Below are 69331 nucleotides of genomic sequence, written 5' to 3'. Positions count from 1 at the left end.
CAACGGCATCCGCCACCTTCATGGATATGTTCTTCATTTTGAAGTGTAGCTCACAATTAGTGTTATCCATGATGTCGTCCACAGGGTATCTATCTAGCAGTGCCTCACCTGGGGCGAAACCCACGCTGCTTCTCGGCATGGATGGGACGGTGCTATACAATGCTGGATCCGCTAGCTGTTGCCGCTGCTGAGACCCCCTTTCTTTGCTAAGTGAGTCGATCTGCTACTGCTGCTGCTGGAATTGGAGTGACAACTCCGTGTGTGCTGATTCTAGGCCTTTAAGGCGTTCTGCTTCCTACTTCCTCTGCTCCTCCTCCAGCTTCCTCTTCTTCTCCTCCTTCATCTTCTTTCTCGCACGGCTTCTGTAGTCGGCATTCCAGTCCGCAAACCCCTCATACCACGGAACAACACCTTTGCCTTGTGTTCTTCCCGGGTGTTCAGGATTTCCCAGGGCGCGCGTAAACTCGTCGTTCTCTCTGTTGGGCGTGAACACCCCCGTTCGAGCCTCTTCTATTGCAACAAGTATTTTGAGGTCGGCTCCTTTAAGACTTGCCTTCTCCAAAACCTGGCCTGTCTTTGGGTCCAACGTCCTCCCATGCGCATAGAACCAAGTCCTGCACCTGGGGGCCAGCTTAATGTAACTGGAATGATCCTTGCATCCACCATCTGTTGCTTAGGCTTATCCCACTTAGGCCGGGCCACCGCGTAGCCACCTGGCCCCAGCCTATGGCAATGCTCCTTTTTCGCGGCATTGAGCTTGTTTACTCTCGACCGTTCCTTAGCTAATTCCGATTCCTTGAATTTCACGAAAGCGGGCCAGTGATCTCTTTGCTTCTCTAGTGTTCCCGTAAATTCTGGAGTCTTCTTTCCTCCTTCGACGTACTTGGCTCATATACTTTTCTTGTGGCTGTTGAATGCAACTGCCATCTTCCTAAGAGCAGCATCCTTGACTTTCTGCACATCTGCATCTGTGAAATGATCTGGTAGGGTGAAATGTGACATGAGAGATTTCCAAAGCAGATCTTTTGCTCTTTGGTCGACAAAAGTGAGATCCGGACGTTCCTTTGCTGCCTTTTTCCATTCTTGAATGGAGATCGGGATTTGGTCCTTCACAAGAACTCCGCACTGACGAATGAACTTGCCCGCATTCTTCTTAGGTTCGCTTGGTTCGCCATTAGGTTTGATGGCATCGATGTTGTACTTTACGCCATCCTTCAACTTTTTGGCCGGGCCTCGCACTGTCCTGCTGCCTGTAGAAGATTTGTTCCATCCGGTGGGCTGAAAGAAGAAATATCGATTCGTTAATATATATACAAATCATTTAAAACATGTGATGATCACCAGATGCCTGCTTAATGATACGTCTCCAACGTATCTACTTTTCCAAACAATTTTGCCCTTGTTTTGGACTCTAACTTGCATGATTTGAATGGAACTAACCCGGACTGACGCTGTTTTCAGCAGAATTGCCATGGTGTTATTTTTGTGCAGAAATAAAAGTTCTCGGAATGACCTGAAAATCAACGAAGAATATTTTTGGAATATATAAAAAATACTGGCGAAAGAATCAAGGCCAGGGGGCCCACACCCTGTCCACGAGGGTAGGGGGCGCGACCACCCCCCTGGGGCGCGCCCCCTGCCTCATGGGCCCCCTGGTGCTCCACCGACCTCAACTCCGACTCTATATATTCACGTTCGGGGAGAAAAAAACCAGAGAGAAGGATTCATCACGTTTTACAACACAGAGCCGCCGCCAAGCCCTAATCTCTCTCGGGAGGGCTGATCTGGAGTCCGTTCGGGGCTCCGGAGAGGGGAATCTGTCGCCATCGTCATCATCAACCATCCTCCATCACCAATTTCATGATGCTCACCGCCGTGCGTGAGTAATTCCATCGTAGGCTTGCTGGACGGTGATGGGTTGGATGAGATTTATCATGTAATCGAGTTAGTTTTGTTAGGGTTTGATCCCTAGTATCCACTATGTTCTGAGATTGATGTTGCTATGACTTTGCTATGCTTAATGCTTGTCACTAGGGCCCGAGTGCCATGATTTCAGATCTGAACCTATTATGTTTTCATGAATATATGTGAGTTCTTGATCCTATCTTGCAAGTCTATAGTCACCTACTATGTGTTATGATCCGGCAACCCCGAAGTGACAATAATCGGGACCACTCCCGGTGATGACCGTAGTTTGAGGAGTTCATGTATTCACTATGTGTTAATGCTTTGGTCCGGTACTCTATTAAAAGGAGGCCTTAATATCCCTTAGTTTCCATTAGGACCCCGCTGCCACGGGAGGGTAGGACAAAAGATGTCATGCAAGTTCTTTTCCATAATCACGTATGACTATATTTGGAATACATGCCTACATTACATTGATGAATTGGAGCTAGTTCTGTGTCGCCCTATGTTATAACTGTTGCATGAATAATCGCATCCGACATAATTCTCCATCACCGATCCAATGCCTACGAGCTTTTCACATATTGTTCCTCGTTTAGTTACTTTATCGTTGCCAGTGTTACAATTGCTACAATACTACTGTTGTTACTTTTGCCACCGTTACCGTTACTTCCATACTACTTTGCTACTAAATACTTTGCTGCAGATACTAAGTTATCTAGGTGTAGTTGAATTGACAACTCAACTGCTAATACTTGAGAATATTCTTTGGCTCCCCTTGTATCGAATCAATAAATTTGGGTTGAATACTCTACCCTCGAAAACTGTTGCGATCCCCTATACTTGTGGGTTATCACTTATATAAATATACCTCGCCGGTCTTTGTTATTTCAAGATCAACATTTCTTCATAATCATAATCATAGTTCTGGACTTCATCTATTCGTTCGTCTTCATCAAATATCATACCCTCACCAGTAGGGTTCAGATATTGCGAGCCGTCATCTTCTTCAAACTCATCTGGGCGAGGGGATGAGCTTATGATGTTGAACAGGGCCTCCTCTCCTTCTCTGCCGGTATTGTCCATAGCTTTTATTTAACTAATCCAGAAGAAAAATAAAACATTTTAGTATTCAAATTACAATGCATGCATGCAATCAATAAGGAAAAATTGAATCATAGTACATAATATGCATCATCGAATATAATCTCGAATACATCGTCTCGAATATTATCGAATAATATATATAATCTCGAGTACATCGTCTCGAATATTATCGAATACATCACTAGCTAGCTAATATAGATCGTATACTATCGAATAATCTAGTTCACTAACGGTTCCTGAGGCGCGGGCTGTGGACACCCAAAGAGAAGGAACCATCACAGGATCATAGCTCGGGTGAGATCCCCGAAGAACCTGCCAGGTATTGGAGAACCTGACGTCCATAGCAGCCATGTAGCGACGGACGTGCTCGTCCTCCTCCCTGAAACGGCGACGTACCACCTCCGGCGGGGCCGGCTCCCTCCGCACCGAAAGTGGCTCACGCGAACGCCACCAAAGGAGCTCCGGGTCGCCGACGGGACCCGGAGCCGGGTTCCTCACCAAGCAGCGCGCCCCTTAAGGTAGCACCTCCCAGTGCCAGCCCGGCGGAGCCCAGTCCCGGACATGGCTCCTCTGAAGCAGGGCGTCGTCGCGAACGGGTCGACGACGAGGATGCGGGCCAGGCATCGTTGACGTCGAGAACAAATTCTATATGCAAATGTAACATTTTTAAATGATTGGATTGTGATTTCTTATATACAAATTATATATGCAAATGTAACATAACGGATTCTCTTAACCTTTAAGGGATTTAACAAAATGGCGCCATTCTGGATGTGCAGAAAATGATCCATATTTTTCCTGATCTCATCTACCCTTCTATATGTCACGTTGTCTAGTGTCAAAGGATTCAAGAAAACCATGGCTTCATCATTAGCCGGAAGTAACAACCGCATAATGGTACGAAGCTCTCCAAAATTGTTTTAGAACAGAGTCCCGGATAGGATAATTCGCTTTTTGGTACAAAGTTCAGTAAAGCCTTCCGAATATCGCTATTTGGAAAGCCTTTGCTGAAATTCGTACCAAAAAAGTGAATTATTCTATCCAGAACTCCTTTCCAAAACAACTTTGAAGAGCTTCGTAGCATCATATGCCTGTTACTTCCAGCTAATGATGAAGCCATGGATTTTTCAATACTTTGGCAGACAACGTGACATATAGAAGAATATATCATATGGGGGCATTCTTAATATCATATGTCAAAATTCAAACTTTGACATATGATCAAATGTTGCATATGTCAAAATTCAAACTTTGACATATGATCAATTAATATATATAATCAAATGTTGCATATGTCAAAATTTAAACTTTGACATATGATATCTAGCTAGCTAATTCATCTAACATTAATATATCTAGCTAATTCGTCTAACATTTGACAAAAGTATAAAAAAACTTATTCATCTAACATTAATATATCTAATTAATCTATAACTAAAAGTATAAGAAACTAATTCATCTAACATTTTTATCTAGCTAATTCATCTAACATTTGACATTAATCTAACATTTCTATCTAATTCATCTAACATTTGATATTAATATATCTAATTCGATCATCTAATTAACAATTTGACATTAATCTAATTCATCTAGCTAGCTAAAACTTTGACATTAATCTAACATTTATATATATTTCTAATTCATATAACATTTCTATAACTAAAAATATAAAAAACTAAAAAACAGAAAATAAGTAAGAAAAATGTGTGTGTATGTGCGCGCGCGCATGTACATGTGTGTGTGTGTGTGTACGGGCGGGCTCGATCGATCGAGGGCGCGGCCATGGCGCAGGGGGCTCACAGCGGGGCGATCTCAACACATCTTAACAGAGGCTCCCAAGCGACACCTAACCAATCTAGGAGACGCCACTCTCCAAAAGGTAATAGATGGTGTGTTGATGATGATGAACCTCTTACTCTTGTGCTTCAAATGATAGTCTCTCCAACACTCAACTCTCTCTCACAAATTTGGATATGGTGGAAAGAAGATTTGAGTGGAAAACAACTTGGGGAAGGCTAGAAATCAAGAATCTTGTGGTAGGAATGGAATGTCTTGATCTCAACACATGAGTAGGTGGTTCTCTCTCATAAAATGAGTAGTGAAAGTGTAGGCACGTTCTGATGATTCTCTCACAAATGGAGAAGGGGTGGAGGGGTATATATAGCCTCCACACAAAATCCAACCATTAAACACATTTGACTCAACTCGGTGAGACCAAATGGTTAAACTCGATGGCACCGATTTGTTCAAAATGTGAACGTTAGGAATCTCGGTGGGACCGACTGGAACAACTCGGTGGGACTGATGTGCTAGGGCTTAGGGCAAACATCAACTCGGTGGCGCCGATTGCATCAACTCTGTGAGACCGAAGTGAAGCAACGAGCAATAGAGTGTCTGTCAAGCGAACTCGGTGAGACCGATTGCATAGACTCGGCAAGACCAAAATAAATGCAACAAGTCACATAGCGCTAGCAAGGCCATCTCGGTGAGACCGAGATCCATATCGGTGAGACCGGATTGCTAGGGTTTCTGGCAGTGGCTGTGTCATATGAACTTGGTGGCTCCGGATAGAAAGAATCGGTGGGCCGAGTAGGAGTTTAGGTTTTGGACATATTTGGATGGAGAAAGTGGTTGAGGGTTTTGGAGCAATATCACTAAGCATTTGAGCAAGCAAGCCATTAAGCAATATCTCGTCCCCTTTTAATAGTATTGGCTTTCCTATGGACTCAATTTGATCTTGGATCACTAAAATAAAGATGAAGAGTCTTGAGCTCTTGCCAATGTATGTCCTTAGGCCTTAGCATTTTGAAGGGGTTCCACGTACTCTTGTACTTGCCATGCCACTGTTGAACTTGTCTGAAATATACTAGATAAAACAATTAGTCCAACAAGAGATATGTTGATATTAATTGCCAAAAATCACACAGGGAGCACTTGTGCTTTCAGCCGATAGTAACAAAGTCGAACCCCTTCATTATATGTTGCCGCTTTCAATTTGTTAGATGGAGGAACTCGAATCCCAAATATCCATCAGTCCCATCATTCCGTGCAATTCATACGGTCTGTGGTCGATGCAATTTCCCGGTTCTCAACATATAAGAAATCCACGGAATATCGTGAGCATATAACAGATCTTGCTTCGAGCGCAGCATGTTATTGTGTAGTTGTTGTCTAGTGAGAATTGCTATTTTTGTGTGTGTGTGTGGGGCGGGGGGGCATTTTTCATTTGTTTATTTCTACATTTTGTATGAATTCCAGAAATCTTTGGGGTTTTGTCGTTGAAGGACTGTGGGGCTGTATATGCCCGATGCAATTTCATAATTTTTTTGCCAATCTTATAGTTTGGCATGGTATTCGTATTTTTCATTCATGCTTTGATTAGTAGATTATTTGATTACTAAGTGGATTGCATGTTCACTGAACTCTGGATAATATGGAAGAAAATCTATCTGGAAATGAGCTTCTCGCACGTAGATCGCCTAGATTTACAAAAAGGACGTAAAATTGATATACCTGATAGCGAATCAGAGAAAACAGAGTCTAAAGAACCATTGCATGATTTGAGGAAGCAGAGCACGGGCAGGTATAAAGGAAGCCCTGAAAACAAGAAGAAAACACAGTAAATACGATGAGGACCTATCTGAAAGCGAGGAAGATCATTACAACCGTGATAAAAGAAGCAAGTCTCATCGTAGGAAGCATGACAACAGGTCAGAAAGTGAACACAATCAAGACAGGAAGAAAACAAAAACAAAAGCATAGTCAAAGAAGGAGGTGCAAAGCAATGAATCTGAATCTACTTCAGAGAGTGAGGATATCGACAGAAAGAGGAAGATGAAAGGAAGGAGACATGCTTCATATGAAAGGGATGAATGGTTTGAAAGGGATAGGAAGGTGAAAGGAAGAAGAGATTATATGTCAGAAAGCGAGCGCACTAAAAGAAAGAGGAAGCCAAAGGACGGAAGAGATGGCCCAAGTTCTAACGGTGAGCATGCTAAGCAGAGGAAGAAGATTAAAAAGAAGAAGTGTGTCAAGATCGTGGAGTCCAGCTCCGAGTCTAAAGGATCAGATTACAGCATAGATGAGGAAGTAGTTGAACCAAAGAAGAACAAGAAAATGCCGTAACAGGAGGAAATCATTGCCTGGCAGGGTCAGGAAGGCTAGTAGACAATCTAACGTTGAGCATAGACCGGTATGTACAACTCATCCAAAATAACCGCTCTCCATGTTGCTTGTAATTAGCTTGCTAAACATAAATGCTGCAATCAATTAACATAAGTGAATATTTTACAAGTCATTGGGTTCAAGTGTGCGCCTCATCAAGTTCATGAAATTGTTAAACCACTAAATGAAACGCAGAGAGAATGTGTGGTTGAGCTTGGGTTTGCTCACTTTTTAGATATGTCAAATTGCCGCCTCCCAAGAGTCATAACTCTTTGGCTGATTGACCAAGTTGATTGAAAGAAGAAAACACTGCTAATCAGATGGTAGGATAGAAGTTTTAATGCCTCGTCATGGACCTGGCAACCACAAGGTTAGGGACCCAACCGAAGAAGAAAAGGAATTCAGAGAAGAGGCAAGAGGCAGTGGAAAGCCGGTTAAGCACTTTGTTGACAAGCTGCCAGGAATAATGGAGAGGGATAAGTTCAAGAAGTACTTTCTACTTATTGCATTGTGTATGTACCTTGTTCCAGCCAGTGGGCACATGATGAACAGGAATTTCCTATCCATTGTTCAGAACCTTGACCGTATCCCATTCTGAGGACGTTGTCATGGAATTCAGGTGTTTTCTACTTTGGTAGCATAGACGTGTGCTATGAATGATCTAATTATCCTAGGATCTTCTTTGTAAAAGAGTTTCTTGGCCTGTACTTTATCTATAAAACGGTCGAGAGCTGTTGGTTTAGAGATAAATGAAGGAGTACCATGGGGGACGGGGAGAGGAGCAGCAGTAGCAGGCGTCGATTATGTGTGGTCATAGGTGAGGGCACATTGCGATGATTTTTTTGATAAAGGGTATTTTTATTGACTCAAAATATAGCCTCAAGAAACTATAACAGGCCTTTGCATAACTAAGATGCACAGAACCAAATATTAACAAACTTAAGGAAGATAAAAGCCGACATATCAGCAACTATAGTCATATAGATTCAACACTATGCCTATGTCGAAGGAGGTGGTGGACCAATCCGAAGACTATGCCGTCATCATGTTGGGTAAAGACATCTAATTACAGGTCTAACTGCATACATGTCGTTTGTACTTCATTCGGTGCAGTATACTGCCTTCTTCCTGGTTTATTAGTCCCCTTCGCATTTTTGTGTTAAATTTTGGTCTTAGATTTAACTAACAAAATATTAATGCATGTAACAAAAAATAATATCATTAAAAACTATGTTCAAATACGAACCAAAGGATATAATTTTTTGACATGCATTATTATTTTTTTAGTTAAATTTATGATCAAAAAATTTTATGTATAAAATACTAAAAAGACCAATAGATTAGGAGGGAGGTAGCAGTACAGGAAGCGAGAGCAAAAGAAAGAAAATGAGAGGTAAGGAAAGGTCGTTCGAGGGGCCACGATGGGGAAGAGAGCGGAACCACGCGACATGTGGCTGTGGAAGAGGCGACGCGTATCGCTCCCACCCAACGCAATCATCTTCCGATCCTACAAAATTTGGCCGGTGAGCGTAATAAATGAAACCGCGAACAGTACGCCGGACTAGTCGTCCTTGGATTCTCCTCGCCTTGGTCGAGAAATGGATCCCATCTTCCTCGCAGCGGCGGCGACGACATGGGTGCTGAACAAGCTGCTCGACCACCTCAAAGACGCTGCCATCCAAGCACTGCTGGGGTCGGAAGGTTTCAACAAGGATGTGAAGCATCTCGTCCACGAGCTGAGTCGAGCCAACCTCGTCCTTGGCTCCGTGACCGCCGGAGCCACCTCGGGGGTCATGATCGGGAACCAGGAGCTGGCGCGGCAGATCACGGAGGTCCTGGAACAGGCAGTCAAGCTGGCCAAGTACCTCGACAAGCTCCGGTACTATGATCTGGAGGAAAAGGTGCGTTTGTACTAGGCCTGAATTTGGGACAGTTAGTAGATTGGTGTATGCTGTTGGCAAGTCTCGACTCCATGCTCGATCGAGCTCACCTGTACGCGGTGAACAGAAATTTTCGACAAAGAACAGATTTTATCGACTTAAAATGAAGCAAATGATGATGAAACACAATGAAGCCAACGGTAGCTTTTATCGACTTAAGTGCATACGAATACAATAAACACGCATCCGGCCTCTTCATAGGTAGGATGCATGCATACACCCAAATGATGAAACGGAAATACATAAAAAATAATTCTGACCACAATTCCACATGGTTTTTTCTGTGTAAATATGAATTTTGGTACAAAAGTTCAGCCATTTCTAGTACAAGAGGCGTTTATTTAAACGCTTAAAGAATTAGAACAATTGAGACATCATTTAACGTCTCAGCTTGTAATACTCGATCGATTTGTAGTAATGCTAGTACCAGTATAAAATGCCTATCTCCTACTGGGCTAGGCCTGCTGGATCGACTTCTTTTCTTCTTCTATCTTCTATGACATAGTATTAGTAAATACCAAGCAAACTTCTCTCTAAAAAACAAGCAAACGTACACAAGGTATGGGCCCTTGCCGTGGCCGGGCCCTAGGCGGCTGCACTCGGAGCCTAGGCCCAGGGCCGATGATAGCGGCGGCTGTGACACCTACGGTTCACGGATGCCGTGGGACACAGAGGTTGGGACAAAAAGGGTACACAATTGGTTAAACACAAGAGGTTGCCCTCTACGCCCGACTTCCAAACAGGGCGCATAGCAACTTGCTCATCCGCAAACCCGCTAAAAACACAAATCAACGTCAAGATAGCATAGTTGGTCTGTGGAGCAGCAGCCCGTTTACATTGCGCCAACTGGATCGGGCAGGGCAGCGTGTTGAACGAGGCCAGGGTGCACGCTTTGGGATGACCGAAGATCTGGTTCGTTGGTGATGCAATCAGACGGTTGATGGCCTCAAAACACTAAGAAATGCATCTATCGTTTTAACTTTTAGGACCCTTAGTTTTCTTAAAAGGAATGGTAAAACTATGTGTAAGAATCCAGTTACTTCAAATTTGACGATGCCTTACCCCCCCCCCCCCCAACCCACCACCCACACACACCCAGCTCCCCATGTTATCTTGCAAAAAAAGTCGATCATAGTGTCCAACTATATAAAATTGTATTGTCTCCTTTTGTTGTAGAAATAAAAACTTTGTATCTCAGAGATAAGCTATGAGCCTTCAAAAGGTACACCAGCCATTGGTCCAGTGGCTAATTAGCTCATGTGATTGTACTCCTAGCCTACCAGGGTTAAAACTACAAGTGTTTCATGCCATATATGTCTCACTAATATGGATTAGTTTTTCAGTGCTTCGTCTAGACTATGATTGTTAGTTGTAGAAATCTAGCCATGAATTATTGTTCACAATCAAATATGTCCTAAGGAAAAGTTGAGGGAAAACCCGCCATCTTTCACAAAAAATAAACAACAAAAGAATAGCCATCTACTATGCCCTTCTATTTAAAAAAAATCATGTGCATTTTAAATACATTTTTAGGAAAATATAATCAAATTGGTCATAAAAAATAATGGTTTTTGTTGCACAATTTTAAACATAGGTTGGGTTTTTTTTTCTGTGCAGGGCATACTCGCTCTTATTTTTGAATGATTTTCTATAGGTGTTGATGTCATAACATGATGTACATCTATGATTGTTTCCATAAATTTGCCAAATGAACAAATAGATAAACCATAAACTCAAACTCAAACTCAATTACCCACCTTGGTATAAAAAATTAATTAACCCTTGCCATGATTATCACCTTGATTTTATTTGATTTGAAATTTTCTAGATGTAGAATTGCTCAATCAACATTAGTCTCAACTATAAAGTAGCAATATTAAGAGAGAGAGAGAGAGAGAGAGAGAGAGCATTTCGGGTTTTTTCTAGAGAGACAAGCGAGCTGCTATAGGTGTTCTTTTATTAAAAAAAAGTTCAAGTCATCAAAAAAGTGTTCATGTATTTTTTTTTCAACAAGTAATTTCAAATATGATTAAGCATTCCCTTAAAAATCTTATTAAGAATTTTAAAAAGTGTTTGCATATTTAGAGACAAAGTTTACACGTTTTTAGCATGTTAATGAAATTTTAAAACCAAGGTCATGAATTTTTAAAAGTGTTTCACATATCATGGTTCGTAAAAACATGCATTTTTAGAAAAATGTTCATCAACTTATAAAATGTTCATCGTATTTTAAACTATTTTCAAGTCATAAATAATATTCACGTAGTTCTTAAAAGTTATATTCGTGTGATTGTAAAAAAAAGTGCTCACGTCTTTAAAAAAACATTCATGTTGTTTTAAAAAGTGTTCACACACTTAAAAAAATATTCATCGTATTTAAAAAATACTTTCAAAAAGGAAATAGATAAACAAAAATAAAAAAGAAACGAAATGGAATACTAGAAAAAAATTGAACACAAGAACAAAAACTTATAAAAGGAAAAGGAAAAAAACAAAATAAACCAAAACTATATAAAATAAAATGGAAAAGGAAATAAGAAGTTTGAAATCTTATTAGTGGTTACCACTTTCCCTTGAGGAGGTTCGATAGGCGCTTTCGATTCCCCCCGCGGCCGCCGGCAAAACCATGAGTTCCTTCCCCCACCATCGGCCGTTCCGGCGGTAGGTTGGTGCGGGAACCCCAAATCTCTGCTCTGTTATGTATATGCGGTGTGGATATGGGTGTGCCACGCTGTCGTTTTGGAGTAGGTGGCGGCGGCATTCTGGCGATGTGTGTTCCCGAGCTCCTGCCTTCTTCGGCCAGTGGCCTCTCTGGCGGTCTAGTAGGGCTCGTGGAATTAGATTCTTGCTGCTCCGACGGAGAGACGGGGTTAGGGTTCCTTGGTCTGGTTGGCGTGGCAGGGCAGCGGTCACGCAGAAGATTTTGGTTTTGGGACTTCTTCCCTGCTTCACCAGCGCGGGCTTCATTGCTGATGAGAAGCATTCCGGATTTGCGTGCGTTCGCGATGGTCCAGATGCAGCAAAGTCTCCTTCTTTGGGATGTTGGTCCTTCAAGGACGGCTCGATGACTTCCTGTCCAGCAACTTACAGTCCGGCGGTTCATACATGGTTGGCTTGGCTCCGGGCGTGGACCGATGGTGTTGGCGGTGCGCCATCAGCCCATCCTGAAGGTGATGTTCGTGTTGTTCACATTAATACTTTTTTTTCTTGTTAGGGCTACTGTTGTAGTCTCGGCTTATTAGTTGTGATCTTCAGGCTCTTTTCGCAAAAATAAATAAACGGAAAAGGAGATTAAAAACTAAAACCATAAATAAAAAGAGTTAAAATCATAAATGAAAACAGAAAATTGAATAAAATACTCGGAACAAACTTCTGTTTTGAGGGCTAGACCCGGCACAAACGGAAAAGAAACCAGAATGAAAAAAAATGATGTATATCCGCTTGCTGGGTCGGCCTACTACATCATGTGCGTAAGCGTAAGTGGCCACGCAGTATCTTATTCTTCGCTTGTTGCAGAAACGCGAAACTATATGTCGCCTACTGTGACGGAGTATTGTCTCGCACTAGGATAGAGCCAGATGGCTGGCCTAATATGGCTCCTCGGGAGCGGATTTCAGGGAAGCTTCTATAACAGGTTTAGCGTGTATTTTTGTGTTCTCTATGGCGATTTTCATCTGTTTTTGTTGCGGTTTTCGGTTTTCCGCGTGTGTTTTACTGGTTTCCTAGCTTTCCTTTTTATTTTTATTTCCTATTTTCAGGTTGGTTTTCCATCTTTCTTTAATGGTTCTTTTTAAATATTTTTAATTTTTAAATACATGTTTACTTTTTCAATGCACGTTGTACATTTACTAAGCACACGTAATAGTTTTTTGATACACATTGAATGTTTTTAAAATACATGATTATCTCTTTTTGAAATACACGTTTGGATATTTTTTTCTTTGAATATCCGTTAAACATTTTTAAGCATATGTTGAATATTTTCAATGGTACAAATACTTTCTATATTAGGCAAACATTTTGTACAATGTATTATTTTTTTAACATTTCATGAAATTTTTTATTAAAATGCGTGGACATTTCTTTGAGTGGTATGAAATAGTTTTTTCATATTATACGAACATTTATTTACATTGTGCAGTTTTTGTTAACTTATCACGATTATTTTTTGGAATGTTTGAACAATTTTTAAATGTCAACTACGTTAAATTTAATGGTACAAAACATTTTCTAGACTTATGCATACAATATTTTACGTTGTATAAGCATTTATTGTGGATGTCATGAACATTTTTTGAAAGTGTGATTTTTCTAAATATCATGACTAGTTTTTTAACGGTACCAACACTTGTTTACAATGCATAAACATTTTTAAAATGTCAGAAAGTTTTTTTGAATGTATAAACATTTTTTAAAAGTTGCACGAATAGTTTTTAACTGTGGATGAAAAAAAATAATGTTTGATGAATTTATTTTAACATATAATTATCGAAATATGTATATGGCAACCGTGTGACAGATTGCGAAACTGCCACACGCATCCAGCACCGTCAGTTCCCTCCCGATCTCCTTCCTTCCCCGCACGTCCGCCCGATTTCTTTCCTTTCCCGCACGCCTCCCGATCTCCTTCCTTTCCCGCACGTCTTCCCCCACCTACCTCCTCCGATTTCTTTCCTTTCTCGCATGCCCTCCCCCCCGGCACACCCGCTCGTGCCTTCCTAATTTTCGTAATCGTCAATTATGGCCCACACGCCTTCCCGATTTTCGGCAAAAATAATGCTTGGACTAGGATTTGATCTCTGGTCTGCAGGTAATCAATAAAGGGAGCTAACCACCTCACCTATGACACTCATTGTTGAGCAAGCTAAGGGAAATACTGTTTTTGACATGTTCGTGGTAACTTTGATCATTGGGAATAAATTTGTTGAACCCGCCCCCCGGTAATTTCTGTAAATAGCACGATAACATTCACGCCATAGACCTGATAATTTAGATACAAACATCATGGTAACTTTAACCATTGGGGAAGACAAATGTGAAAAGATACCCGATAATTTATGTGTAAATAGATGGTAATATACGTAGCGCATATCTGATAACTGAGGTAGAAACACCATGGTAACTTTGACTGTAGGGATTTTTTTTGAAAAGATACTCCGGTATCTTCTGTGTAAATAGCACGGTAGTTTACCTCCCTCCCCTGGCATTTTCATGTGTAAATAGCATGAAAACATATGTACTGCGATAACTAAACACCATGATAAGTTTTTGACCCGTGGGGGGCGGGATTTGCTGAAACATACCCCTGATAAATTTTGTGTACATAGCATGATATTTTAAGCACTACGGGCTTGATAGGTTACCTAGAATCACCATGATAACTTTTTGTCCCGGTAAAAAGTTGTTCAAAACATCCCCAATATTTTTTGTGTAAATAACATGATAATATAAGCACTGCATAACCGATAACTTGCAATATAAACATGATGGTAACGTTTTTACCAAAGGAAACTAAGTTGTTAAAAACATACACTCGCCTCGCGCGTGGGCCTCTTGGATGAACATAACACATGGCGTGCCACCGGAAAGTCACATAATGTTTAGTGTCATGAGGGGCACACGTGCTATAGGCGTGATAAGTTACGCAAAAACATCGTGGTAATTTTTGACCTATGGAAAAAGCTACCGAAACACACCCAGGTTTTTAGGTGCAAGTACCATGATAATATACGAACTGTAGACCCGGTAACTCATGTACAATCCCTCATGGTAACTTTGAGCGGGGGGAGGTTGATGTACATATACCCTGATAACTTATGTGTAAGTACCACGGTATTTTACACATCGAAGACCTTATAATTTGTGTACAAAACACAGTGGTAACTTTGAAGGGATGTAGTTGTTGAAGCATAGACACCTGGTACGTTCTATGTAAATAGCACGGTAAGTTATGCAACACAGGCCTGATAACTTGCATACGAATACCATGGTAACTTTGTCCTGAGGAGAAATCATGTTGTAGACGTGAAGAAGTGGCAGTTTTCTCGGGGGTGGGCGCCCGAGATGTGCGGGAGAAGCAGGTTTCTCGGGCGAGCCTGCGGGGTCGTTTGGGAGGAGGCGAGGTCAAAGGACGAGGGATCGTGTGGTACTTTAAAATGAAAGAAGTAGAGGTGTGGCAGTTTTGCTTATATGGCACATGTGTGCCAAATATCACGGTCCTATAATTATAGTGGCATTTTCCATTTCAAAAATGTAAGTAAAAGTTTTTTAGGGGTAAAATATGTAAATGAAAGTAATAATAACAAAAAGGAGGCAACGCTCCTGCGCGCTGGGCCGGGCAATTAAGGAAGCATTTGAGGCGAGGGGATCTTCTGTCTCGCACGAAGCAAGACAAAGCGCTGCCCATTGTTAGAAATCGCTGTCGTGGGCTGAGCCAGCTAGCGATTTTGTCCTCCTGTTTTATCAGCGTTTTTTAAGGTTTTCTACCGGTCTTTCTTTTACATTTTTTCTTTATGTTTCGTTTCCTTTATTCATTTTATTGTTTTCTTTGTTTATTTTATTCTTGGAATTTTATTGAATTCATGAATATTTTAAAAGATTGTGAACATTTTTTAGATTCACAAATATTTTAAATTTGCGAGCATTTTTGAAGAATTCTTTAATATATTTTTATATTTTTTGAATTTTTTGTAATTGATAAATATTTAATATTAATGGGATTTTTTAGAATTCATGGACTTTTCGCAACAATACTTTTTTCAATCAGTCTGATAACTTTAGTCAGCTTTTCTGGAGCTAGGAGTTGTGGTTTCTCCAACTTGTTATTTTCTCGAGCGAACATCACCATATTTTGCTAGTACTAGTGGAAGCGGCATGTGGGTGCACTTATTTTGAGCCATCCTAGTTGTGTGATTTACTGATGTTTGTTGCTTAAGGCAATGGATAGGAGGATCTGACCGCTCACTATTGCCTGCACTTAGCGAAATATAGCATTTGCGCCATGAGGTCCCCCTTCATTTCCTTGGCGCAGTGGTAAAGGTGCTGCCTTGTGACCGTCACAGGTTCAAGTCCTGGAAACAGACTCTTGCAGAAATGTAGGGAAAGGTAGTCAGATTGCATCCTTTCATTGCATTTTGATAGACCTAACATTCACATTTCAAACAACATTTTTCTCCTTCGGTTCAGTGTGGTGCATCCTCTGCGCTTGTTGGTGCCAGCCGAGTACATCTCAGCTTTCTTGATGTTGATGCCGATTTGCTCTGTGAAATCAAAGTTTGTATTATCGATATGAAAAAAAAAGAGTTTTAATTCTAACACTTCCAATGTACGATGAACAGATACAAAAGATGAAACTGAAGGGCCGCAATCAGTTTACATCAACAATGAAATCTATGACTCAATCCAAGGGGAAATTGACAAGTTTTGAAATCAAAGACATAGGAAATACTGTGGAGAAGCTGCATAAGATCTGTGACAATGTTCACGCTGCTCTCTTGATTGAGAAACATGATAAACTGCTTGCAGCAATTCAAAACACAAGCACAAACATAGGCGCGGCAGTAGAATTCTTCACTGAATCCAAGTTGTTCCCGAGGAAGGAGGAGGCTGATGTTCTAAAACTAATTAGTGCAAGTAAATTCAGTGATCAAGAGCTTCTGGTTCTGCCAATAGTTGGTCATGGAGGTGTTGGGAAGACCACACTTGCTCGACTGGTGTACCATAACCCGCAAGTGGGAGCTGACTTCGCCATCAAGATCTGGGTCCATGTATCTGCTAATTTTGATGAAATCAAGCTCGCACAAGGGATTCTTGAAGAAATAGCACCTGCCTCGGAGTACGCAAACATCAAACATCTCAATGGGCTTCAACGTGTGATCAACAAATACTTGCACAAGAAAACATATTTGCTTGTTTTGGATGACATGTGGGAAGAGAGCGAGGCTCGCTGGGACAAACTGTTGGCTCCACTTAGATGTACAGATTCCAAGGGTAATGTGATTTTGATGACAACGCGGAAGTTGTCTGTTGCCAATATAACAAGCAAAGTGGAGGGACATATCAAGTTAGGTGGTATGAATGATGAAACATTTTGGCCCTTCTTCAAAAGATGCATATTTCGTGATGAGAATTATCAAGGAAACAATAAGCTTCAAGGAATCGGGAAAGAGATAGCCATCAAGCTGAAAGGAAATCCTTTAGCGGCTAAAAGTGTAGCCACACTTTTGAGGAGAAACCTTACTGAAGTTTACTGGAAACGTATTTTAAAAAGTGATGAATGGAAGTTATCAAATACAGTGGATGACATCATACCAGCACTAAAGCTCAGTTACAATCACCTCCCCTATCACCTTCAGCAGCTATTCTCATATTGTGCTATGTTTCCAAAAGGTTACAGATTTGAGAAGGAGCAGTTGATACGTATGTGGATTGCTCTTGGTTTTGTCATGGACGAGAGAAAGAAATTAGAAGATGCCGGAAGTGACAACTTTGATGATTTGGTAGACCGGAGCTTCTTTCAGAAAGATGAACAGCACTTCATCGTGCATGATTTAATGCATGATGTAGCCCAAGAAGTTTCAGTGCATGAATGCCTTCTTGTTGATGGCTCAGATTCTCTGAAGGTCTTCACATCCATTCGTCATGTGGGCATCTGGACTGAGTCGGTCTACAAGGATGAAATTATAGGACATCATAAAACCTTTGAAAAAAAGTTGGATGAAATTGAGAAAAAAGATATTCTGAAAACTTTGGAGAGTTTAATGCTTGTAGGTATATATGATGAAAAGATCTCTGAAAAGTTTGTAGGGGCTTTGGAGAAATTAAGTTATGTCCAGATACTTAAGTTATCAGCAATGCCCTTTAATGTTGACAGTTTGCTATCCAGTGTCCAAAATTTCATCCATCTTCGCTATTTAGAACTGAGGTACAGTTCAGACCAGCACAGACCTTTGCCTGAGGCTATATGTAAGCTCTACCACCTAATAGTATTGGACATCACACATTGGAGTGGTCTAAGTGATTTGCCTAAGTCTATCAGTAATCTCTTGAACCTACAATATCTGCTTGTTCCGGGGTCAGGATCATTGCACTCGAAGATATCAAGAGTTGGAGAACTTAAGCTTCTACAAGAGCTGCATGAATTTCAGGTTCAAAAAGGGAGTGACTTCAATATTTCGCAGCTGGAACACTTACAGGAGATCAAAGGGTCGCTTAGTATCCTTGGTCTTGAGAATGTCAAAGATAAGGCAGAGGCCAGCGGTGCAAGGATTGAAGATAAGGAACATCTAAGGACACTGTCACTCTCATGGGGAGAAAATAATGATGTTCAGAAAGAAGTGATCGAGGGTCTTCAACCACATGGTGACCTTGCGCATCTTCTTGTCATAAACTACGCCGGTGCTACTCCAACATGGTTGGGACGAAATTTCTCACTCGGCAATTTGGAAAGCCTCCAACTCCAAGACTGTACAGCAATGAAAACCCTGCCACCATTTGAGGAGCTGCCATACCTGAAGAAACTATCCTTGATTGGTATGTCCTCCCTGAAGGATGTTAAGATTGACTTCAATTGTTCTGAGCTAAGTGAAGTTGAAATAATGACGTGTTCAGCTTTAACAACCATAAGGCTCCACTCATGCAAGGCATTGACCAACTTAACCATCAAAGATTGTGGGGCACTATCTTGCTTGAAAGGCTTGCCATCCTCTGGTCAGGTGGAGTATAATATCAAAGGATGCCCTCAACTTCAAGCTGATACCATCTCCAGTTGATATGTTTGTTGGCAAAGCACTCCAAAGGCAATCTGTAAGCATACGGTATACCTTCCCTATACCACCTTCTGGCAAAACAAAATTTATTAACATATATAAGACATAGTCCCATGTTCATTTATTTCCCTACTTCTTACAAGACTAAATGTGCTTTGCATTAGTACTCCCTCCGTCCCAAAATAAGTGTCTCAACTCTAATACAACTTTGTACTAAAGTTGGTACAAATTTGAGACACTTATTTTGGGACAGAGGGAGTACAAGACTCAGCAATATAGCTCCAATTTTTTTTCTGCACTTATATCATTCCTGATTATTTAGTGGATATTTTTTATTGCAAAACATATTTCCTTCAGTTTAGTATAAAGGTCCCTTTGGGAGTAATTTCCCTTCGAATTAATTCACTTAGGAGCAAGCAATTTTCAAAACTACACGCAATTGCTCCATTCAGTTTGGAGATCTTGTGCGGCTGCAGAGACATGGCATGAATGATGAGTGGCAACAATGTTTCAGTTGCAGTGTGAAGTATCAAGTTGTGCATCGCAGGATTTTGAAAAAATTTCTGCAGATAATCAACCGATTCAATGTCTAAAAGATCCCCTACTGGATTTCATCGTTTTAATTTGCAAGTATTTCAAGGAATCTCAGTTGATTTACTTGACATGACATGAATATACACTGATAGTTCTTAGCTCCCGATGTTATCTACCCATATCAATTTAAGGAATTCAGGTGCATTTTTTTCCCCTTTAGTGATCTCAAGGTGTGTTTTCAGGATAAGGAAACTGGGAGAGAACCTGGGGTGAGAGGAACACCGGCATTATGGATTCAGAAGCAGTCTCGAGTTGCCGGTGCTGTGGTTTTTGGTCTTCTTGTTGTTGTCGAGTATACTACTGTGCTTCGTTGCCTTTTTTCTGTACAAGAGTGCGTGCGGAGAAACTTGTGTCAGGTGCATGAACACAAAAAAATCATATATGCCGTCCAAATAAGTAGAGTTCGTGCGCCATGTACCTCAATTATGCAATGGCTTTCACATGCGAATGCGTTACGATTACGCATTGTCTTGCCGCTCGGACCGGATGTTTTGCATAACAATTACAGTAATAAATGGATTGGTGTGTGCTCTTTGTCGCTTGACCCACCGGCCGCTGCATTCTGCCGAACAATCTCTCGTCCGGTGCCCTGTATTAGTTCGGAATCTCACCGTTTTAGGCAGGGGTTCTCCCAGCGAGAGGGATCTAGAGGAGCGAGGAGGGGCAAGGAAGGAACTCACCGCCGTGCCGGTGTGGTTCGGCCAAGCGAGGTCGCCGTCGCCGGAGGGCGAGGTGGCGAGTGGCAGGTCCCTCTCTGAATCCGACCCGCCGCTTCAGGCAGCAACCCGGGGATTGGCGGGGAGGAGACGGACGAGAGGAGACGGACGAGAGGAGACGAGTGGATTCGACTCACCAGTGCAACCGGAACAGTGTTCCGGCAGGGGTGGGGCGACTGGCCGGCGGCGGCGCTCGAGCTGGCAAGGATGGGGACACGACGGCGACGACGAGCTGGCGACGGCCCGCCGAGGGAGCTTGGCGGCGCCGGCCGCGTGGGCTTGTGGTATGGCAGGCGTTGTGGGCTGCTCTCTACATACCCCTCCTGTAATATGGGCCGGTACATCTTTCAGATGTCCAAACAGTTGTATACTCCTTACTTACTCAATAACTAGCCACTTTGGTGAAATGGAATAAGCAGAATTTGCTCAAGAAATAATGTGTTTGACAGTAAAATTTTCTTTGAATGATCGCAAGGTTCAAACAGTTCTATCGAACAGAAAGTATTTCAAAGAATATGACCACATTGTAATCGTGTATTAACCTATGCCAATATGGTAAAAGTGGGGCCTACAAAACAAACTGCAATGACAAAGTTAGCATAGCTCCAAAAATTACTACTGTGTAAGGTCAAAGCTTCAATCTTTACCCTGTGCATGGAGGCCCTCTACTATTATCAGAACAATTAATACTTGGAAGGATTGCCGTATAATCTCCTACATAATAATTAAAATTATATAGGCTGCACAGAAGAATTCATTCGGGAAATAACTCATACTCTGAGATATGAGTATTAGAAATATACCAACACCTAGGCACTTTTGTCATCTTGTTGTAGATTGTGATCCGGTGGTGAATATGTGTTGATAGATCAGTTTCCAAGGCAGCTTGTGTGATTTCTAAGCCTTCAAAAACCATAATATCAGGATACCTAGGATTACAATTATTTCTCAAAATAAAGAGGAGCCTTACTGCCTTAAGCTTTCTATTATGGACAATGATTCTTAAAACTCTACAAAACCTCAGATAAAAAATAAATACTTCTGTAATTAGACACAAAATAAAGAGGAGCCTTACTGCCTCAGGATTTTTGTTTCGTATAAATGAATTCCATATCTGATCCTCCCAGTTGCCTGTTGACTATACTACCCTGCAACAATATTTTCCTAGACTGGTCATAGAATGGGAACTCCCAAATATCTAATAATATCTAACACAATAAATCGACCAACAAGCATCAACAACCCCCAAATCATACCTATCGAACCAGAGCTCAGTGGTGGTCTGTGGTTGTGTTCATGGCCACTGGTAGAGGAAGAGCAGCCACCCTTGCCGCGCTGGTCCCCTCGCCGCTGTCCCCCGGATGGATTCCCGCGGCCCGCTCTTGTTGTCGCTGCAGTCCTCTTCGAAGGGCATCTCCTTGTGGTAGATGCATCACTTTACGCGTGCTCTTGTGGCTGAGGAACTGGTTGTCGACGGTCCCCTCCGTCCATGACACTTCTTTTTTGCCGAGCTTCAGGCAAAGAACCACCGTCTCAGGTGGCGGCAGAGCAGCCAGGGGGCGGAGGAGGAAGGGGAGGGGTCGGTCGTCATGGTCACGGATCCGGATGACGACGATGGAGGCAGCCCATGGTCGGCGTGGGGAGGGCCGCGGAGGAGGTCATCGAGGCGGCGTAGAGGGGCTATAGCGGCTGTTGGACGAGCACGCGTGGGCAAGCACAGCGCGAGGTGGTGCCGAGGATGGCGAGCGACGGCTGATGAGACGAGGGGCAGGATGCATGGGATTAGAGGCGGTGCTCGCGCTAAAGGTAGAGGGATGTGCTGCGTGTGTGTGTTGTGGGCTTTGCTGGACTTGGCCCATGTGCGGGGAGTCAACCACACGAAACGAACGAACGAAACGAGGACCGAACGGACCATCACGACAGCAGACTCCTTCATTAGGAGTAGAAAAAAAGTAATACTTCCACAATTAGATTTGTTTGTCATGATTTACTTGTTAATTTTCTTAAAATCCTTTATTTGTTTCCTAAAGCAAATTGCATTAATGAGAGAGATCGGTTGATTTGGATAAGTTAGGAAAGTTAGATCCGTGATCTTTTGTATGTTTGGGAAGTGATGATGTTTTAAAGAAAATAGTGGAGTAAAAAATAAACCAATTGATAAGAAAACCCGTGGGAGGGGGTGGTGGGAGGTGGGAGGAAAAAAAAGCGGACGAAAATAAAACCGGAGTACCAGGCTACCAACTGCTCCATTAGGAGTAGAGATAATAATAATAATTGTATACTGCTCACTCCTCAGGGCCTTCTCCCACTCTCTTACATTTCCATAAGAGTGTGAAGAAAATCTATACACATAAGTCATAAAAACATGTCCTAAAAAGAGGCATCTAAACATACGCTAGAAAAGAAGTCATAAAAACATGGCCGTAAAAATGCTGAATTCTAAAAAAAACTCTGAACTACATATAATAATAATAATAATAATAATAATAATCAGATTGCTTAATGGGGTTGTATATATGATCTAAAAAAACCATACTGCTATGAGAAAAACTCTACATATGAAATGGGATCTTTTTTAACAATGTACTCCTTTCAAACAACCGTTTTGATAATTTAACCACTATTTATTAATCAATTTATAAAATTCCATAAATTAAGAGATTATGGGCGTTTCTACAGACACAAATACTTAAACTATATTGAGAGGGGAAGTTTTAGATGTTCTACCGAAAGTGTCCTTCTCGGCTCGAGCTCATATGAGCTCAAGTGAATAGTAAAATCCAAAAATAAAATTGAAAACAAATCCAAAAAGTTGTGAATTGTTTTGGTGACAAACTTTGACAAATGTTTTCAATGCCTGTTAAGTTTCAATATGAAATGACATTCGTAGAAGTCATAAAAAAACAAAATCGATACTCAAAAAGGTTATTTTTGGAGTGCTGGTTCTTTTTGCCATAGCTTCCACGAATGCATGGTGAAACTTTGCAAGTATTTAAAACATTTGTCAAATTTTGCCACATTTTTTCTTCAGTTTTTCTTACTTTTTCGAATTTTACTGTTCAACAGAGCTCATATGAGCCCGAGCTTAGTTAATCCCCATCCATGTTTTACTAGACTTATTATGTCCAAAACATCAACTACATGGGTCTAAAGAGCAAAATTGTAGGTGGCAATTTTAGAATTGAAAAAAATAGAACCTTAATTGAACATATTTTTAAAGAAGAACAAATAATTGAGTTTTATTTAGGTTTAACCATTTAAGACACAAAAATAACATATGTATAATGAAACATTAGATGGAAGATTAAGATCAACGAATTTGGTATATGAGAAAAACTTATACCAACAATTGCACTACAAATGAAGCAGGGTTGTATCAGGATTTAATTTTTGATGGGCTCAACGGCTACCTAGTCTGTGCCACGATGCGCTCATTTGAATGATGTACCAGCAGCTTCACCAATCGGCTTCGAGTTCGACTCCACCTTGCGATCTTACTCTACGTCGACTTAGACTCCACTTTGCAATCTCACGCCGACTTTGAACTCTGCCTCGCAACCTTAACCCGTTTGGATTTTGATTTCATCATGCAACCCTAATACTTGTTGATTTCAACTCCACCTCACAAACTTAGCAGTGAGATTTATGGTGTTTCTTGTAGGTGACTCTAACCCTAGAAAAAAATCTTTATTTTACACCCTACCAAAAACTATGCCGGAGTATCAAAGCATAAATAGAAATTAGTAATTGGTGTATCATCCTCCGGCGGATAAAAAACCCACCTTTCCCACCTCGCTCGCCGCCAGAGAGACGCAAACGGTCACCGCCGCCGACCGAGCGGCCGCCCCGCCCCGCAGCTAAACCCCGCACTAAACCCTAGCCAGAAAACCCCCGCCGCCGAAGCCGCCGCCGCGCCGCCAGCCCCCGGCCTCGGCATGGAGGGGGAGCCGCCCCCCAGCGCCGCCGCCTCCGCCTCCGCCGCCTGCTCCGGCTCCGGCCCCGGCGGCGGCGGCGGCGGGGAGAAGGGCGCCCCGTGCCAGGAGTGCGGGGAGCAGCCGTGGAAGTACCGGTGCCCGGGCTGCTCCCGCCTCACCTGCAGCCTCCCCTGCGTGCAGGCCCACAAGCGCCGCACCGCCTGCTCCGGCAAGCGCCCCCGCACCGTCCCCGTCCCGCTCGCCCAGTTCGACGACAACCAGCTCCTCTCCGGTACCCTCCTCCCAATTCCTAGAACAGATTCGTCCCTCGACCCTCGGTCGCCGTGGCTTCCATCCATGCTGACCGTCCCCTGTTTTCTCTGCGTGCAGATTACAACTTGCTGGAGGAGACGAGCATGGTCAGGGAGTCGGCCCACAGGCTGCTCGGCGGCTTCGGCCGCAACTTCGGCTGCGGCTTCGAGGGACGCCATGGCGCCCAGCTGCCGCCGTGGCTCTCCTTCCTCCGCAAGGCCGCAGAGCGCCGGGGCGTCCAGCTCGCCTTCCAACCCACTGGCATGACCAGGAGGGAGCAGAACCGCTCGCGGCACGACAGGAGGTATATCTTACTGCTGCTCTTTCGATCGATCGATCCTGTCTATCGCTATATGATGACGGTGATGATATATTACTCAAGCAAGTTGATTTTGTGTCAATAACTGTTGACTGAAACTGAAGATACTGAAAGCAAATGGATGCTGTCGAGAAGTGAATGCTCTCTATCTTGTTTGAGTTGTTGCTTTGCCTATGTATTCAGTAATCATCTACTTGTTGACATCATTGCGTACGTCTGATGCATGTTGCCAAGGCCGACCCCCAAAATTTGGGTCCTGGTGATGTACTACTCCCTCCGTTTCTAAATATAAGCCTTTTTAGAGATTTCAAGACGGACTACATACGGATGTATATAGACATATTTTACAGTGTAGATTCACTCATTTTGCTCCGTATGTAGCCCATATTGGAATCTCTAAAAGGGCTTATATTTAGGAACGGAGGGCGTATAAGAAAGTCAATTACTCCCTCTGTCCACTTTTATAAGACGTTTAGACAGTTCAGACAGTGCCCAAAACAGTTCAAGGTCAGCTGTCTAAAACGTCTTATAAAAGAACGGAGGGAGTAAAGTATTTTTCATTGACCATTTGTAGCAGTATAGATTTCTCAAAGGATTAAACGAAAATCTCCTATGTCTAGAACTAGAAGACATCTTAGAGAATTAGGATACAGAAGGATGCACAACTTCAGGAGAGAACAACCAATTAACTAAAGAACAGGACTTCCTTAAAAAAGAAACTAAAGAACAGAGGGGCAAGAGAAGAGACGAAACAACCTTCGGCAGTCTGGCTGTTGAATGAGGCTGATACAGACCATGAGACAGCAACGCTTGGGTCTCTGATTGCTCTGTGCCGCGACCACAGACCAAGCAGTGAAACATGACTCTGATTGTTCAGATTTCCTGAAGGGAGGATTGAATGTAAAATCAGTAGGAAAACCCCTAATTTATATTTTGCAGTTTAACGAATCTGCAGCCCACTGCCATCGACACCTCTCTTCTCAGGAAAGTGAGAAGCCATCGGAGGAGATAGAGCAAGGGTACGGGGCGTCCAAGAGTTAATTTCCAGCTATTTAATTTGGAGAGATCTGATTTGCCACTGACCTGGGGCGAGTCAAGGAAGGGAGAACTTGATGCGCTATGTAAACTGCCTCTAGAGCTCTCCTGCGTGTGAATGTGATAGAAAGAGATGAGAGAGAGACAATAGTTGGGCCATGGGCCTGGGTTGGTGGTTTGGTTCCCTGGTTAGCTCATGTCTTTTTCTCTTTATAGTTCAACAAACTGATTAATCTTTAATCTCTTAATCAGAACTGATGACACTTAAAAGAATTGCCTAAGTGCAGCTCTGGGGTGGCCACTGGCCCCCCAGCCGTAGCCTAATTACTGAAGGGAAACAAATTTAGAGGGTTAAATTAAGGAGAGCTTAGCCATTTGGCCCCCCAATGATGTGTATTTCTTGTTCGCCCCCCCCCCCCCCCCCCCCCCCCCCCTGATCTTGTGCTAGCTCCGCCACTAGGTGGGGGGGGGGGGGGCTGTGCAGCTGCTCCAGTTGCACCGGTGGATGTATGGGCCTGCATGTTGCTCAACAACTTTTGCTACTCGGAAGTTCGGCACGTTTGCTCTAGGGTCCTTGATTGCTGTGGTTCATGTCATACTTAATGTGATTATGATTCAGTTTGGCCTTTGCATGATTCCATGGTTAGGCGCTTCGACTCACAACTGATAAGTTTTCCATGCAAGTTTGTCCTCTCCTTGCTATTTAGGCAATAACACAACCACTGTCAGCACGGTGGCTACAACATGTTGAGAATGAATATACAATGTTTTATTTTGTTAATAATTTGTGCAAGCATCCTATGCCTAAATACATTTGAATGAACCTTACCAGTAGTATCACTCCTCCTCCTTATGTGTAAATATCTCTTTTCAGAAGTGACTGCATATACTGGACAGTCGAGTGGAAGTTCAATTCAACAGATATTGTCCTAACTGACGACCAGTAAGTTTTCTAATCTATCAGCATGGAATGTCTCCTCCTGTTTTTCCTGTTTGCAATCCTTATTAGTTTAGCACCATTTCAAGATGATTAGAGATACATGTAAAAGCTACTCCCTCCGATCCATATTAATTGTCGCTGATTTAGTACAAGAGTACTTAAAATTTCTGAAATAGTTGCTCTGTATGTTATGGAGATGATCTATCATTTTCAAACTTCTTATGCCACATATTTTCTGATTCTGCACTTGCTTAGTACTACCAAACATTTGGAAGCAGAGCTAAACATTCATATACATGCTGCGCTAGTTAGCTTGATCCACACATAAATATAGAATCTTCCGTTCCTTCAACGCTCATTATGCCTTCTTTTCCAGGACAGACGAGAATGCAAGCTTGCTATCTTTATTGGAAAAGCATCTGACTCCTTCCCCTTGGAAGGACCAGCTTACGCCATATCGCAATACTGAATTGCGTGATTTGAAACTGTTCATTCAGAAGTCTGCCAAGGTACTGCAGTCAAGTTACCATGTGTCTTCTGCGGTTATTGATCTTTGCTCTACATTTGCATTAGAATGACTTCTTGTTTTAACATTGCTGTAGAATTCAAAGTCGCCACACCGTCAACTCAATATAGAAGAGCCCTTGCGCCCCCAACTGAGGGGCACTCTTATTGTCGAGTACCCAACTATCAATGTCTTCCTTCCATCAGATAGTTACGAGTTTCAAGTCGAGAAACCTGCAAACAAGATTAGCAGAAATGAGCAGCCCCCTGGCAGCTTGAATGATAGCCCCCCTATAGAAGGCACTGAGTTTCAGGAGGAAGAAATAGAGGAAGGCGAGTTGTCTCCAGAGACGCAGGTTATTGATCTCAAGGATTCTGGACCGTCACGTACCACAAATCTTTCTCAAGTGAAGGTTACGAGTGAACCTAAGATGGATAGCATGCCGTCGTATGTCCACGGTCTGGCATTCGGTGGTAAACAGGGGGAAGTTGATCAACATAGCAAGATGGCATTGAATACAACTCCTGGGGCTCCCAAGGCTAAATCCTGCATGAAAGTCTACCCAGTGGACTTGGACGAAGGAGTTGAAGGTGGGACCTTAGAGGGGCAGGTTATTGACCTCAAGAACCATGCAGCTTCAGATCCTGGCAATATTGGTCCACCCAAAGATACGAAAACACCTGACACAGATCGCAAGATAGATTCTTCAGTGCTGTCTCCCATCAGTACTCTAGCATCTGAGGTCTCGAGTCATCCTCAGGAAGAAGAAGACAACCAAGAAAGCAAGCTGGCGCCAACCACAACCCCTGAAGCTCTGAAGAGGAGGTCTCTGACCAAAGTCTACCCACTGGACACCGACGACACTCAAGGGCTGCTGCTGCTCTCAGAGCTGCCCAGCGTGGAGTTCGAGCAGGAGATGGGAGACGCCTACGAGGAGCTGTTTGGGGACATGAACCCCGACGACTTCCTCGACTTCGATCTTGGGATGATGGACGTGGACGGATCTGGCGAAATGAGGTCCCCGTTGAAGCTCTGGGACGACCTGGACTTGGAGGAAGGCGAGATCCCCTCGCAGCTCTGAAGAAGAAACCTGGGTGCTCGGAACTCGACATGAGAGCTTGGAATCCGGTTGGTTATGCAGTCGCTTTGCCCGGAGTGTTCTGGAACAACACTCCCATGTGGGGCAAGTTATAGACCCCAAGCATTGGCATTAGTACCACCTCAGGTGCTATTTATTCGTTGTTGTTTTTCTCTTGGTTCCGGTTGTCGTCGGGACGGCATGGAGTTGTATTTCGAGTTTTGATCTTGTTTGCTGCTCCTTGTAGCTGCAGAAATTTTGAGGTTGTAACTCTGCAGCTGCAAGGCCTGTCAAGCAAGCGGTAGTCATGAACTGTAGCCGGCGGTCGGTTTATCGATCGGAGTTGTGTGTAAAATGCCGTCCTGCAAAAGCTGTGATGTTATCTATGAACGCATCATCAATCTGTTGCTGATCAGATAGATATATTTTGTTCTTTGTTCACCATTGCTGAACCTGCAGTTTGCATAGCCTTAACTGAAGCATGTTCAGGCTACGCTGGTCTGGTGTCTGTTGCCCGCGAAGGGATTTCTTTTTTTTGAATGGAGGCAAAAGCTTTGCCTCATCCATTAAGTAAAAGAGAATAGAGTTTGTTACAAGACACCTAAATACACGACATGAGGATTACTCTCGCGAAATAAAAGATCCTAGCTTCTTTGCACCGGCGATGACCCAAAGTTGGCCTCGGTAGAGGAGGAGGAAAGTAAGATTGACGGTGGAGCACTCTTATGTTTGAAAACTCTTGCGTTTCGCTTGCTTCATATTGTTCATGAGACAAATCATGATGAGGGAGGCATTGGCTTATCGTTTTGGCGTGCCGTCGGCACCGAGTCGAGCAAGGGCCAAGCGGATGTGCCAAGCCCGAGTACGAGGAATTTTTCAATGACCAAAGACCAAAAGCCGCTGGGTGTAGCGACACTTGTAGAGGAGATGAGATCCGCATTCTTGCACCCTCTTGCAAAGAGGGCAAAGATCACATTTAGCCACCCTCGCTTTGCCAATCTATCTGCTGTCCAATTTCTATCTTGAAGGGCTAACCAAGCAAAAAAAAAAAAGACTTTTGGAGGTGCCCGAACCTTCCAAACCATCATGAATATCCATGGATGAAAGGACCATTCCTAGGAATCGCATCTTGTATGTGAATGCTGCCAAACCCCTAAAAAAATGTGGATGCCCTGAGTATCGCCCACTAAATCCTATATTTTCATAGGATTTCATCCTTGATGAGCTCGTCAAGATGGACCTCATTTAGTCATTTAGTAGGAAACGTGTGAGTGAGCCGGGAACTGCAAAAAGTGTCTTTATAGTACAAATATATAATTTTTTTCAAAATGCATCTACTTTCGAGATATTCGTCTGATATCTCCAACGGAATAATAAAAAGGAAAGAAATGAAAAAGTAGTAACGTAAAGGGAATTACTATCCTACACGAAAAGAAGGGCTAGCTGGGTTCCTGAGGCGCATCGCATCGCATCGGCCGAACCAAAATTCTATCACGCGACCCCGGCAAGGCGAACCACCAGGCGGTGGCGGCGTATCGGCAACCCACAGCACACCCATGGCGGCGGCGGAGGGCGGCGGCGGCGGAGGCGGGGGGAAGGTGTCGTTCAAGGTGATCCTCACCTCCGACCCCAAGCTCCCCTTCAAAGTGTGAGTACAGATCCCCCCTCTTCCTCCTCCCCCCACCCCTCCTCGGGCCAGATCTCGTCCTGATCCGCGTGTTTCGTGCGGTGGCCTCGCAGGTTCAGCGTGCCGGAGGCGGCGCCCTTCACCGCGGTGCTCAAGTTCGCCGCAGAGGAGTTCAAGGTCCCGCCCCAGACCAGCGCCATCATCACCAACGGTACGCCCCCCCGCCTCCGCCCCTCCGCGCGGCCTCCCGTCGGATTCCGTCGGGATCCTAGTGCTCTTGGTTGCTCTGATGCGATTTGGATTAGGTGTGTCACCTGAGTCTATCAGGTTGCGATTTTACCGGGCAAGTGATGGCCCGTGGTTTCTCTGCGCCACTTCTTCCGCTTGGTGGGATGGGATCTATCTTTATGTTGGAATGATTGATAGCATAGGTGTTCTGTAGGTTCAAATATGCCTGTCAATTGGAGAAAACAAGAGTTTAATTTGAATTGTTGACGCAGTTGAGGAATTCAGTGGGAAGTCTGTATGTCTGTGGAAACAGGGAAATGCATAGCACGGTTTCAACATGTAGTCTGATCCAGACAGATAGGTTACTCATCTGTTCCGGCTTTGGCAAGCCAAGTGGTGATTCCATAGGGTGACTTGAGGCTTTCTGCGGACGTTTTTCACCGTTTCTGAGATATGGATAGCGCGAGTAGGAGCCCTTGTGATTTTATTCTTGCTTCCCAGGGCATGCCCGAGGTTTAACAGTGATAGTTGGCGTTCATGGCCCTATTTTCTTAGCCTTATGAGATGCTCAGCGGTGATTTGTAATGTTTCAGCTTTTTCACCTAGACACAGCCACCACATATTTTTGGGCACCTAGCGTTTGATGATTGAGCCTACCATATATACCTTATCATTTTTATGATGATGTAGTGCTTAGGAATATGACCAATGGTCCTTGGACTTTTCCAGTGAATTCATGTGTCATAATCGCCTTGGGTAACAGGAATTTTTAGCCCATCAAAGATGGAATTCTAGATCAGCATTCAAGGATGTGTTATTTCCCGACTTGTATCTTTGTACTCTGCTGAAAACCTGCAGTATAGTTTTGAACTGTTAGTTTTGTTGCCTTTTGGTGGGTGGTGGTCAGGGCTAACATACTAACATGAACCATTTTTAACTTCTTATATAATGCAGTCATCATTTGACTATGAGCTCTCAAGCTTGTGTGACAAGCTTCAGATGGTTACAGCAGAAATATGTTTGTCCCTTATTATTTTGCTTGTTTGTTTGACATACATAATGTTCTTACTTTGACTAACATTGCTTTTCCCCTTTGCAGATGGAGTAGGCATCAACCCACAGCAAAGTGCAGGTACTATTTGCAGATACCCTTGCAGCCTTGCTTACAATATATTTTCCAGTTCTATTCCTAACATGCAACAGTGTTCTGTTAACTACAATATATTTTCCATGGAAAAAATTTGAGTTACTGGACTAAGTGAGTTGTCTAGGCTATTCAAGATTGATTGAACTGTTTGAGGTCACTAATTTTTTGCATGTTCATATGAGCCATTCGATTTGTGCTGGTCTGCTGGCTCTGAATTTTGCTACTTAGAACTTAAATAAGGTGGCCAGCTTGATTGTAAAATGGAGTATACTTGATAAGCTTAATAGCCTTGTACTTCTCTCTTTCTCAGAACATAGGTCTCTCTAACCTAAGATATTTATCTTCAGGACACTCACTGCCCTTCTCTTTAGCTTGATTAACTCTGAGCCGCCTTCTGGAGCTTGCATATCGTATGCCATATATTTAATACTTTTTTTAATCTTAGTCTAGTCAATATGACACCACTTCCCTATGTCAATCTGCCCCTTCTCTTCCATGTCCGCTGATGTAAAACTATTGTTAATTTTGCAGGCAACGTGTTCTTGAAGCATGGCTCGGAGCTGCGCCTCATTCCCCGCGACAGAGTTGGAGCGACGGTGCCGTCTTTCTAGTCGTCATTGTTAGAGTCAACAATGAATGAAGGAACCTATATAACAGGAATAAAGGCATGTCGATGCTCGGTTGTATAATGGATGTAACTTTGTTGAGAGTAATTTACCATCAACAGCCAGCCAGCCCTATGATTGACAGGATGAATATAGCTTGCCAGACAGTGCCATGTGTTGCTGTCTTTGTTTGCAGCCCCTGATTTCCTGGTAATGCTCTTAAAAATCAGGGAGCGTCTGCTTCGAGAGAGGAAAATACACCTGGCACACCAGTGCTGGTCTTCTGGATATCTCATTTGTTTCTGAGGAGAAAATTGCCCCTGCCTTCTTGTGTTTCTGGGATGCCTTTGCCCCTTGTGGGGCATCAGCTAGGTCGTGCACTGTGACTGTTGCAAGGAGCAGAGAATACATGTGTCGATGTGCTGTGGCATGGGGAGGTCGAACTGCTGGCAAGAGGCAATGACGTCCTATGCAGCAGAATTGCTTGCTGTGAAGCCCAAAATGACATGTTTGCGTCAATGATCCCCTTGCCTGTGCAGAATCGATATGATTATAATTTTCTGTTTAATTAGAAGCCCAAGCTCTGCCCCCTCGCAAGCATGGCGGCTCCTGCCATACGAACCAGCACCCTGATTCTCTGCGTGCAGATTATAAATGCTACCCCAATGGCAGCACCGTTGGACACGGTTTTCACTGGGAAGACTCTGTCGACGTGGCATGGCATAGAATTGCTCAATAAAGAGACTATTTGGTGAGTGGGGAACGGTGCGAACATTTGGGCTGGGCGTGACCCCTGGATATCAAGAGACCTCCATCTGCTAACTGTCAGTCCATCATCACCCCTCGCAGCACTGCTATACACACCATGTCAATCAAGCCGTTGGTGTTTGGAAGCAACATCCACAACACCGTCCGATTATGTGTCGTGGAAGTAACTGTGTTGTTTCTCTCCTGTCCTGCCCACAGGGCCATGCCTCCGATGGCCACCAGAAAGGTCCGCAGAGCTTGTGCAAGGCATCCCACATTGTCGCCAGACTGCACAAACCGCATCCTCCCGGCGAGAGCTAACATAATTTGCAGCAAAACAGCTAACGGGAAGACCAAAGTAAAAGGGCCGTCGTGGCAGTGATTTTGGGCCCGAAATGCTGCCATGGCATGATTATTCCCGTGCTTCGCGGGATAGGGTTCAAGTGGCAGTACATGAATGATGCTGTGAGACTCAATTTTTGTCGGATGCCCGACAACTCCTTGGTTGTGTAGATGGGCTAGAGGTCTGAGATTGTGTCCATGTAGAAAGGCTTCTCTCTCGCCCTTTCACTGTACTAGATGACCCGTTGCGCCAATGGCGCAAAGGCCGAATGCAAGCCATGTATTGGAAGAGTGTGCATTAAAATATGTAGACACAGAATGGAATATATGAAAATAAGTACGAATTGATGATAGATAGATGGTTCATGATGATACATGTTTTCTAAGATCCAAACCAAGAGTTATCTAAAAAAAATTAATTAAAATAGTTTGACACGTCTAAGTCATACTCCATGCTATATCTCAGAGTCGTGTGTTATTTACAAACTCTAGTAAAAGATTAGTGAATTTCAGGATTTCATATCACCGGCTTACAGTTCAAACCCAAACTCGGGGCATATTTGAATTCAAATCTGAAAAAGGGTAGTCAAATACTCCTGAAAAGTCTTGGACATTTTCACATAGTTATATTATATAGTAGTAGCATTTTCATTTTTTTCATTTTTTCATTTTTCTTTCAACCTCTCCCTTTGCTGCTGACCAATGGGTCCCTCTGGCGAACCCACCAGTCAACTCTGTGCCCCTTCACGTTTTACCCCTACTCCACTACCTCCCTCCTCAATCCATTTCCTCTTCCTCCTGGATCTTCCTTCTAGTCGAGCTCGTCGGGGACGCCGCTGCTCACCGCTACAACTCCAGCCGTAGGAACGGGCGGGATCCACCATCCCTCTGCCCAGCTCGACGTCCACGCCCCAGGGTCCAACATGCAGGCCCGCTGGACGCCGCCGTGAATCGCCTCATTTTTTCAGTGAGTTCTTGATCCTAGGTAGTTTCCCTAACTTTGTTCAGCTCCGGTCGTCGTTCTGATTCGATTCTTGGACACCGAGCATGCATCAAACTTTTGGACCAAGGCCGCCTTCCTCTGTTTCGTCAGCTGTCGTTGTGACGGCGCCCGTGTCTCCTTTGGACCAAGGATTCAAAGCCGCGGGTCTCTCCTACTTCTTCCTCGACACTAACTGCCATTGCTGCCGTCATCTCCGGCCTCGCCACGAACAACAGGGTGAGAAGCGGCCACTGCCTTCTCGTGCCTTCTTTTCTTTGTCAGCGTCGTTTTTTCTCATTCTGGCCGTCGCTGGACATGGTTGTGGCGAAGCCTCCTGAGACCATTTTGGTCCGAGCCATCATGGTTAGGCCAAGAGCTTGTTGCTGCTCGCTTTTGCTGCTTGCCGCTGCTACTTCTGCTGTGACCCATTACGCCGATGGCGCAAATGACGATAGTGAAGCAAGTTTTTAAACCATGAAAATTAGAATCTTCAGAGACCGATCAGTAAATAATTGAACCATAAGGAAATAGATATTTAGGTAAGATGTTAATACATGGCATTATATATTACATTCAAGGAAGTTTCAAAGGCCAAAAGAAAGGCTTGAGATCAGTTCAACTACATAGACATAGATGCATCATATAAATTGTTTTGGTCACCAAGCTGATGGTAATTAAGACATGTAGTCATTTAGAGTGCATGCATCATATAGAATCATCTCTATAAATCATGTCTACGAAAAACTATCTATATTATAAGGCAGAATCAACCTCTTCGTTTGCCAGCCAATCTTCAGCCTCTTCCGGTTTTCCATAGACATAGATGGATATTGATTTCTTTGCAAGTCCATTGGTTAGTTGGCGCTGAGATGGATAGAAGAAAACAGTCGCCTCGAGACAAACGGTCCTTGCCTTGTGTGTTGAGTAAATTGCGCTTGGAAGGCCAAACACTTTTGATGAGATCCTAACTTTTTCCATGACGGCAGACTGATGACAGAAAGTAAGAGCATCTCCAGCCGCGCCCCCAACAGGCCCCCCAGGCGACTTTCTCGGCGCCGGCGCCGAAAAAATGCCCCAGTCGCGCCCCCAGGACGCTGAAATCCGCCGGCTCGGCCCGTTTTTGGGCTCGGCGATCGCAGGCCGAACCCGGCGCACCGCGGGCGCTCGGGGGCTCCGGCGCAAGGGAAAAGTACGTCTGTTCCACACCGTCAGGCGAAAAATCAAGTCTTTCTTCCAGATTCGCCTCCCACCCCCCGCGCGCTTGGCCGCCAACCGGCTGATCCCGGCGCCACCCGCCGCCCGCCACCGCTACATAGCCCATCCCCGGTGGAAAAAGAGCAGAGGTTTCGCCGAGGCAGCCTCTCCACCACCGGCTGGGCGATTTTTCCGACGTTTCCGGCCGCGGAGGGGCGGTGTAGCGGCGGGTACGCGCCCACCGCGCCCGCAAGGTGTTTGGCGATTTGCCTGCCTCGGCAATGGACTCGGACGACGAGGAAGCGCTCGCCGCGCTGCTGGAGGAGGAAGCCGAGGCCGACGTCTAGGAAGAGGAACATCTCATGGTCCTCGCCGCCCTCGCCGGCCTGCTGGCGAGCAATGAAAAGCCACGACGAGGTGGCTCGGCGTCGGGGCGGATCAAAGGAAAGAACCACCATCGTCTCGAAGGCTACTGCATGCTCTACTCCGACTACTTCGCCGGCGCTCCACTACACGGCGACAAAACATTTCGGCGCCGTTATCGGATGAGCCGAAAGCTTTTCCTCAGGATTGTGAATTCCATCCGGGAGTTCGACAGCTACTTCAAATGCAAGAAGGATTGCGCCGGCAACTTGGATTCACCTCAATCCCGAAGTGCACGACAGCGATGAGGATGCTTGCATACGGAGCTCCCGGTGATTCACTCGGCGACTATGGGCGCATGGCTGAGTCCACCACCATTGAGTGTTTCTACAAGTTCTGTCGGGCGGTGGTGGCAGTGTTTGGATCGCAATACTTGCGAACACCCAATGCGGAAGACACTGCTCGGATCCTAGCACAGAATGCAGCAAGAGGATTTCCTGGGATGCTTGGAAGCATCGACTGCATGCATTGAAAATGGAAAAACTACCCATTTGCTTGGCAGGGGATGTACAAAGGCGCCAAAGGTGGTTGCAGTGTGGTACTTAAGGCGGTGGCAACACAGGACCTCTGGATTTGGCACTCCTTCTTTGGTATGCCAGTAACTCACAATGACATCAACGTGCTGCAGTGCTCCCCTGTCTTTGCCAAGCTTGTTGAAGGTCATTCTCCTCCGGTGAACTTCGAGGTCAATGGGCGGACTACAACAAGGGGTACTACCTAGCTGATGGCATCTATCCGAGATGGTCTATATTTGTGAAGACTATCTCAAACGCTGTGCCAGGAGGCAAGAAGTCCCACTTTGCCAAGGTGCAGGAGGCTTGCAGGAAGGATGTCGAGCGGGCATTTGGTGTGCTCCAATCTCGATTTGCTGTTGTCCGGTACCCTGCTCAGACCTGGCCGAAAGATCAAATATGGGAGATCATGACTTGCTGTGTCATCTTGCACAACATGATCATCGAGAGCGAGCAGGAAGAGCCAGTGTTTGACACTGAAACATACTACAGGCAGGGTCCTCTAGCCGAAGTTGATCACCAGCTACCGGCAACCTGGACTGCCTACCTCAGTATGCGTCAGGAGATCCGAGACCCACAAGTGCATCATCAACTGCAGCAGGATCTGGTGGAGCACCTATGGAGGATCAAGGGCGATGCATAGCTCGACGTGTGATGAGTTTTTATTTGTTGAACTATATAATTTGTATTGAACTATTTGTTGTTGCACTATTTTGTTGAATTATTTGATTTTCTGTGATGAACTATGTGATAAAAAATTATTTATGTTGAGAATTCAACGTCGAACCACGCCGAATATGGGCCGTTTCTCGCCGATATCGGACCATTTTTCTATTTATCTGGACCGAAATGCGGCCGCAAATGGGCCGATATCGGCGCCTGGGGGCTATGGCTGGATGCCCAACCGCCCCCAGCATCGATTCTACCGCCGGCTCGCCCCCAGGCGGCGATTTTTATGCCTCCCGGGGGGGGGGGGGGGGGGGCAACGGCTGGAGATGCTCTAAGACATTGTAAGCAAGTGTTTGAAGCTTTACAGTGTATGATTGTATATGTGTCTGCATATGTATCTTTTTTGTGACAGAACCGTCGTGATAAATAATGGTGACAGTGACTGAATGTGCATTTCGCATGTACAACTTGAACTCTTATGTTTAGACAGGGCATGTATGCTAGTTAAGTAAGACATGTCTTAAATTGCTCTTTGAAGTTAGTTTTAGGATCCCCAATGTAGTTCACTTCATACATATATGTGCTGTGTACGTTCTCAGTTAACCCTTTTCTTATATTAATAGGTCTTCCACTTTAAAAGTAATTTCGTTGGTAGCTTCAGCTCAGTTTTGTACATACATGAGTGTTCTCAGTTAACCCTTTTCTTATGATAATAGGTCTTCCACTTTAAAAGTAATTTCGTTGGTAGCTTCAGCTCAGTTCTGTACATACATGAGTGTTTCTTCCTTCAATTTACATGAGAAAAAATACTCCATGACAAAACCTATGTATTGCAGGCACAAGTAGTAATTTGCTTGACATCATAACCGAGAGCATGCGCAGATAATCACTACAATTTTTTTGATCTCCTAACAAGCTAGACCAAAAGCATCAAGTAGTCATTTGTTTGACATCATAACTGAAAGCATGTACATGAATGATCATTCATGTGTTTACCCACACGAACAATCACAAGTCTAATTAGGTAATGGCAGGGCACATCTTGAGCATAGGAAACAGTATAAATAGAACAAGCAACATAAGAAACTGAAATACAAAAGATGAATAAGGTTAATTCAGCACCAAAAGTAACAATGCTCTTTTTAAGATGTTTATAGGGTCAATCATCTAATGGTTAAATATCCAGAGTGTAATGCTGAAGACTCAACACCACGACCTGAACATACCTAGTGGGAACTGGTAATCTTGAAAGCAATGAAAAACTATATAATGAGAAGATGCATAAGGTATCTATGGTACATTCTACTAACTAAATCTTCTTTCACTGTTTGAAATCAGTCAGGCTGCAGTTGGGACTGCCCGTGGGCATCCCACCTTAATCCACCTGATCCCACTACGAATTGGTGGGAAAATATAGGGTAGCCCACATGGATTAGGCGGGTGGAAGTGGGATCCCACTTAAAAAATACAAACGCAACACATTGTATTCAGAACAACAGATACAAGGCGTCCTCCCTCGCACCAGCGCAAGCGCGGCCCGTGTCCGCATCCCATTCCCATCCAGCGGCCACGTCACTGAACCGCGTGGACGTCCTGTCGGAGGCGCTCCCCTTCAGCCAAGGGCAAGACGGTGGTAGTGAAGTACGGCGGCGCGGCGATGAAGTTGCCGGAGCTACAGGCGTGCGTGATCCACAACCTGGTCCTCCTCTCCTGCGTCGGCATGCTCCCCGTGCTCGTGCACGGCGGCGATCTGGAGATCAACTATTGGCTGCAGCGCATCGACGTCGAGCCGCAGTTCAGAAACGGCCTCCGCGTCACCGACGGTGACGCTCTCACAATGGAGGTCGTCGAGATGAATAAATGGATAGAGCCTGGCTCCAATTCTGGTAAAATAAAAAGCAACGAGCTGAACTTCCTAATTGGAATGATTCCCCGCTCTAATTAGACGTTAAAAATAGATTAGTGCCGGATGCGGGGAAAGGTTGGGTTTTCCTATGAGTGGACCCTTTATTTTTTCTTTTTTTTAGAAATCCTAATTATTCTTGATTATGGATTGAATAAGGGATGTTATGGATTGAATGTGTAAAAGAAGTAGTATATTGATAAAGAGGCTGTATTCCAAAGTCAAAAGAGCGATTGGCCTGCAAAAATAAAAAACTTGTTCTGTTCTTTTTTTTAATTAGAACAAACATAAACTAATTGGGTAGAAAAGGAGCAGAAAAAGATCTGTGGATTAGACTCCCTTTCTTTCCAGGGTTTGTATTAAAAATGCAACACCCTGTTCTGACCATATTGCACTATGTATCATCATTCGATAAACCGAGAAATGCTTCTTCTCTCTGATTCAAGTAGAAATACAAATGGAAAAATTCGAAGGGTATTCAGAAAAACATAAATCTCGTCAACAATACTTTGTCTACCCACTTCTCTTTCAGGAATATATTTATGCATTTGCCCACCATTATGGATTAAATGGTTCTGAACCTGTGGAAATAGTTGTTAGTTGTAATAACAAGAAATTTAGTTCACTACTTGTGAAACGTTTAATTATTCGAATGTATCAGCAGAATTTTTTGGATAACTCGGTTAATCATCCTAACCAAGATCGATTATTGGATTACAAAAATTATTTTTATTCTGAGTTTTATTCTCAGATTCTATCTGAAGGGTTTGCGATCGTTGTGGAAATCCCATTCTCGCTACGGGAATTATTTTGTCCGAAAGAAAAAGAAATACCAAAGTTTCAGAATTTACGCTCTATTCATTCAATATTTCCCTTTTTAGAAGACAAATTTTTGCATTTGGATTATCTATCACATATAGAAATACCCTATCCTATCCATTTGGAAATCCTGGTTCAACTCCTTCAATACCGTATCCAAGATGTTCCATCTTTGCATTTATTGCGATTCTTTCTCAACTATTATTCGAATTGGAATAGTTTTATTACTTCAATGAAATCCATTTTTTATTTTCAAAAAGAAAATAAAAGACTATTTCGATTCCTATATAACTCTTATGTATCAGAATATGAATTTTTTTTGTTGTTTCTTCGTAAACAATCTTCTTGCTTACCATTAGCATCTTCTGGAACTTTTCTGGAACGAATCCACTTTTCTAGGAAGATGGAACATTTTGGGATAATGTACCCTGGTTTTTCTCGGAAAACCCTATGGTTCTTTATGGATCCTCTTATGCATTATGTTCGATATCAAGGAAAGGCAATTCCATCAAAAGGCACTTTTTTTTGAAGAAGAAATGGAAATGCTACCTTATCAATTTCTGGCAATATTATTTCTGTTTTTGGACTCAGCCGCGAAGAATCCATATAAACCAATTAGCAAACTCTTGCTTCGATTTTATGGGGTACCTTTCAAGTGTACCAAAAAGTTCTTTGTTAGTAAGGAATCAAATGCTGGAGAATTCATTTCTAATAGATACTCGAATGAAAAAATTCGATACCATAGTCCCCGCTACTCTCCTCATAGGATACTTATCAAAAGCTCAATTTTGTACTGGATCGGGGCATCCTATTAGTAAACCCATTTGGACAGATTTATCAGATTGGGATATTCTTGATCGATTTGGTCGGATATGTAGAAATCTTTTTCATTATCATAGTGGATCTTCGAAAAAACGGACTTTGTATCGACTAAAGTATATACTTCGACTTTCATGCGCTAGAACTTTAGCTCGGAAACATAAAAGCACGGTACGAACTTTTATGCAACGATTGGGTTCGGCATTTTTAGAAGAATTTTTTATGGAAGAAGAGCAAGTTTTTTCTTTGATGTTCACCAAAACAACTCTTTTTTCTTTCTGTGGATCACACACTGAGCGTATTTGGTATTTGGATATTATACGTATCAATGACCTGGTCAACCCTCTTAATTAATCATTAGACGAAATTAAGAAACAGGAAAGGGTTGATAAATGATCAAGAAAAAACTTTTCTATTTTTCATTCTGAAATGTTCTTTTTATTATAATAAAGAGTAGGTGAATCAACTTACTAATTAAAAAAATTAGTAGAACTTCCTCTTTGGAATAGAAATTGGCTATTTCTACATAGGGAAAGTCGTGTGCAATGAAAAATGCAAGCACGATTTGGGGAGGGATTTTTCTCTATTGTAACAAGGAAGAATTATCTACTCCATCCGACTAGTTCCGGGTTCGAGTCCCGGGCAACCCATATAGAAAAGACTCATCAAAGTTTTTAACTTTGACTCACTTCATTTACAAATACAAAATTATTGGTTAACATGGTGGTTAACTGTATTATGAAAGACAGAAAAAAATCATTGGCTTATCAAATTCTCTATCGAGCCGTGAAAAAGATTCAACAAAAGACAGAAACAAATCCACTATTGGTTTTACGTCAAGCAATACGTAGAGTAACTCCCAATATAGGAGTAAAAACAAGACGTAATAAAAAAGGATCGACGCGGAAAGTTCCGATTGAAATAGGATCTAAACAAGGAAGAGCACTTGCCATTCGTTGGTTATTAGAAGCATCCCAAAAGCGTCCGGGTCGAAATATGGCTTTCAAATTAAGTTCCGAATTAGTAGATGCTGCCAAAGGGAGTGGGGGTGCCATACGCAAAAAGGAAGCGACTCATAGAATGGCAGAGGCAAATAGAGCTCTTGCACATTTTCGTTAATCCATGAACAGAATCTATGTATGTAGACACATGGATCCGTACATCTCGATCGGAAAAGAATCAATAGAAGGAGAATCGGATGATATCTTTCTCGAAACAAACAAAAAGGAAAAGAAAGAGAAAACAGAAATCATGATCAACTAAGCCCTCTCGAGGGCTTGCTTAAGAATAAGAAAGAAGAATCTTATGGAAATAGCATGGAATAAGGTTTGATCCTATTCATGGGGATTCCGTAAATATCCCATTTCAAAAATCGAAACAATCGGGACTTTTCGGAGATTGGATGCAGTTACTAATTCATGATCTGGCATGTACAGAATGAAAACTTCATTCTCGATTCTACGAGAATTTTTATGAAAGCGTTTCATTTGCTTCTCTTCAATGAAAGTTTCATTTTCCCAGAATGTATCCTAATTTTTGGCCTAATTCTTCTTCTGATGATCGATTCAACCTCTGATCAAAAAGATAGACCTTGGTTCTATTTCATCTCTTCAACAAGTTTAGTAATAAGCATAACGGCCCTATTGTTCCGATGTGAGACAATTGAAAATTGTGTTTACTTGTTCTGGAATCCTTTATCTTTGATTTGTGAAATCCTTGGGTTTAGACATTACTTCGGGAATTCCTATTTTTTTCTTTCAAAAGAGTAGCAACATACCCTTTTTTCTTATTTCCTTCGATAAAGCATTTATCTCTTCTATTTATCTCTTCTATAGAAATCTAATAAGAGGGATTGATTCTGATATACTTTTATTGGACTTTATTCTTATTTTAACCTTTTGATTTATTTCTATATTAAGGATAGACTGACAAAGTTGGCCTAATTTATTAGTTTTCACTAACCCTAGATTCTTTCCCTTGATAAAAAAAATTATGTCCTCTCGAGCTCCATCGTGTACTATGTTACTTAAACCCAGCACAAATTTGGTTCGGAACGAATAGAACAGGCTATGTCGAGCCAAGAGCATTTTCATTACTATGGAAAATGATGGATAGAAAAATCCACAATCGATCATGTCCTTCAAGTCGCACGTTGCTTTCTACCACATCGTTTTAAACGAAGTTTTACCATAACAAACATTCCTCTTTTCATTGCAAAGTGGTATAGAGAATTGATCCAATATGGATGGAATCATGAATAGTCATTGGTTTAGTTTTTTTATACTAATTAAAACTTGCTATCTATGGAGCAATATGGATAAAAGAAACTAAGTATTTATCCGGGAAGCCTCCGCCAAGATCCAATTTATTTAAACCCATATTAAAATTCTATCATATGAATGAAACATAGTTTGAAAAAGACGACTAAACAAGTTTGCTTAAAACTTATTTATTCTTAAATTTCCACCCTCAACGGATGGCTCGAGATGATCAATCTTGAAGTGAGAAAAGAATCACCGTCGGTTCAACAAGCAGTTAAAAAAACTGTGATTATTACTACGAGCTACTCCCTCTGTTCACCATATAGGAAGTTTTAGACTGAACCATACAAGTCTCTGAAATGTCTTATATTAATGAACAGAGGGGAATACTAAAGAAATGCACAGAACATAACAGAAAATCAAACAGAGGCCGTTAGGAAGGAAGAGGAGGAGGCCGAGACAAGCTCGTGCCGGTCAGTGGCGACCGGATTTGGCCAGGAGACAGTAGCTGGGCGCCTCGGCGGATCGGAGGCGGCTCACCTTGGGCCGTCCTCTTCCAGAGGTGCATGAACACGAGGACGATGGTCCAATGCTTGGCACATTCACTCCTGTTGTTTAAAAAATCAGAAGAAACTTTTCAAACTGAAATAAGGAAAAATGGTTGTTCAAGTAAATTTACCATTTACTTACTGATAGAGTACAACAGCATTCAGTTAATGAGACAACAAAAGAACTTCTTTTCGTACTGAAATAAGGAAAACAAAACAACATCAAATATTCATATTTAGCTGATTCAAGTATCTAAAATATATTCATGTTATAAGATATGTTTGAAACTACAAAGCTCTAAACAAAATTAAATGACAATAATATAATCAAATTCCATGGTATTAGCATCTAAATCTTGAAAGAGGACTCTGGAGTAATTTGAATGTACATGTAAGCTTACTGGAAAAATATCATAACTCTAGTAATATACATACATGCTTAACTAACACCACACCTGAAAATGCATCCTTGTATGCCTCTTCTGATCCTTTCTCTGAAAGTTGTGTACAACAGAGAACTAATTAGTTATTCGCCAAATCAAGTGGTATTTTGAATGCCTCTTCTGATCCTTTCTCTTTAGAACAGCTTTAGTACAGAGCAAAATATGTATGTAATAAATCAGTGGAGGCTGGACTTTCAAATCCCTGATGCAATAACAACACACAAGTATAGGAAATCATAAACAAAATCATCTACGTTACCAAAGGGGAGCCGCAAAGGACAACCATCTACATTTAAGCCTAGCTCATTAGTCAATTTAAGAATCAGTCTGCCTCCTATAAGTGCTGATGAGCTAGGGAAAGCTCAATAACTAAAACGTACACTCTTGTGTGTACCTTAAAACCAGAAAACGTGGGCAACTGTGTACTCAAGAGATAAAGTAACCTCAAAAAAATCTACCAAGAAACCTGTATATATTTTAGTTACCTTTTTTTTGCGAACTCCAGTCTAAACTGTTTTACTGGTAAAGTAGTCAACAGAGCCAAAGATGTTTCCAGCATGAGTATAAAATGTGACATCAGGAGCTTACTAAGAGAACAAACATGGCAACATGCTTAAGATTTAGCAATATTAAACTATAAGCACGAATTATGTGCAGCTGGCAATCTTGCGAAGAGTATAACATCAGAATGGAAAAAAATCACTACATAGTATATCACGAATTGCTGACAAAAAATAAATAAGGATGTGATTCGCAAATAGTACTAACCTTCTTGCATTTAGGAAGGAAAACAAAGACAATGAAAAATCCAGGAACACACTAACAGTTGCAAATATATCTTGATGACACTATCATGTTTATGATTTAGTATAAGTAAATGGAAAATTCTAGAGTACATAAGGTTTTTTACTAGTAGGTTGTCACCGGGTTATTGTGATTTGCTTTACCTATTTTTTCTTAGTCAAATGTGTCTTACATGTTATAGTGGGTTTAGTAACTGTTGTAATATGTGTGTGGTCTAGACTTGGTATTGAAATATCATAACTTATAATAATTGTCAATGTAGGATCCAGTTATCAATGAGAGGAGGGTTGGAGAGATTTTAAGAATTTCTTTGAAAAACACTTAATAGCGAAGAAAAATTGAGTAAACAAAACAACACAAGTAATGTAAAGAGGAATAACGGTTAACCAAACTGAAGCAGTCAACAACTTAGGAGAATTTGAGGCATAACTAACAATTAGCTAGAGACAGAAGCACGCTAGGTAGAAAAATAACTAAGTAGAAGTACATGAACATAAATATAAACATGCCCGTGCGTTGCAACGGGAAAATCACATACTTTTACCTAATAAGCATAGCTCAAGATCCCCTATAGATCCACGTCTTCTATTTCAACACGGAAACGCACCGGTGTTGTTCTTTATCCTCCTTTTGACCCTCATCGACAATGGTCATGACGTTCACCGCATCCGAACATGGTCAATTCCAAGGCCATCACAAGGGAATGTTGGACTTGAGGGCCGCCCTATGCAAACTCTGTGTTTTGCTACGGAATGATGGACTTGCAGGAGACAACATCGGAGCGGCGGCAGCGACCATTCATGATGTTTACATTCATCTCAATATAGACGATACAGACTCCCCACTGAATTCCTGTCTCCAGCTCCTGCACCATGGCTTCCACGACGTCCAGTGGTGCTGGTCCAAAGCAAGTCCATGCCCACCTACAAAAACCGCACCACACGGGGGTCGTGAAAATGAGGACCACAGGGAGGGCAAGGTCCCATGAAAGAAGAGCATACTCCACGGTGTCAAACATAAATGTATAGAATTTGTACATGTATAAGCAACAATTTTAAATGGAATGTAGACCAGCTTTCTGTTTTAAAATGTTGTTTTATTTAAAGTAAGCGCATATGGCGGCGGCGTCTCTGTCTCGGCACCCATGGCCGCGGAGGGCGGCGGAGGAGGAGGAGGGAAGGTGTCGTTCAAGGTGATCCTCTCCTCCGACCCCAAGCTCCCCTTCAAAGTGTGAGTGCAGATCCCCCCTCTTCCTCCTTCCCCCACCCCTCCCCTCCGCGGGCCAGATCTCGTCCTGATCCGTGTGTGTCGTGCGGTGGCTTCACAGGTTCAGCGTGCCGGAGGCGGCGCCCTTCACCGCGGTGCTTAAGTTCGCCGCCGAGGAGTTCAAGGTCCCGCCCCAGACCAGCGCCATCATCACCAACGGTATGACCCCGCCCCGCCCCTCCGCGCGTCCTCCCGTCGGATTCCGTCGGGGCCGTGGTGCTCTTGGTTGCTCTGGTGCGGTTTAGATTAGGTGCGTTGCGAAAGTCCAGCGGGTTATGTTTCTACCGGGGAAGTGATAGATAATCTGTGGCTTCTCTGCTCGGTGGGATTTATCTTCATGTTGGAATGGTTGATAGTATAGATGTTCTGTAGGTTCAAATATGCCTGTGAATTGGGGGAAAAGGAGTTTACTATGCATTGTTGACGCAGATGAGGAATTCAGTGGGAAGTCTGAACGTCTGGTACAATTTATACAAGGGAGATTACAACAGCCCGAGCGCATTGTTGACGCAGATGAGGAATTCAGTGGGAAGCTGTCGGAGCCAACACGATTCGGCAACCGCGTTCGCCACCGCCCGGTACTCCGCCTCGGCGCTGGACCGGGAGATGGTAGCCTGGCGTTTGGAGGACCAGGAGATGAGGTTGTCACCAAGATACATGGTGTAGCTGGACATCGAGCGACATGTGTCAGGGCACCTGGCCCAGTCGGCATCGGTGTATGCAATGAGCTGGGAGGACGCCGATGGTCGGAGATGGAGCCCAAGATGCGCGGTGCCGCGGAGATAGTGGAGGATACGCTTGAGCAGAGCGATATGTGGCGTGCGCGGGGCATGCATGACGAGGCAACCTTGCTGCACGGCGTAGGTGATGTCAGGGCGCGTGAGTGTAAGGTACTGCAAGGCGCCGGCAAGGCTGCGAAAGAGCGACGGGTCAGGAGCCGGGTCACCAGCGGCAACGGAGAGTTTGGCCTTGGTGTCGACGGGCGTAGCAATGGGCTTGCAGTTGAGCATGGAAGCACGGTCGAGGATCTGGAGGGTGTACTGCTGCTGCAAGAGGAAGAGCCCGCGAGCACTGCGTTGGACATTAATGTCGAGGAAGTGGTGGAGTGCACCAAGGTTGGTCATGGAGAACCCTGTGGTGAGCGAGGCGGTGATGGAGGAGATGAGCTGAGCAGAGCTAGCGGTAAGTATGATGTCATCGACATACAACAAGAGGTAGGCGACCACCGAGCCGCGCCGGAGGATGAACAGGGACGTGTCACTCCGAGAGGCCACAAACCCCAAAGTGCCGAGGAAGGAGGTGAACCGCTGAAACCACGCCCGTGGCGCCTGCTTGAGCCCGTAAAAGGACTTGTGTAGTTTGCACACACCCGTGGGGCGCGCGGCGTCGAGGAAACCGACTGGCTGTTGACTGTACACAGTTTCGGCGAGAGTGCCATTGAGGAACGCGTTCTTGACGTCGAGCTGATTGATGGCCCAGTTATTGCTGACGGCGACGCTCAAGATGACGCGAGTTGTGGCCGGTTTCACCACCGGATTGAAGGTCTCGCCGTAGTCCACCCCCGGTTGCTGGGAGAAGCCACGAAGCACCCATCGAGCCTTGTAGCGAGCAAGGGACCCATCGGGTTGAAGCTTGTGGCAAAAGATCCATTTTCCGAACACCAAGTTGACACCTGCACGACAGGAAACCAAAGACCACGTATTGTTTTGCGCCAAAGCAGTGTACACCTGCAGGACAGGAAACCAAAGACCACGTCTGGATCGAGCCGACTTGCTCACTCTCTCCCCCTCGCTTCTTCCTCGCTACCCGCGCCTTGCCCGAGCGCCTCTCTTGCCGCCGCTCACCATCACGGCGGCCACCGCCATCCCGACGACGCCACGAGCTGTCTACGAGCCCGCCGCGTCCCCCTCTTTTTCCTCACTGAGCCGCACGACGCCGGAAGCCCCTGGAGGCTGCCAGCACCGCCGTTCCCCTCGTCGGCCACCGACGTCACCTTCGGCCCTCCCGCGAGCCCGCTGAGTCGCCCGCTCGAACCATCGTGAGCTTCTCCCCCTGAGCCACCTCTCCTTTGCCCCGTTTGGCCGCCGCAGCCGTGTCTCTACGCATGTCCGAATGCCGGCCGCCGCCTTCAAGCTCGTGGCCGTCGACTCCGGCCACCCCAGGCCCGACCGCCGCCACCAGCCGACGCGTCGTGACGCCAGCTACCCGTAGAGCCCATCTGCGCATAAAACGCCCCACCGTAGGCGATTTCCGAGCCACCCCGTGGCTTTGGCCCTCATCGGCGGCTAAACGCCGGCGGGGTTGACCCCATTTGACCAGGGGTTTGACTCCCCTGAGTCTATGACAGGTCGGGCCAGCCCCTGATAATTTCGGTTTAGTTTAATTTTTTTAAACATAATTAGCGTCTATGCCTATGACATGTGGGTCCCACGCATTAGGTTTGACCCTGGCCGACCCTGTTGACTAGCTGACATCAGCCTGACGCCATGCTGACGCAATAATGTATTTCTGGAATTAATTTAAATTCAAAAGGATTTATGAATTCAAAAAATGTCCTTAAACTTTTAAAAATCATAGAAAATAATCTATAACTGAGCAAGTTAACATCACCAACTAGGACAATTCATGATTACGGAAAATTATCAGAAAACTAAGAAGAATATGTTTATGGCATTTTCATTCATGGCTGAGCAAGTTAACATCACCAACTAGGACAATTCATGATTACGGAAAATTTGATAAATAGATTTGGAGTTGGAATTTAATGTAAGTTTGAATTCCACTTCAAGTAATATGGCTAACCATTGCACTAGGTCAATTCAGTACCTTAATATGACATGTCATTCATTTGGATGTGCATTGCATTGATTGTGGTTCCCTTTTTATGTTGCCGGTGTGCTTGATCTCTCTCAGTAGACGTTGTTCCGATGATGTTATCATTGACACTGGCGAAGAGCTATACTATCTTCAGAATTACCAGGCAAGCAAACCCCCCTTAATCACTCTGATACAATCCCACTCTCTCGCTCTAGCTCTCTCTTACTACATTAGGACAACAACGATTCAACTGTTACATGTTGCTGTAGTTGAACCCATTCCTCTACATGACCTGTCTTTGCCATAGTAAATAGTTAAAACCTACTAGCATGAGTAGGAATTGCCTTAGCCATGTTGTGACTACTCATCCATGCTTGCTTGTTATGCTTGCTATGCTTAGAGTCATGTCGGGTCTGATCCGTCAGGCGATGAATTGGAATTATTGTGTTCATGCCCTACTGTGTGAGAGCTAAGTGTGTGAATCCGATTTGGTAAAGGTGGCGATGAGCGGTCATGTAGGAGTACATGGTGGGTTGTCTCATTGGGACCATCCTCAGGAACTGAGTTTTGTGTTTGTGATCCAAGACAGTTACTATCACACATTGGGGTCCTTAATTGACTCTCTCAACTTATTAATCACCTTGATCTCTGTCCAGGAGTCACAACTAGTTTCTGGTGTTTCTAGGATATGTGTTGGCGGCCGTGCGTAGCCCTGACCCTAGAGGTGGGCTATCATGCGGTAAAGACACCGAGGCACGGTGTACCAAGTGACACCCGAATGGTGCTCTCGGGAACCCTGCACTCATCGTTTGGGGTCGTGATAGAAACTTCGTCCGGACTTCCTTTGCGGATACAACCTCAAATAGGCGATAAACGTGGACTAGAGTCTTGTGTGGTTAGTCAGGTTGTGGCCGACACCCTCGCCAGGTCTCTGCTTGAAGGTTGCCGAGATACATGACGTGTATATGGTGGTAAGTGGTGAGATCGTATGTGAAAAATACACCCCTGCAGGGTTATTGATCTATTCGGATAGCCGCGTCCTCGGATATGGTCTACTTGGAAAGCTTACATTGTTAATAGACAAGTTGAAATAGATACTCTAAAATGCGCAAGATAAGCGTGAGTGCTATGGATGGCCTTCTCGTAGGGAGACGGGATCCATAGTGGTGTATTGTTGTGGTGACTATGAGGACTCGTGTGCGCTCTCTCACCCCAAAGAAGTTACTGGTAGTCGTAATTCAGGATAGCCAGTGAGTCAAAGCTGGCTTGCTGCAGTTAAACTTCACAACACCCTTCTTGATAATGATATATATGTAGATAGTTCTGATGTAAGTCTTGCTGAGTACCTTTGTACTCACGGTTGCTTAATTTATGTTTTTGCAGAGGAGACGTTAGTCTCACTAGTGCTTTCAACGACGAGTTCGATGTTGACCGATTAACTTGGTAATCTCAGACGGAGGTCTGGCTCCTCTGGAGGGTCTTGTAGATAGACATGCTTTCTAGTCTTCTATCTTTTCAGCTGTCTGTACTCAGACAGATTTATGCTTCCACTTGTTGCTTGTATGACTTTGCATGTTGGGTCATGAGACCCATATTTGTAATATCATGCTATGTATGGCTCTTCGGAGCCTCTTAAAAAAATATTTTGATTCGTAGAGTTATGTTGTGATGCCATGTTGTATCTACGCATATCGTACATTTTGTGTGTATGTTTTGAAATGCATTGGTATGTGTGGGATTTGACAACTAGTTATCTACTTTGGTAGCCTTCCATACAGGGAAATGCCTCCTAGTGCTTCCACCGAGCCTTTGTAGTTCGCTACTGCTCCGGAACACATGGATTGACCGACATGTATCCTTCATTGCTTCTGTGTCTGTCCCTACGGGGAAATGTCACGCGGTGTTACTGGAGTCCTGATAGCTTGCTACAGCCCAGTACACACGCTGATGACCGACACGTGCATTGCGGGGTTAACTTTGTCTGTCCCTGTACGTTTGTGCCACCTTGGTTTATGACTAGTCATGTCGACCCGGTTCTCCGTCGTATGGATGCTAGCATCACAATCATATACGTGAGCCAAAAGATGGAAACGGTCCGGCCAAGGTAAAGGCGGCAGCCGTGGGTTACCGTGCGTGAGGCCGCAAAGTGATATGATGTGTCTTATGCTAGATAGGTGTGACTTAGGATCAGGATTCTGACATTGGGGTGGGGATGGGAAACATGGGGGGTCTCTAGCACCTTAGATACCCCCTTGTCAGATTAAGGAGCTTGTTGTCATCATTGTCTGCTGGATGTGGATGGGCACATGCCGCATCACAGCTGCCAATGCTTCTGCTACTTCATCGGCACGGGGCACGTCACACCCCCGTTGGCATCTTCTCGAGTTGCTCCTGCTCTTGCTGCATCGCCACCTTCTCAAGCTTCTTCAGTAATGTTGGTCGTACAGCATGTCGGCATGCCCCATCACCGCTTCTCGAGCTGACAATGTTGCTTGTGCTTTATCCGCACGGGCTGCAATGTAGTCATCGACATCATCTCAATGTGCCCACATCTGAATGGTGTTGACAGGTTCAGACATGAACCGCCGATTTCTTCAGTAAACGCAAGACTAAACAGTGGAAAATAGCGAATTCAAAGAGTGCAAGAACTAGAACTAGGCTTTAGGATACGCTGCTACTTCGGCCAGCCGGAACAACGATGGCTAGGGTTCAACCCGTTACAATAATGACGTGGAAAACAGATCTAGAGCACTGGTTTTATAGCCTTACAAGTTGGTATGCAAAAAGTACATGAATTCAAATAGCGACCGTCTTATGAAGGACCAATTGCTTCCGGATAGCGCCATAGGATCGAAGATGGACGTCGACCAGGTCAAGAGGGGTCCGAAAACGGGATGCAGGTGTCAATCTTCAGGATTGATTGTTCAGCTCTTCAGAGATTCAGGTTTTGGGGCCTGACACTATTTGCAGGATACCGTTGACAGGTTTGATATTGTCAACTTGTAAAAAACAAAAGGAAACTCATATCACTGCTGAAAACGAAGCAAACTACGTAGAGTACAGTTTTGGAGTAGGGCCACTGACTGTTTGTTACAGGGAGAAGAGAATAGAACCTCTGGAAATACGAGGCTCGGCCTCAGCATATATTAGCGGCATACAAGTGCCTTGGAAGGTAATTCACACTAAAATACCATTTGGTTTTGTTGGTGGGTACACAAAACCATTCCAAGTCAATGCACTCACTCTTCTATAACAAAGCAGACAGGGAGATCAGAATGTATGCGTGGAATTCAAACATCAGTCTCCCTAGGACTAACAGTGGCAGCCACCACCATGCCCTACCTCCAATCCTCTTCACCAGGACCACTCTGTCGTCGAATACCGTTTTCACTGCCCACAAGCCCCATCCGACTTCCAATCCCATGAGCGCGCCAACCATAACACCACAAGAAGGGATGAAGGCGTTTTTGCGCTTCACTGGAGCTAGCACCGCGTACATCCCGAACGTGAAGGCGGCGCTGAGGCTCCTAGCCGACCAAGCCAAGAGATTTATGGAGTGGACCAAGGAGATATTGTGTCTTCCTGACTCAGCGGCCAACCCTGCAAGCATGAGAAAGATGATGGATAGACCGGAGAAGGCGAATGCCAGTGTATTGGCCATGACAAACGCGTTGAAGGCGTACTGCCCAGCCAGCACCGGTGTGCCGTCTGTTCGATAGCCACCTGGCACGGCAAAGGCTGCGGCGAACGTCACCGTCGTAATCAGTACCGAGCCAAGACCAATGAACTGCGTGCGTTGGACGATGATCTGCGATATGTCAACGTCCCCTACATTGTGGATTTCTCTCGGTAAGATATTGTCCCATGGAGAAGCAGTCAAATGGGCGGCATTGTGCAGCAACCAGTATATCCTAGACCGTGGGTTCTGGAAGAAAGAAAAATATGTCGACTCATTCATATAGGCCAGTGGAAGTATATACTATATACACATACATGCGTGCGTGCATGAAACCAGAAAAAGTTAACTGCTAGCTTACCCAGTAGCTGAGGTTTGTCTCTTCTTGTTGTCCGTACCTGGATGCAAATTCTCGTGGCGTTTCTCCCTCCTTGTTGGTTAGATTTAACTTAACCTCTGGTATTGACACCAGAGCATGGACCATACGTATATCCCCGACCTCAACAGCGAGGTGTAGTGCAGTGTTCCCGTCGTTGTCCTGCATGTTCATGACTGACGATGCGAACATCTTGCGGTGTTCTTGGCAAGCCTACTTAACCACCGCCCAGCTTTCATCCTTGACGGCGATATGGAGGAAGGTCCTGCCTTTGCCATCGCGTAGCTGGGCACAGTAAGGGCCGCTCTCTTGTAACAAGGCCAAAACATTATAAGGTTGTCCGTTTGACGCAGCGAGATGTATGGGGAACGACCCATTCCTGTCTGGCAAATACACTCCAGATGGGTCAGCGGGCAGTAGCAACTCGGTCATGCTCGTCTCCCCGAATAATGCTGCGTAGTGTAGTGGGGTCCGTCCGGTGGGTCGGTCTGCTTGCTTGATAAGATCTTTGTTCCTTTCCAATACCATTTTTATTGTCTCTGCATACACGCATGCAATGGTTAGCTATCATTATTACTTCAAACCAGTGGCGACGCTACACACAACTTTCTTTGTGATGTCAAGTGACAATTTTCTGGTTTCTCCTCATTGTACCATTTGCACATCATATATCTGCTTTCTTTTGAATATCGAGTGTGCAAATATTGGACTTTTTCCCTTGCTACTATGTCTATCTTAATCTATATCGAGATGGTAATTTTATAAAATATGCATGGAAAACTGATAATTTATATGTATACTACGATCAACAAGAGCTTCAATCATCTAAAAGAAGTGATACCTCTATATACATAAATTCTACTCCATCCGTTTCGAACTCCTTGTCGCTCAAATGGATTTCCATTTGAGATCCATTTGAGCGACAAGTAATTTGTGACTGATGGAGTACTTTTTAAGGATAAAAACTGAGGCCGCCAAGTAATCGAGAGCACGTTGTATAAGCAAGACAAATAAGGCTGTGTTTATCACGTGATTAGACCAATGGCATAAATGGATACAAAGTCCTCAGCCATATCTTGAAAGCACATGTTAAGACACTACAAGGATTGTGTGCGCCAATCAGGAGTCAACTGATATGTGAAAAGAAAATACAGCACGCACGAGCAATATTAAACAAGAGTAGGGAGAAAATTCTTACAAAACCAAATAGTCTATCTTGTGCGAATGCACGGGTTGTCAACTAGTCACAATAAAATGAAGAAAGACATATGAAGTGAGGCGAATTAAGTGCTATGACAAGATAAGAAACTTGAAATCTAAACACCTGGAAAACATGGGAGAGAAGGTTAGAAAGAGATATAGTACTCACCTTGGCCCCATTTCCACTGTATAGCTGCGTGTAAGGCATTTTGGCCGTCCGGTCCAGAGTAAGACAGCTTGCCGTCTTTCTCAAAGAGCAGCTTTGCAATGTCCCTGTGACCCAGCGAGAGGGCCAAGTACAGCGGCGAGGCGCCATCGGTCAGCGGAACACGAGCTAGCTGTGAGTCCGCTGACAGTAGCTCGCCGATCATTTCCTTGTCTTCCATACGGACGGCTTCGTGCAGCACCGTCTCTCCCTCCCCATTTTGCATTCTTAGGGTCGCCTTCACCCTCTCATCATCACTGGTGCCGTCCCTGGCTCTTGCCAGAGCCAAGAGATGAGAGACCATCCTAGCATTCCTGAGCCGGGCGGCGCAGTGCAGGGGGGTGTCGCCCTTCCCGTTAGGGGCGGTGAGGAGATGATTGGCCTTGCCAACGATCACCGTTGCACACTCCAAGAATTCATCTCCATCTCCACTAGACGCTACTACATGGAGGATGGAGTCCCCTGCACCGGTGACCGCTTCTGAAGGGGGTGTTGCAGTTGCAGTTGCAGCTGGCTTGTCGACGTCGTCGGTGATGGTATCCTCGACGACATCGAGGACGACTTGACGCGCTGTATCTTCTTCACCCCTGTGAAGAAGAAGAAGAAGAAGGCGCTTTATTTCATGGGAGTCGCCATGAGCCGCAGCAATGAGCAGCTCGGGATGATGCAGCTGGAACACCTCATTCGGCTTGCTTGGAAGGCTGGGAGTTTGCTCTTTGTTCACTATACCCATTACGTGAGCTACACGACGGTATGCAGGAGTAGGGAATGGTACAGATGGAGTAGGATGGTGGTCGTTGAGAAACATATATCATGCATGCCCTTAATCTTGCACCGCAGGTTTAAGAGCAGATATTTACAAGACTTGGCACATCTGCTTTGGATGCCGATCGATCGACGAATCTGCAAGTTGGTGGCTGGGCATCTTAAATGAAGTTGGATACTCCTGGTACAACCAAACCTTTATTCATTAACTTCTCTACTCATGGACTTGATGTTGAGCACTTCAAATAACTAGCAGGGCTGGTAAGGGGCAGCATCTTGATGAGGCCATTTAAGACGGCTGGTGTAAAATGCCGGTGAGGTCTAACAATTTTTTTTTTTTACTTTTGGTATGTTAGAGCGTTTTAATTTGATGCATGTTTTTTTCTATGACACGCATTGTTAGTATTCACTTACACTAGTAGAAAACGTGCCTTTAGTCCCGGTTCCAGAGGGCCTTTAGTTCCGGTTCTGGAACCGGGACTAAACGGTCGGGACTAAAGCCCCCCCCCCCCCTTGTCCCAGTTGTGTTACGAACCGGGACTAAAGGCCCTCCACGTGGCCGCTGTCTGGAGCTCGACCTTTAGTTCACCAACCGGGACTAAAGGATTTTTTTTGATTTTTTTGGAATTTTTTTCTTGATTTTCAAATTTCTGAATTATTTGTATTTAATCTCTAATCACCCCTCATCACTGCTCAATTTAATCTCTAATCATCTCTCATCATTTCAAATCGTCTAACTTCCCGACCGTTCACCCATCCTCTCACTACTCCAGCCTGAGCACGCTTAACTTTCGAATTCTATTCCCCCTTTTTTCCAAGTCCGCACTTGTTGTTTTCCTAACAATAGTAGGCTGTAAATCCTATTAACCCTTAGGAGTTGAAGTTGAGCATGAAGTCACATGTTAGACCGTTTGAGTTTGAAACTATTATTCTTAAAACCAATAATTATTTAGTAACACTAATATTTCTTGAATAAGTAGTTTGACCATAGTTTGACCACAGTTTGACCAAAATTCAAAAAAACTAAAATAATTATTTAGTAACACTAATATTTCTTGAATAAGTGGTTTGCCCACAGTTTGACCATATTTAACCAAAATTCAAAAAAAGGAAATTTGAGCATAACTTTTTTCCTTTTAGAATTTGAGGATTCTAAAAATTTGCAAAACGGCCTACGGCGGTCAAAATCGGATGCGGATTTTCGTGCTGAACATTTTGATATATTATACTTTTTTTCCGACATCGTATGCAAAAGATATAGTCGTTTTACTTTTTCATCACACTTTTTTGCAAAACATGTCCAAATTTATGTTTTTAATTTTCCTAACTAGTTGATGTAGTAACATAACTACATCTCGAAGGAATTTAAGTTTTGAAGTTTTTATCATTTTCTTTTGTTTTTTCCAAAACTGAAATGGCGATACACGGGAGGGGGGGGGGGGGACCAATTCCTCTACCCAGCTTCTTCCCCTGATCTTTCTTTCCCTCTTCCGGGGGGGGGGGGGGGGGGGTAGAGTTTGAGACACGAACCCCTTTAGTCCTGGTTTGAGACACGAACCGGGACTAAAGGGCATCTCAAACCGGGACTAAAGGGTGTGATGCCCTTTAGTCCCAGTTCGTGTCTCAAACCGGGACTAAAGGTCCCATTTGAACCGGGACTAATGCCTTCCCGACGCTCTAGCCACTCAAACGGGAACTAATGTTCACATTAGTCTCGGTTCGTAATGCAACCGAGACTAATGTGTACATTGAGCTGTGACCAAAGCCCTGTTTTCTACTAGTGTTAATCACTTGCTCATCAATGGCATGATTGGAAACTTGGGGTTATGCAGCTTAAACATGGCCACATGTTTTATCCCACTCCCAAATAGGTTTCAATTACGACACATTAAGCACATGACCCTACAAACTTTTGTCTTGTGAGATGACTAACTGCAAACTGATGATATTTTTTGTGAATTTGCATTGAAATATGAATTGCAAGTTGAATGAGAAAAATAATTTCATGTTATTTTTTTGACCCTTCAAGATTTGTAAGAAAATGAATTTTGAAGATCATCAGTACAAAGTTGAGACAGTTATTTTGGGACGGAGGGAGTATGTGTTTTAATATATATATTTTGAAAATGTTTTAAAATAGATATAGATTTTTTAATAGGCAGTTAATGAAACTACGTTACAAAATTACCATTCCGACTTAAAAGTGCTTAAGCAATCCAATTCATATACTTCCTCCGTTTCAGTTTACAAGTCCTGCGCGTATACTTAGGTTGCCAATTTTATCATCCTAATATAAACTATATAACACAAAAATTATACCGTTTGAAAATAGAACATCTGAAATTTATATTGGTATATTTTTTGTAATATATGACTTGTATTAGGTTGGTCAAATTGATGACCTAGGGCCACGCGCACGCCCTGTAAACTGAGAGAGATGGAGTAAGTTTTTATGCTAATCTAAGTATAAAGTTCATCTGAGAAATTTATTGTAATATGATATTGATCCCACGGTCTGTGTCAAGCATTAAGGAGGTCACATGCATCTTCAATGGACTGGCAGAATACTAATTCACCAACAGCATGCATCTGTACCATTTAATCGGTGGAGTTTCGCCAGACAATGTTCTGTTCTCTCTTATCCCAACCAGGACAGGCTAGCGAAGCAGTAAAAACAATCTTTTAAGTGCAAGTGTAGTGTCTGAGCTGCTTCCTGTTCTGTTCTAGGCCAGCTATTCCTATGTACAGTAGGTTTCAACCGGCAACATGCATGAATGAATCAAGCTTCAATCTACTGTGTTGCCTTGGATCATCAGGTAGAACAAACTAGTTTATCCTCACCGTACTCAGTGCGGGTGGATAAGAACCATGCACAGCGCCCCAAAGTTGCCCAAGCACAAGAAGAAAAGAGAATGGCTAAGGGGAAGAGGAGGAAGATGAAATGAGCGGGGAGGAGCTATGAGCTGGGCAGGTGGATTTGGAGAACAAATGCAGGGCCATGGGTACAGGGTGACGTTGGCTCATAGCTGGACATAACTATGAAAGCTAGCACGTTCGTCAAGTGTGCTACAGGTAGCCATTATAATTGATGAGCGATTCCATGCGTCTGACTTTGTTATATGCGACTGACTTGTGGGCCATGTGATTGTGATGGCATAGCTAATACAGGAACTATATCACACTGATACGGTGCCGACAAATCAATATACAAGCTTGTTGTATAGTAAGTGCACGAATAGCATGAGAGCCAACAGTGTTGATTTCCTCCTCGCGGGGCACTATGTTTACTGATGATTTATCGGTGTGTCCAGCTCTCGACATCTAGATGATAAATAACTAAGTCTCATTTAACTATTATACCATTTGATTTTAAGTGGAGATTCGTGTGAACTTTTTCTTTGTTTTCTTGTTTGATTAATTAAACGGTGTAGGAGTAAATTAAGATCTCTCATCTAGATGAGAATTAGCAAACCCCTTTTTATTTTTGTGGCTTGTGTAAAACGACAAGATTTCTAATCATTTTCTTATTCAGGAATAACAATTTTTGGATTATTTTATCTTCTGTTTTTCATTGTGATCGTGTGAGACCCTGAGCAAATCGCCTCACTTAAAAATGGCGAGAGTTTCAAAAAATTAAATTAATGAAAATTGTATATCTGAGCCAAGTCCGTAGACCACCTAGCGATGACTACAGGCACTAGAGTAAGGCAAAGGCGTGCCGCCGTCATCGCCATTTCCTCGCTGGAGCCGGACAAACCTTGTTGTATTAAACAGTCAGGAAATCATCGTTCTATGGCCCCATAGGATCAGCGCACCAGAGTAGCAATCATCGCTGGTGAAGAAAGTTGTAGATTGGTAGGATCAAAGGATCAAACCCGTAAACACCTTAACAAAGACGAACGAAGATCGGATCCAAGCGGATCCATCGAAGACCAGCACCAACCGAATCCCGCGAGATCCGACAGACACATCTCCACATGTCCTCCGATGATGCAAGACGCACCATCGGGACGGGATAGAACGTGGGAGACATCGCCACCGTCACATAGCCCCAACCAAGCCGCTGAACCTAACAAGAACGAGAATGGGGTCCCTCCCGCTGGCGGGGGACCGAGGTCCTCCACACTTCCTTGGCCCAAATTCAAAGATGGGCCTGATCAACAGCGGCGCCGGCGGGAGGAAGTGGAAGGCTTGGAATATTGTTTTGTGGAGAAGGAAAGAGAAGGCAGTGCTTTCTTTAGAATAATTAATGAATAATTGTACACTCTTTTTTATGATACTACATTTTGCGTATTCAGTTTTTGTTAACATAGTGGTGCATATATGATCACAAGCCTCTAACTAAATCTCTTACTTAATTACCGTCATCCCACAACTATTGTATTTGGCTCAACACAAATCACAATTTGATTCTCTCAAAAGGAAAATTACAATTTTACAGGTTTCATCCTTGAGGTGGCAACGTGATGGTAGGGCTTTCGCTCCAATTTGGCATGTACTTTCTCCGTGCGGGTTTATTAGAACCCCTCTTTTTTCCACAAAAGGTGTATTTTAGTGACTCATAATAGTTGCATCGAAGGAAACAATTAGAAGCCCTCTTATTTTGAGCTAAACTTTGACCATCAATTTAACTATTAAAATATAAACTCTATGTACCAAAAATTATACCATGGAAACCTCTTTCAAATACAAATTCAATAGTATACTTTTTGTAACATATATCTCATATTTTGTTAGTCATATACATGATCAAAATTTGACTCAAAATATATGAAGAAGCCAACCAAACCCCGAAGAAGGAAGTAGCTACGAGATTTCTTTCCTCTCTCCCAAGGCGACTTGGGAAAGACTTCCTCCCCTCGATCTCCGCCAGTGAGCCCGTGGATTCGCCTCCCCTCCGCCTGCCGCTCCGGCGACCGATGGCGGGGACGAGAATCCTGGTGTCTTGACTCCTGCTAGTAGATAGATAGGGTTTTAGTCCTCGTAGGGGTGGCGTTTGGATGGATGGTGGCGCTCCTTCTTCGGGTCAGTAAGTCCAGGCTCCGATCCTCCTCAAGTTCGTCCGTTCGGACGGATTAGATGGAGCTCTGGCGTAGATTAATGCCAGCTCCTTGGGGTGGCGAGGTTAGGGTTTCTCGCCATGCGTACGGACATGCGATATTCGGTTCCAGGTTCTTCAGATCATTTCAAGGATTCAACGGTGACGATTGTGGCCGCGGGGCGCAGGTCCTTGGGGCATGTGCACGAAGACTTCCCGGCTGTCATTGACAAAGTCATGACGCCTCCGGTATGGAAGCGACGACAACGATGCGTCGGCGGTTCGTTCTGACGGTGGCAATGGTCGTTCGGTGGTCCATGGGCCTCAATGTAATTTTTATAATGTTTGACGTGCTTTGTACTTCCGCTGAATCTTTATAATAGATCGGATATTAAAAAACCCAAAGAAGGAAGTACCTACTCCCTCCTTTCCGGTTTATAAGGCTCAATTAAAAAATCTCACCAATCAAGGTAGATGGTGAGTGATGGAATACTTTTTGTAGTTTGCAAAAGCACCCAATTAATGCTCTTATTTTCTTCAAAAAATATGTTTACCAATGCATTAATTGCAATGCACGCATGCATAAATTACATGCATTGGTCAATTTTATCTTAATACTTGCATGCAATGATTTAATGCACCTTGGAATCTGAACATGTGATGGGAAACAACCAAATTGAGCCTTATAAAATGAAAAAATTAAAATTTTGAGATAAGCCATATAAACCGGAAAGGAGGGAGTATTTGGTTGCCTTGATACTCAATTATTGCTCCATTATTTAGCGCAGTCTGGAACAGGAAAATTTTACTGCTACCCTGACCGTGAAAGTAATTATTTCGAGCTCTATCGGTCGTACCGTTATCAAAGCATCACCTACCTACCTGACCGTGTAGTAATTCCGAGCTGCAGGTTCGGTTGATGAAATCTGAACGGTGGATCAGATTTTGTCATGGATGTACGAGGCTTATACAGTGGCATATTTACTACTCCGTACGTGGGTAGTACCTGTGGGAACTGTGTAAACCAGTAAACAGCGTTCACATTTACAGCGGTGGTCGTGCTGTGTACGTAGTAGACAGATGCTGCGTTGGGGTTAATTAATTGGGGTCCTCTGCCGCTCCTTCGTGGGCCAATTCTGCAATATTTGTTTTAGACTAGGCACAGTGGGAGTGACTTCAACGGTACGTAAGGCTGGTTATATTGCGGAGTAACTTGGACGCGGATTTTTGGCTTCTCGGTGGTACATCCCCTATATGAACATTAAATTTAAAAAAATACCTGAAAAAATAAAAAAACTGGGATTTTGGGATACCAAATATGGATGCCCAGTCTACTGCCATGCAAAGTTCCACGAATAATGACATTCGTGGTATTCTTGGTAGAGTTGACAAAAAATTTTATGTAAAAAAAAAACTGTTTAAAGGGATCGTAGGTCGGACTGTATTTTTTTCATCACGAATATAGGGCTGACAAAATCGAGTGCCTGGCGCCGGCCTGGAAAAGTGCTATTTTTTGCCCGGTCAGGGTAGTGTTGTTTAGTTCATGGCCACGCCTGGTTGAGGTATTAAAGCATGTCACATCATGCATGCCTTTTTCAGTTTGGATAGGACAACAAATAAGCAAGCCAGGCAGTAGTACAGGCGCCCTATCCAAGGAGCCTGGGCCAGGCTAATGGCCCTCCATGGTTTTGTACCAGGCTAATGACGCTATGAGATTTGTCAGGCCAGGCTAGCATCGGACTATTCACGAAACAAACCAAACATATCTCAGGTGGATCCCAGGCAAGTTCTAGGTCAGGCAAATTTGACCCAGGGTTGCAATCAAACAGGCTCATATTTCCTGGTATTATTTCTACGAAACTTCACGTGGGAGTAGATTGAGATTCCGGGTTTGATATCCCAAGATTTCAGGGCTTTTTGAATTTTCCTGGTATTTTTTTGAATTTGATATTCATAAAGGGGTGTGAAGCAAACAGGAGCTCCTGTGCATTTTCCGGAGTAACTTATACTAGTGTCATTCATATGACAGTCTAAGAGCAGCGATTCCGTGACCAGGCTCATCTGCTCCCGCGCTGATTAACTTATACTAGTGTCATTCATATGACACTAGTCTGAGAGCAGCGATTCCGTGACCAGGCTCATCTGCTCCCGCGCTGATTAACTTATACTAGTGTCATTCATATGACACTAGTCTGAGAGCAGCGATTCCGTGACCAGGCTCATCTGCTCCCGCGCTGATTTTTTTAAACAAATAGTAAATCAATTCAAAAAATTCCAATTTTTTTGCATGGTTGATAATTTGGTTCGTGAGGTGAGTTTGCTCCAAATTTCAGATCATTTGGAAATTTGAATAGGTCCCAACAAAAAAATATAAAATTTGGCGTCTGTAAAAAAGTTTACTGTTCATGTATTGTTCTGAACCAATTTTTCGTTTTTGGCGAGAGCTATTCATATGTCCAAATGATCTGAAATTTGGAGCGCACCTCACGCACCAAATTATCTACCATGCAAAGAAAATAGATTTTTTTTAAATTTTTTTTGAATTGTTTCTTGACCGGTGCAGATGACCCCGGGCTCAGAAATGGATATTCGCACTAGTCTAAATTACTACCATCATAGTACAAAGCAACAGAATAATAGTATTATAGATGGATTCATTTATTAGATTATAGACTCATCTTCTCTTAGGAAGCGCTATGTTACGGTAACATATTATGTTATTCTAAACACATCTCTCCTTATTAAATACAAGCCATATAGGCAATTTTTTCTTGGAATGCGCTATGTTACTAGCTAAGTTACTCACACTATGACTCCTAACATAGAGTTCAACTCAGCGAATCTACCTATGTGGCAATGACTTAATATGGAGAGAGGTAATTTGAGTAACTTAGCTACTTACCTTAACATCACATATTCCAATACAATATGACTCTATAACCTAAAAATGAAGCTTTGCATGACACCACACTTATGTTAATAACCCACTATGATGTTACTAGTGTAAGTTTTTCTAAAAAAGTGACCTCTGACCAAAAGGGCAGTGGTGCCCGTTTTAGTGAAGTTAAAAAAACAGATTTTACGTCTTAAAAAATTCTAAATTTTTGTGTACATGCACATATAGTAACGCCGTATAACTGTTTGGTCTTGGAGACCCAATCAGTAGTCATACCCTCCATATTGGGATGGCCAGCGTAAATCCACTCACGGTCTTCCATCCTTTGGTATATTGTAAAACACGAATATATGTTTTTTATGCAACAACTGATTTTCATCAATTTTACGGCATGCACTAAGCTATCTAGTAGGTAAAGATAGGTCCCCAAAACACCCGAGGATGTGTAGACTTGGTTCATTTTCAAGATGTACTCCGGTCAAAGACAGAATTTCGGCAGCACCTCTCCGTTGTTCTTCAAATACACATCTTGGCAAAAAGCTGAGAGAATGTGTATCCGAAGAACAACAGGGAGACGCTGCCGAAATTCTGTCTCAGACCAGAGTGAGTCATGAAAACGAACCGGGCCTACACATCCTCGGGCTATCCATGGAAAACATGGACAATTCATAACAGTTACGGTTATAAATATGCAAATGACTTACATATTTATTAATATAACCCTTTCGGACGGAAGACGCCTAGGTTACGTGACTTGTTAGATGATCTATATAAATGAAAAAACCAACCTGGAAGATTAGAAGATCGGCTTGAGATTTTTACCCTAGAAGCCTGGTCTCAGACGTCAAAAGGACAGTCGCGACAACGATTACTCCCCGGAGATCAACCTTCCTACATATCCTGCAAAAAAGGACATAGTGCTGTCAAACATAACATCAATCAAAAGTTCATGCAATTTAATTTACTAATCATTTTATTTTCTTTCAAATCTCAAAGACTTGCTCGTGCGCACAGACACACCCGCGCACATCTGCAGCACACACACGACTCAACACACTACAAGAACTCACACATATATACCTAAACAGAGCACACACACTACCAAACTAAAATTGCTGAACTATAAATACACTAGCTAAACAAAAGTAGCTAAACTATAAGTACACTAGCTAAATAAAAGTAGCAAAACTAAATAAATGTTGCTACACTAATCAAAACAATTCACACACACTACCTCACACATACAACACGCTAACAAAAAAATGAAGAAAAAAAAAACGAAGGGCTCCCCACCGGCGGCACAACTGGGAGGAGGGGAGGCGGCTCGGGGAGGAGGCACTAGTAGAAAACAGCCCTTTTGTCTCGGTTCCAGAGGGCCTTTAGCCCCGGTTCTGAAACCGAGACTAAAGGGTCGTGACTAAAGCCCAAAACCTTTAGTCCCGGTCCTCTTACGAACCGGGACAGAAGGGGCTCCATGTGGCCGCTGCGGGGCACCCAGGCAGGAGAACCTTTAGTCCCGGTTTGTAATACCAACCGGGATCAAAAGGTCTCCACGCGTCAGCAGCTGGTTGGACAAAGGTTTTTTTAAGGGGGGGGGGTGTTAGGGGTTTTGGAGGGTTTAGGGGTTTGCGTGTCGGCCATCCCGCGACTCCCCCCCCCAAGTGGATAAGCCCAACCCACCATCCTATCGATCCCTCCCCCCCCACACACACCCACTCTCCCCTTTACGTCTGGAGTCTAAGATAGTTACTACTCCCCCGTCAAGCTGAATGACTAGCAGAATAAAGTGGAACCTGCGCACTCATAACTCATCAATTACAATACTTAACCTCGACTAAGCGAAACCGAATATGCACAAGACAGTAACACTCACTTGAAGTTGTAAGGAAAGAATATTTCCCTTTTGTTTTGATGTCGAAGCAATGATTGTAGCAAGTTTTCCTCGGTATCTTTAACTCTGTTTTTTACCGACCATTCATTAATGGTATTTGGGCTAATGAACCAGCTAGGCACTTACAAACCTATTTATTTACAAGTTCCACGTGGATCTGGTCAGGAAGACTTGGAATCATTCTCACGGCCACCCCACACGGGAGCGGCTTCTCCGCCAATCGATCATCACTTGCATACAAAAAAAGCCCCTTTTCCAATGGAAACCTGGGGAAATGTCATAGATCTGTAATGTCCTGCATTCGACGATATTCAATCTGCATAATATAGCGAGGATAATTATATATACATGCAATGAACGAGCTGAGCTAGAGACTTAATTACAGAAATAATACTTACAAACAGTAGCAAGACATGAGTTGTTTGTCCAGGGCTTCTTGATTGAATAACTGAAATAATTCCACAAATTCAACAGGCAGCATGACAACTCCAATGAAGTCGTGCTTATCTTTAATTCCCAGCATTATACTGTCGGCCAGACTTGCCGCAGTTTTCCATGTACCATTCATGCAATCTTCGCATCATCATTGGTAGTTTCTTTAGCTCATCATTAGTGTCGACGAGAGGCTTCCCGTGCTTGTATTTATAGCGAGGTACTACCTCAGCCATTTCATACTCTACATCACCGTAATCACTAATATTGGTACCGGGCAGTAGTCCCGAATGATAAGCGACATCGCTAGACACCTTGAGCGGGGGGCATGATTGGTTCTCCTGTTCACCGAGCAGGGGAATTGTTTTGCCACTTCGTCTTTTCTCACTGTTAGTACTTCCCGACCGCCGTGCATCATCATATGTCTTTCCAATATAGCGGTTATAGTGGGATTGCTGCGGAGACAGTGGTGGTCGCTGCAGGGCATCCAGAGTGCGCTTCGCTTTCACCAAATCTACCTTTTTCCTTTGGCGGTGGAACTTCCCTTTAGAAAATGGGCCCGCACTTGGGCATCACTGATGTCCTTGAGCTCAGCATCACTCATCTCAGCTGGTAACTTTGGAAGAGGCTTGAGGCTTGGCGGACCATATTTGATTTTCTTACCACCGCCTCTTGTACTGCTAGCCGCCTGAACTGCAGTGGCTCTCTTCTGCCATTGCTGACATGCCAGAGGAGGCGGAGGAGGGGGATGAGTCCTGACGCATCGGAGGAGGCGGAGGAGGAGCCAGAGTGACCTCACGGGCCGGAGGAGGCACAATGCCCCCACGCGCCGGAGGAGGTGGAGTGCTCATCGGAGGAGGTGGAGGAGGAGGCGGAGTGCTGTCACGCGCCGAAGGAGGCATAGGAGAAGGCGAAGTGCCCAGATCACTCGCCGGAGGAGGAGGCGGAGGAGGAGGCGGAGTGCCCTGATTCACCAGAGGCGTCCAGTTGGGAAGCTTGATGTATTCCTTCCTCCACAGACAGGTACTCCTCAAAGCATGACTCAGTTGAAGCTCCCCTTCACCTGTAGGGTGGTCAAGCTCCATCTCCTCAAATCCCTGCATTATTTCATCCACTGTCACAATAGCATAGCCATGTGGAATCAGACGGCAGTGAAAAGTTCCGCCAGCTTGAGGAGGTCCAACAGAGCCGACAGCCGCCTTCAAAGTCAGGTTCACCCATTTCGTCATTAGCTCGCAATGTTGAGCCTCCGTGATAGTATCCACGGGGTAGCGAGGAGCCATGAAATCAGGCTGAACGGGCTCCATGGAAGCCACGCTGCTTCTCCGCTGAGATGGTGGGGTAGCTTCTGGGTTAGCTTCGTGCCGCTGAGATGGTGGGCCGGTAGCTCGCTGGCTCTCAAGTTCCTCTAGCTTTGCTATTCATGCTGTGAGCTTCTGCACTTGGCTTGCTTCCGCTTTCCTCTTTCTCTCTCGGCTTCTGTAACCACCGCTCCCGGGAAACCCAATCTTCCACGGTTTGGAGTTTGGTGTGCCTCGTGTTCGTCCAGGGTGCTCAGGATTCCCGAGGGCCTCAGTCATCTTGTCATTCTCTTTGTCGGGAACAGACGTCACTTTCTGCGCCATGTTGATATAGAGCTGAAGCTTCTTGACGGGTATTGCAAGTTGCTCGTCCGGCCAACAACACTACCCTGTTTCTGGGTCCAAAGGTCCCCCAACCCCGAAGAACCAAGTCCTTGCATGTTCTGGCAGGTGAAATTTCGCTGGTTCGACCCCTATATCAAGCAGGTCTTGCTTAGCTTTGTCCCAGAACGGCCGGGCTTTGTAGTAGCCACCTGACCTCGTGTGATGGTGATACTGCTTCTTTGAAGCATTCAGCTTGTTTATCACCGACATGTTCATACCCTTATCCGATTTCTTGTAGGACACAAATGCGGGCCATTGATCTCTTATCTTCTCATATCGGCTGGTGAATTCTGGAGTCTTCAATTTTTGGACAAACTTTAGGCTCAGGTCTTTCTTCCAGTTCCTGAATAGATTTTCCATCTTCTTAAGAGAAAACGCCTTGACCTTTGGCTCCCAAATTGGCTTATTCGGAACCTCCTATGGTGGTAGGGTGAAATTTGCCATCAGCGCGGTCCACAGATCTTCTTTCTGTCTATCCTAGACATAAGAAACTTCAGGGTGGTCCTTAGTCTTATTCCATTGCTCGATGGTGATCGGGAGGTTGTCCCTAACAATAGCTCCGCACTGAGTAACAAATGTGTCCTTCATCCGTTTCGGTTCAATCGGTTGGCCATCGTTATCGATTGCTGTGATGATGAACCTTTCATCCTGGCGCAACCTTTTCTTCGGGCATCGTCTCCTTACGGAAGTTTGGCTCGATCCGGATGGCTGTAAAAGAAGAAAGAAGCGTTAATATATGTACATACCAAAACAATTAATGCGTCAATTAGTCAGCACATGCTTAATTAATTAATATATATACCTCACCGGACATTGCAACAGCTCCCTCCTCCGTTCGGTTACCGGAGCCATCATCATGGTCTTCCTCCGCCATTCGGTGATCACCAGAGCCGTCAAATTCTCCTTCCTCCTCCATTGTTGGATTACCAAAGTCGTAATCCTCTCCTTCCTGACCATCGGTGTCATTGAGAAACGGCAAGGTGATATCACCTCCGGCAAGGATTATATCCCCCATAAACTGTTCTTTTTCTAAGTCTCTTTCCATAGTTTCTGCAAATATTACAACATGGCAATATAAAAACATGAGAGATGGATATATTAGTGGCAAACATAGACCTCTAGCTAATATCACAACAAGGTATGGGGTGGCCTCGACAATGCTTCTAGGTTTTGGGGTGGCCTCGACGCTTCTAGGGTTTGGTCAGACAAGAGGGGGTTGATCAACGTCCCCCCTCATGTTGAAGAGTTACCGGAGTTTTATATGAACAAAAAAAATACTACCTATCACATGACATGTCCGGCAACCGGACCGGACCACCTCGCTCATGAATGTCCGACGTCCGGACCGCCTCTCTCATGAATGTCAAATAAGGGATTCTCTTAACCTTTAAGGGATTTAACAAAATGGCGCCATATTGGATGTGCAGAAAATGGTCCATATTTTTCCTAATCTCATCTACCCTTCTACATGTCATGTTGTCTAGTGACAAAGGATTCAAGAAAACCATGGCTTCATTATTAGCCGGAAGTAACAGGCGCATAACGGTATGAAGCTCTTCAAAATTGTTTTGGAACGGAGTCCCGGATAGGATAATTAGTTTTTTGGTACGAAGTTCAGCAAGAGCCTTCCAAATAGCGAATTATTCTATCTGGAACTCCATTCCAAAACAACTTTGAAGAGCTTCGTAGCATCATACGCCTGTTACCTCCGGCTAATGATGAAGCCTTGGATTTCTTCAATACTTTGACAGACAACATGACATATTGAAGAATATATATATAGATGAGATCAGAAAAAAATTGGATCAACTTGTGCACATCCATAATGGGGGCATTCTTGATAAATCTATGTCAAAAGTCAAACTTTGACTTATGATCAAATATTGTTGCATATGTCAAAATTCAAACTTTGACAGACAACGTGAGAGGGGGTTGATCGATGGACGCCCCCCTCATGTTGCAGAGTTACCGAAGTTTTCTATGAACAAAAAAAATACTACCTATCAAATCTCACTCCCAGTTTGGGTGGACTCGAGAGTTTGGTCGGGCAAGAGGGGGTTGATTGATAGACGTCCCCCCTCATGTTGAAGAGTTACCGGAGTTTTCTATGAACAAAAAAAATACTACCTATCACATCTCAGTCCTGGTTTGGGTGGACTCAAAAGTTTTTGGTCGGGCGAGAGGGGGTTGATCGATGTCCCCCCTCATATCGAAGTTATCGGGGATACGTTTCGAGAGAAAATACAACAGTTGATATGTTTCGAATATATGAACATTTTAACTTAGTAACTTATTAACGTTTAGAGAGAAAACTCTCTCTCCCTCCTCATGCATGTCCGATGTTCCCCCTCATGTCGAAGTTATCGGGGAGGGGGTAGATCGACAACGACATCCGTACATGCATACATGGACATAATGTTCATCCATCCATCCATCCATATTCAAAATGTTCATCGATCCATATTCAAACACTAGTACGCATCGGTGCTATACAAACGGTTTTTAACCCCTTTCCGCGGCGGTGTTCGGAACCGTCGCCCAGTGAGTAACGGCAATAGGGGGGTCCTTCCCACACGACCCAGAAACCGTCGGGGATATGCCCTCCTGGCACACACGCTTGACAAAATGAGGTCGTGTGCGACCGGCGAGCGCTCAAATACGGAAATACGTACAATAGAGCTAAAAATACAATTATACATGCGAAATTGTTTC

General features: G+C 43.9%; 4 protein-coding genes, 1 long non-coding RNA gene and 1 pseudogene across 9 annotated transcripts; 4 read left to right on the top strand and 2 right to left on the bottom strand.

The window, feature by feature from the left end:
- The first annotated feature begins 8635 nt into the window (after positions 1-8635).
- On the top strand, positions 8636-19939 carry LOC109748056 (putative disease resistance protein RGA3). 2 transcript variants are annotated; one of them, XM_020307113.4, is made up of 3 exons: positions 8636-9080; positions 16457-18923; positions 19663-19939. In XM_020307113.4, the coding sequence occupies exons 1-2, from the start codon at positions 8778-8780 to the stop codon at positions 18887-18889; spliced, it is 2736 nt and encodes a 911-aa protein (XP_020162702.1). In that variant the 5' UTR covers positions 8636-8777; the 3' UTR covers positions 18890-18923; positions 19663-19939. The 2 variants fall into 2 exon arrangements, with proteins under 2 accessions (XP_020162702.1, XP_020162701.1); XM_020307112.4 differs by having other exon boundaries at positions 8669-9080; positions 16457-18934.
- On the bottom strand, positions 15622-20516 carry LOC120962101 (uncharacterized). 4 transcript variants are annotated; one of them, XR_005752923.3, is made up of 5 exons: positions 20161-20516; positions 19899-20069; positions 19685-19801; positions 18629-18957; positions 15622-16378 (listed from the first exon to the last, which is right to left on the bottom strand). It is a non-coding gene; the product is annotated as an uncharacterized lncRNA (long non-coding RNA). The 4 variants fall into 4 exon arrangements; XR_012205764.1 differs by lacking the exon at positions 15622-16378 and adding an exon at positions 17359-17784 and having other exon boundaries at positions 20161-20514; XR_005752922.3 differs by lacking the exon at positions 18629-18957 and having other exon boundaries at positions 20161-20510.
- Positions 20517-23991: 3475 nt separating this feature from the next.
- Positions 23992-28740, top strand: LOC109748059 (uncharacterized). Its single transcript, XM_020307115.4, has 5 exons — positions 23992-24402; positions 24501-24726; positions 26651-26719; positions 27093-27225; positions 27319-28740. The coding sequence occupies exons 1-5, from the start codon at positions 24132-24134 to the stop codon at positions 28300-28302; spliced, it is 1683 nt and encodes a 560-aa protein (XP_020162704.1). The 5' UTR covers positions 23992-24131; the 3' UTR covers positions 28303-28740.
- Positions 28741-29527: 787 nt separating this feature from the next.
- Positions 29528-32132, top strand: LOC109748057 (uncharacterized). Its single transcript, XM_020307114.4, has 4 exons — positions 29528-29947; positions 30040-30137; positions 31254-31286; positions 31833-32132. The coding sequence occupies exons 1-4, from the start codon at positions 29856-29858 to the stop codon at positions 31910-31912; spliced, it is 303 nt and encodes a 100-aa protein (XP_020162703.1). The 5' UTR covers positions 29528-29855; the 3' UTR covers positions 31913-32132.
- A 13342-nt stretch (positions 32133-45474) lies between these two features.
- On the top strand, positions 45475-50115 carry LOC109748060 (ubiquitin-fold modifier 1-like). The gene is made up of 3 exons (XM_020307116.3): positions 45475-45602; positions 45700-45797; positions 49839-50115. Exons 1-3 carry the CDS (start codon positions 45517-45519, stop codon positions 49892-49894), a joined length of 240 nt encoding a protein of 79 aa, XP_020162705.1. The 5' UTR covers positions 45475-45516; the 3' UTR covers positions 49895-50115.
- A 1019-nt stretch (positions 50116-51134) lies between these two features.
- LOC109748061 (protein ACCELERATED CELL DEATH 6-like) lies at positions 51135-54802 on the bottom strand (annotated as a pseudogene).
- Between the last annotated feature and the right edge of the window lie 14529 nt (positions 54803-69331).

This window comes from Aegilops tauschii, chromosome 3 (genome assembly GCF_002575655.3).
Source record: "Aegilops tauschii subsp. strangulata cultivar AL8/78 chromosome 3, Aet v6.0, whole genome shotgun sequence".
NCBI lineage: Eukaryota > Viridiplantae > Streptophyta > Magnoliopsida > Poales > Poaceae > Aegilops > Aegilops tauschii.
The sequence above is the reverse complement of the archived record's forward strand: the minus strand, read 5'-3'. Positions and strand labels throughout refer to the sequence as shown.

Excerpts from the sequence above, each read along its gene's own strand:
- LOC109748057 (XM_020307114.4), top strand. The coding sequence starts at position 29,856 with ATGGCGGCGGCGGAGGGCGGCGGCGGCGGAGGCGGGGGGAAGGTGTCG. Across the intron at positions 29,948-30,039 it reads CCCAAGCTCCCCTTCAAAGT|GTTCAGCGTGCCGGAGGCGG; the intron begins GTGAGTACAGAT and ends GTGGCCTCGCAG. Across the intron at positions 30,138-31,253 it reads CAGCGCCATCATCACCAACG|ATGGAGTAGGCATCAACCCA; the intron begins GTACGCCCCCCC and ends TCCCCTTTGCAG.
- LOC109748060 (XM_020307116.3), top strand. The coding sequence starts at position 45,517 with ATGGCCGCGGAGGGCGGCGGAGGAGGAGGAGGGAAGGTGTCGTTCAAG. Across the intron at positions 45,603-45,699 it reads CCCAAGCTCCCCTTCAAAGT|GTTCAGCGTGCCGGAGGCGG; the intron begins GTGAGTGCAGAT and ends GTGGCTTCACAG. Across the intron at positions 45,798-49,838 it reads CAGCGCCATCATCACCAACG|AGGAGACGTTAGTCTCACTA; the intron begins GTATGACCCCGC and ends ATGTTTTTGCAG.
- LOC109748056 (XM_020307113.4), top strand. The coding sequence starts at position 8,778 with ATGGATCCCATCTTCCTCGCAGCGGCGGCGACGACATGGGTGCTGAAC. Across the intron at positions 9,081-16,456 it reads ACTATGATCTGGAGGAAAAG|ATACAAAAGATGAAACTGAA; the intron begins GTGCGTTTGTAC and ends TACGATGAACAG.
- LOC109748059 (XM_020307115.4), top strand. The coding sequence starts at position 24,132 with ATGGAGGGGGAGCCGCCCCCCAGCGCCGCCGCCTCCGCCTCCGCCGCC. Across the intron at positions 24,403-24,500 it reads CGACAACCAGCTCCTCTCCG|ATTACAACTTGCTGGAGGAG; the intron begins GTACCCTCCTCC and ends CTCTGCGTGCAG. Across the intron at positions 26,720-27,092 it reads ATTGTCCTAACTGACGACCA|GACAGACGAGAATGCAAGCT; the intron begins GTAAGTTTTCTA and ends CTTCTTTTCCAG.